This window comes from Staurois parvus, unplaced genomic scaffold (assembly GCF_062004578.1).
Source record: "Staurois parvus isolate SC_StPar_1 unplaced genomic scaffold, SC_StPar_1.0 ptg000080l, whole genome shotgun sequence".
In the NCBI taxonomy this organism is placed as follows: Eukaryota; Metazoa; Chordata; class Amphibia; order Anura; family Ranidae; genus Staurois; species Staurois parvus.
Genome location: NW_028317876.1, coordinates 4,557,840 through 4,629,928, shown reverse-complemented (window position 1 = coordinate 4,629,928; position 72,089 = coordinate 4,557,840). Strand labels below are relative to the sequence as shown.

General features: G+C 42.4%; 1 pseudogene; it reads left to right on the top strand.

Moving 5' to 3' along the window:
- Positions 1-20,863: 20,863 nt before the first annotated feature.
- LOC149469159 (uncharacterized) lies at positions 20,864-53,762 on the top strand (annotated as a pseudogene).
- Positions 53,763-72,089: the final 18,327 nt, after the last annotated feature.

The following is a 72,089-nucleotide window of genomic DNA, read 5'->3' as shown; positions in this document are numbered from 1 at the left end:
AAAAGTCACAAGACTATTTAATGTTCAAAAACAGGAAACCATCTCTCCATTCCCTTGTTTGGTTGAATGTACAGCTGAAACATAGCTGTGCATATAATTTACAGAACATAGTGCTTCCAGTAGTACCTTCTAGCAACAGTATTTACAAAGTTATTCACATTATGCAAGGGGTTGAGCTTGTACAAAATGGACTCATTATTCATGTTTGCTTAAAGTCATATGACATCAAATTATGGCCCTGATGTCAGGAAAGAGTTTCGTTACACTTTAGCTCCAAATTTTACATTTTATTAAACTTAACTTTTTTCTGTTCTTATGTGAAAATACATTCTATATTACAGGTTATTAAACAATGAACATCACAAGAACTCTAAAAGTAGTTACTACATAATCTCTAACTTGTTTAATTTACTATAATTCATTGACAACTGTCATATGGCTTTAAACGATGTACGTTTTTACTAGCTGATTGATTTTGTACCTCTAAATTGCTGGAAAAAAAATGAAAGTAACTGTACATCAATGCTTTATTAACATCAAAGTTCCATTAATGCTTCAATTTTACTTCAAAGATTCCTCTGCTTAGTTGATGCCACTCAGACATGGGCAAAAAGAAAACATTAAAATTATTTAATTTAGGGAAAATGTATTTATTTTATTATTACAGGTACTTAAATTCACATCAGTCCCTAACCCTCAAGGGGTGTAACAGTCAATTCACCTACCAGCATGTCTTTGGAGTGTGGGAGGAAACCAGAGTACCTGGAGGAAACCCATGCAGGCGCATGGAGAACATGCAAACTCCATGCAGATACTGCTGTGGTTTGGATTTGAACCAACGACCCTAGTACTGCCAGGCGGAAGTGCTAACCATTTAGCCACTTGTCACTTAATTTGATCAACCAAATCTTAATCTGCTGTAGAATTTAAGCACATGCTGAAATGTAACCTTTGTTTATGTTTTAACATGCTTTACAAAATGCAAATGATACATTTCTCTGGTGGTATAGCACAATACATTTATCTTCCTATAGCTATTTTAAAGGGAAAACTCAGAAAGTGAGACGAAGCACTAGTGCCCTCCTCCTCCTCACTTCTTGAGCTATGCAGATGCATCCCTCGTAACAAAAATGTCATTTTTGGTGAGATACTCCTAAAGGGAAATCACATCTAAAGAGATGCAGACCCTGCCACTTGTCTCATTAGAGCCCTGCGGGTGCAGCAGCTGATTGATTATCAGAAAACCACTCCCATTAGATTCACCCTGTACATGGACTCAGACAAACAAACAGTTTTTACTCCAAAATTATAAAAGGTAGAACTCTGCAGCAAAGTTTGTTAAAATCCTTGCACATACTGTATATCACGCAGAGAGGAATGTTTTTTCTTAACAAAAGTGGAGTTACTGTAAAAGGTATTTTTTAATTAAAATATTAAACATAGTATACTTACCTGCTCTGTGCAATGGTATTGCACAGAGCAGCTCAGAACCTACTCTTCCGGCGTACTCTGTCAGCACTTGGGCTCCTCCTGTTTTATGTGTGCCTGTATTGGAAGCAGCTTCCTTTAGTGGCACAACTGTAGGTTTGCTCCTATGTATGTCTATTGCCACACACAGCTTGGTTTGGCTCCTCCGCTTGCTCCCTCCTCACAGGATTTGATTGACAACAGCAGGAGCCAGTGGCTTCCACTGATGTCTCTGAGCCTGTGAGGAGAGAGGCCAGCACTGCTGCAGCTGAGCACAGCACTGGATCGAGATCATACTCAGGTAAGTATAGAGGGAGGTGAGGGGATGATACAACTAGTGGGACATTTTTTACAGAGAATGTATTAAGGAAAAACATGTCCAGCCTTTAGAACTACCTTAAATTTGCAGCAGGATATGCAATATTGACTTAGGGTCTATTATAATGAAATACCTGCACAGGCACCACTCAACACTGCCTGCATCATTGCAGCTCTGAGTGGCGTGACTGTACCTTGACCTCTTGTAGAAAAGAAACACATAGGAAGATAATACATTTTGGGTTTACTATGTTAAATGATAGGAATACTTCTTGCAGTTGAAATCATGCAAGAACCCACCTTAATACTTAAAATCACAAATACTGAAATTTCTTAAATCACTCACCCTGTGAAAAACAAACCCCAAGAAGAAAGAAAAAGAAAAATATATATAATTTTCTCTCCTCTCTTCCTCACCTCCCCTCCCCTCCACCCACCCCCCACCTCTCCCTCAAGAACACATGTCACCCTCCCTCTCTTAATCCAATTTACTCTTTTACAATATAGCCCACCTCTGCCAATTCCCTCAACATCAAGAATGCACAGAAGGATTTCCATGGAGACCATACTATAAAGAATTCTGATAGTTATCGCTTACAATTACGGTCAATTCATCCATTCTCTGCAAATTTTGCATTTCTTCTACCCATTCTACCATTTTAGATTAGTCAGGAGATCTCCAATATCTTGGCAAAACAGCTCTTGCAGCCATTAAAAAAAACCTTTTTTTTACAGTCACATCTGTGTAAATTTGCATAATTACATTGTCAAAAGAGTACAAAAAATACATACACTTGTCATTCTTACTGTGTGACTTACATGCTTCAAATAAATCAAGAATAATCATATATTTTAGTGCAATCATAAATCTCTGTCCACAACACCAGTGCTGCACATGCACTTGATTAGCAATGAAATAAGTACATATGTTTGTTTTCTGCCTTTCTCAGTATCGGCACCATCCAGTGCTACATTCACTTCTGTGGTACGCCCATGTTGAGAACTCCATGTTCACATCTCTCTCACCTTACAAGCATGACCCAAAAACTTGAGGTCATAGAGCTCTTGGTTAAATCTCCACAAATGCTTGTTTTCTCTTCCCCTCTGGCCACCTTTGGATCTCTGTTATGTGTTCCCCTTTAAGGGGAGCAAGTTCAACTGCTGGTTGCTACAATAGTGTATATCATCACTAGAGATGAGCGAAGTATTCAAAAATTCGATTCGACTGATTCGGCGAATTCGTGGAAAAATTTCGATTCGAGTCGAATATATTCGCTGTGAATTTAACTTGAAAAAGGGTGTTTCTAGGCTTCAGAGAGACTTAATATTAGTGCAGAACACTGTACCTTTAATTTAAATGCCCTTGGAGTCTGCTGGGGAAGAGAAATAATACTGTCAGTCAGTATGACATGCAGATGAGTGCCGTCGATCTTAGAATCACCGCACACTTCACTCATTTGGGCAGTCACGGGGCCAAAACCAGAGTGTGGAGCCACAGTGTGGCGGTGCAGGCAGCAGCAATGGGAGGCCATACAGCACCCTATGACAAAAATGGAAACCACCAGCAGTGTGAGGAGACCTGAAAGTGGCACATGGCAGAGTGTGGCGATAGAGACAGCAGCAATGGGAGGCCGTACAGGGACCCATGACACACTCTGGACCTGGCAGCAGCATGAGGAGGCGGTACATGGGCCCATGACAGATTACGGGGCCTGGCAGCAGCATGAGGAGTCGGTACGGGGGCCCATGGCAGATTACGGGCCTGGCAGCAGCAATGGGAGGCCGTACAGGGACCCATGACACACTCTGGACCTGGCAGCAGCATGGGGAGGCGGTACAGGGGCCCATGACAGATTACGGGCCTGGCAGCAGCATGAGAAGTCGGTACGGGGGCCCATGACACACTCTGGACCTGGCAGCAGCATGAGGAGGCGGTACAGGGGCGCATGACAGATTACGAGCCTGGCAGCAGCAACTTGGACAGGAGGACGTTCAGCTTCTGCACCGTCAGGTGCGTGCTCGCAAACTGTTGTCTCTTGGAAACGGATTCCAAGAAAGACTGCTGACGGAATCCGTGAAGAGGAGTAGCAGGAGAAGGAGCATCTGAACGAGCGGAATATGCCAACAAGCGACAACAGGGGCCCATGACAGATTACGGGCCTGGCAGCAGCATGAGGAGTCGGTACGGGGGCCCATGGCAGATTAGGGGCCTGGCAGCAGCTATGGGAGGCCCGTAATCTGCCAGCACCCTATGACAAAAAATGGAACCCACCAGCAGTGTGAGGAGACCTGAAAGTGGCACATGGCAGAGTGTGGCGATGGAGACAGCAGCAATGGGAGGCCGTACAGGGACCCATGAGAGACTCTGGACCTGGCAGCAGCATGAGGAGGCGGTATAGGGGCCCATGGCAGATTAGGGGCCTGGCAGCAGCTATGGGAGGCCCGTAATCTGCCAGCACCCTATGACAAAAAATGGAACACACCAGCAGTGTGAGGAGACCTGAAAGTGGCACATGGCAGAGTGTGGCGATGGAGACAGCAGCAATGGGAGGCCGTACAGGGACCCATGAGAGACTCTGGACCTGGCAGCAGCATGAGGAGGCGGTATAGGGGCCCATGGCAGATTAGGGGCCTGGCAGCAGCTATGGGAGGCCCGTAATCTGCCAGCACCCTATGACAAAAAATGGAACACACCAGCAGTGTGAGGAGACCTGAAAGTGGCACATGGCAGAGTGTGGCGATGGAGACAGCAGCAATGGGAGGCCGTACAGGGACCCATGAGAGACTCTGGACTTGGCAGCAGCATGAGGAGGCGGTATATAGGGGCCCATGGCAGATTAGGGGCCTGGCAGCAGCTATGGGAGGCCCGTAATCTGCCAGCACCCTATGACAAAAAATGGAACACACCAGCAGTGTGAGGAGACCTGAAAGTGGCACATGTTTGGGGCATGATTCATGGCGGATTTAGTCAGTTGTGTCAGGAACTGGTGGTTTGAAATCCAGACTAATCCACGCCTGATTCATTTTCACAAACGTGAGTCTCTCCACACTTTGGGTGGACAGTCGTGTCCTCCGTGGAGTTGCAATACCTCCTGCCGCACTAAACACGCGCTCCGATGCCACGCTACTGGCCGGGCATGACAGCCTTTCAAGGGCAAATTCAGCTAGTTGGGGCCAAAGGTCAAGTTTCGTTGCCCAGTAGTCAAGGGGATTGTCTACCTCGGTTGGCAGGGTGCTGTCCAAGTAGGCCTAAGCCTGTTGTTTGAGGTCCTGCTCCAGGTCCACCTGATGCTGCTGCTGCTGCGGCTGGTTAGTAGTTTCCTCACTGCGCTGGTGAAGAAAGCTACTCATCATCGACTGCAGACTGAGGCAGCCGCTGCTGGTGGAGCTGCCACTGCTCCTACCACCCCACCCCTCCCCTGCTGCCATGGCAGCGGAACGCGAGCGCACAGGGCCCACAGTGTCTGCGGATGGACGTTGGCGCAGACAGGCAGAGACCAGCTGACTACATAGGTGGTTTTTATAGTACGTTATTTTGGCCTCCCTCTCAGCAGGTGTGAAAAAGGCCACCATTTTTGAACGGTAGCGAGGGTCCAACAAGGTGGACAGCCAAAAGTCATCCCTCTGTCTGATGGTTATTATTCGGCTGTTGCTATGCAAGCAAGCGAGCATGCTATGGGCCATTTGTGCCAAGGAATGCGAGGGACTCCCTGCCTCCATCTCCACAGCATACTGCCACGGTGCGTCTGTGTCCTCTGTCTCCTCTTCCTCCTCCTCTACCAGATGCTCCTGCTCCTCCACTCCTGTCCGCTGAGTGGAAAAACCACCCATTTCACTCAATAATTCCTGAGCACCAATGTCCTCCTCTACCTCCTCCTCTTCTTCCTGTCCTGCCCCCACAGGGGTCATGTGGCGTTGAGATCTGTGCGCCACGTCTACCGTACCCTGACCAGCCATTGTTAACAGCATTTGTTCCAGGACGTGCAACAGAGGAATGACGTCGTTCATCCCATAGTCCTGCCGACTCACGAATAGCGTGGCCTCCTCAAAGGGCCTGAGCAAGCGCAGGTGTCACGCATGAGCTGCCAATGGCTGACATCTAAGTTACACAGCGGAGTACCTTTATCCGATTTTAACATCAGGAAATCTGTGATGGCCTTTTGCTGTTCGTAAAGGCGGTCTAACATATGTAGGGTTGAATTCCACCTTGTTGCAACGTCACAGCATGAGGAGTCAGTATAGGGGCCCATGGCAGATTAGGGGCCTGGCAGCAGCTATGGGAGGCCCGTAATCTGCCAGCACCCTATGTCAAAAAATTCAACACACCAGCAGTGTGAGGAGACCTGAAAGTGGCACATGGCAGAGTGTGGCGATGGAGACAGCAGCAATGGGAGGCCGTACAGGGACCCATGACAGACTCTGGACTTGGCAGCAGCATGAGGAGGCGGTATATAGGGGCCCATGGCAGATTAGTGCCCTGGCAGCAGCTATGGGAGGCCCGTAATCTGCCAGCACCCTATGTCAAAAAATTCAACACACCAGCAGTGTGTGAGGAGACCTGAAAGTGGCACATGGCAGAGTGTGGCGATGGAGACAGCAGCAATGGGAGGCCGTACAGGGACCCATGACAGACTCTGGACTTGGCAGCAGCATGAGGAGGCGGTATATAGGGGCCCATGGCAGATTAGTGCCCTGGCAGCAGCTATGGGAGGCCCGTAATCTGCCAGCACCCTATGTCAAAAAATTCAACACACCAGCAGTGTGTGAGGAGACCTGAAAGTGGCACATGGCAGAGTGTGGCGATGGAGACAGCAGCAATGGGAGGCCGTACAGGGACCCATGAGAGACTCTGGACCTGGCAGCAGCATGAGGAGGCGGTATATAGGGGCCTATGGCAGATTAGGGGCCTGGCAGCAGCTATAGGAGGCCCGTAATCTGCCAGCACCCTATGTCAAAAAATTCAACACACCAGCAGTGTGAGGAGACCTGAAAGTGGCACATGGCAGAGTGTGGCGATGGAGACAGCAGCAATGGGAGGCCGTACAGGGACCCATGACAGACTCTGGACTTGGCAGCAGCATGAGGAGGCGGTATATAGGGGCCCATGGCAGATTAGTGCCCTGGCAGCAGCTATGGGAGGCCCGTAATCTGCCAGCACCCTATGTCAAAAAATTCAACACACCAGCAGTGTGTGAGGAGACCTGAAAGTGGCACATGGCAGAGTGTGGCGATGGAGACAGCAGCAATGGGAGGCCATACAGGGACCCATGAGAGACTCTGGACCTGGCAGCAGCATGAGGAGGCGGTATATAGGGGCCTATGGCAGATTAGGGGCCTGGCAGCAGCTATAGGAGGCCCGTAATCTGCCAGCACCCTATGTCAAAAAATTCAACACACCAGCAGTGTGAGGAGACCTGATAGTTGCACATGGCAGAGTGTGGCGATGGAGACAGCAGCAATGGGAGGCCGTACAGGGACCCATGACAGACTCTGGACTTGGCAGCAGCATGAGGAGGCGGTATATAGGGGCCCATGGCAGATTAGGGGCCTGGCAGCAGCTATGGGAGGCCCGTAATCTGCCAGCACCCTATGTCAAAAAATTCAACACACCAGCAGTGTGTGAGGAGACCTGAAAGTGGCACATGGCAGAGTGTGGCGATGGAGACAGCAGCAATGGGAGGCCGTACAGGGACCCATGAGAGACTCTGGACCTGGCAGCAGCATGAGGAGGCGGTATATAGGGGCCTATGGCAGATTAGGGGCCTGGCAGCAGCTATAGGAGACCCGTAATCTGCCAGCACCGTATGTCAAAAAATTCAACACACCAGCAGTGTGAGGAGACCTGAAAGTGGCACATGGCAGAGTGTGGCGATGGAGACAGCAGCAATGGGAGGCCGTACAGGGACCCATGAGAGACTCTGGACCTGGCAGCAGCATGAGGAGGCGGTATATAGGGGCCTATGGCAGATTAGGGGCCTGGCAGCAGCTATAGGAGGCCCGTAATCTGCCAGCACCCTATGTCAAAAAATTCAACACACCAGCAGTGTGAGGAGACCTGAAAGTGGCACATGGCAGAGTGTGGCGATGGAGACAGCAGCAATGGGAGGCCGTACAGGGACCCATGACAGACTCTGGACTTGGCAGCAGCATGAGGAGGCGGTATATAGGGGCCCATGGCAGATTAGGGGCCTGGCAGCAGCTATGGGAGGCCCGTAATCTGCCAGCACCCTATGTCAAAAAATTCAACACACCAGCAGTGTGTGAGGAGACCTGAAAGTGGCACATGGCAGAGTGTGTCGATGGAGACAGCAGCAATGGGAGGCCGTACAGGGACCCATGAGAGACTCTGGACCTGGCAGCAGCATGAGGAGGCGGTATATAGGGGCCTATGGCAGATTAGGGGCCTGGCAGCAGCTATAGGAGGCCCGTAATCTGCCAGCACCCTATGTCAAAAAATTCAACACACCAGCAGTGTGAGGAGACCTGAAAGTGGCACATGGCAGAGTGTGGCGATGGAAACAGCAGCAATGGGAGGCCGTACAGGGACCCATGAGAGACTCTGGACCTGGCAGCAGCATGAGGAGGCGGTATATAGGGGCCTATGGCAGATTAGGGGCCTGGCAGCAGCTATAGGAGGCCCGTAATCTGCCAGCACCCTATGTCAAAAAATTCAACACACCAGCAGTGTGAGGAGACCTGAAAGTGGCACATGGCAGAGTGTGGCGATGGAGACAGCAGCAATGGGAGGCCGTACAGGGACCCATGACAGACTCTGGACTTGGCAGCAGCATGAGGAGGCGGTATATAGGGGCCCATGGCAGATTAGGGGCCTGGCAGCAGCTATGGGAGGCCCGTAATCTGCCAGCACCCTATGTCAAAAAATTCAACACACCTGCAGTGTGTGAGGAGACCTGAAAGTGGCACATGGCAGAGTGTGGCGATGGAGACAGCAGCAATGGGAGGCCGTACAGGGACCCATGAGAGACTCTGGACCTGGCAGCAGCATGAGGAGGCGGTATATAGGGGCCTATGGCAGATTAGGGGCCTGGCAGCAGCTATAGGAGACCCGTAATCTGCCAGCACCGTATGTCAAAAAATTCAACACACCAGCAGTGTGAGGAGACCTGAAAGTGGCACATGGCAGAGTGTGGCGATGGAGACAGCAGCAATGGGAGGCCGTACAGGGACCCATGAGAGACTCTGGACCTGGCAGCAGCATGAGGAGGCGGTATATAGGGGCCTATGGCAGATTAGGGGCCTGGCAGCAGCTATAGGAGGCCCGTAATCTGCCAGCACCCTATGTCAAAAAATTCAACACACCAGCAGTGTGAGGAGACCTGAAAGTGGCACATGGCAGAGTGTGGCGATGGAGACAGCAGCAATGGGAGGCCGTACAGGGACCCATGACAGACTCTGGACTTGGCAGCAGCATGAGGAGGCGGTATATAGGGGCCCATGGCAGATTAGGGGCCTGGCAGCAGCTATGGGAGGCCCGTAATCTGCCAGCACCCTATGTCAAAAAATTCAACACACCAGCAGTGTGTGAGGAGACCTGAAAGTGGCACATGGCAGAGTGTGTCGATGGAGACAGCAGCAATGGGAGGCCGTACAGGGACCCATGAGAGACTCTGGACCTGGCAGCAGCATGAGGAGGCGGTATATAGGGGCCTATGGCAGATTAGGGGCCTGGCAGCAGCTATAGGAGGCCCGTAATCTGCCAGCACCCTATGTCAAAAAATTCAACACACCAGCAGTGTGAGGAGACCTGAAAGTGGCACATGGCAGAGTGTGGCGATGGAAACAGCAGCAATGGGAGGCCGTACAGGGACCCATGAGAGACTCTGGACCTGGCAGCAGCATGAGGAGGCGGTATATAGGGGCCTATGGCAGATTAGGGGCCTGGCAGCAGCTATAGGAGGCCCGTAATCTGCCAGCACCCTATGTCAAAAAATTCAACACACCAGCAGTGTGAGGAGACCTGAAAGTGGCACATGGCAGAGTGTGGCGATGGAGACAGCAGCAATGGGAGGCCGTACAGGGACCCATGACAGACTCTGGACTTGGCAGCAGCATGAGGAGGCGGTATATAGGGGCCCATGGCAGATTAGGGGCCTGGCAGCAGCTATGGGAGGCCCGTAATCTGCCAGCACCCTATGTCAAAAAATTCAACACACCTGCAGTGTGTGAGGAGACCTGAAAGTGGCACATGGCAGAGTGTGGCGATGGAGACAGCAGCAATGGGAGGCCGTACAGGGACCCATGAGAGACTCTGGACCTGGCAGCAGCATGAGGAGGCGGTATATAGGGGCCTATGGCAGATTAGGGGCCTGGCAGCAGCTATAGGAGGCCCGTAATCTGCCAGCACCCTATGTCAAAAAATTCAACACACCAGCAGTGTGTGAGGAGACCTGAAAGTGGCACATGGCAGAGTGTGGCGATGGAGACAGCAGCAATGGGAGGCCGTACAGGGACCCATGAGAGACTCTGGACCTGGCAGCAGCATGAGGAGGCGGTATATAGGGGCCTATGGCAGATTAGGGGCCTGGCAGCAGCTATAGGAGGCCCGTAATCTGCCAGCACCCTATGTCAAAAAATTTAACACACCAGCAGTGTGTGTGGAGACCTGAAAGTGGCACATGGCAGAGTGTGGCGATGGAGACAGCAGCAATGGGAGGCCGTACAGGGACCCATGACAGACTCTGGACTTGGCAGCAGCATGAGGAGGCGGTATATAGAGGCCTATGGCAGATTAGGGGCCTGGCAGCAGCTATAGGAGGCCCGTAATCTGCCAGCACCCTATGTCAAAAAATTCAACACACCAGCAGTGTGTGAGGAGACCTGAAAGTGGCACATGGCAGAGTGTGGCGATGGAGACAGCAGCAATGGGAGGCCGTACAGGGACCCATGACAGACTCTGGACTTGGCAGCAGCATGAGGAGGCGGTATATAGGGGCCTATGGCAGATTAGGGGCCTGGCAGCAGCTATAGGAGGCCCGTAATCTGCCAGCACCCTATGTCAAAAAATTCAACACACCAGCAGTGTGAGGAGACCTGAAAGTGGCACATGGCAGAGTGTGGCGATGGAGACAGCAGCAATGGGAGGCCGTACAGGGACCCATGAGAGACTCTGGACCTGGCAGCAGCATGAGGAGGCGGTATATAGGGGCCCATGGCATATTAGGGGCCTGGCAGCAGCTATAGGAGGCCCGTAATCTGCCAGCACCCTATGTCAAAAAATTCAACACACCAGCAGTGTGAGGAGACCTGAAAGTGGCACATGGCAGAGTGTGGCGATGGAGACAGCAGCAATGGGAGGCCGTACAGGGACCCATGACAGACTCTGGACTTGGCAGCAGCATGAGGAGGCGGTATATAGGGGCCCATGGCAGATTAGGGGCCTGGCAGCAGCTATGGGAGGCCCGTAATCTGCCAGCACCCTATGTCAAAAAATTCAACACACCAGCAGTGTGTGAGGAGACCTGAAAGTGGCACATGGCAGAGTGTGGCGATGGAGACAACAGCAATGGGAGGCCGTACAGGGACCCATGAGAGACTCTGGACCTGGCAGCAGCATGAGGAGGCGGTATATAGGGGCCTATGGCAGATTAGGGGCCTGGCAGAAGCTATAGGAGGCCCGTAATCTGCCAGCACCCTATGTCAAAAAATTCAACACACCAGCAGGGTGTGAGGAGACCTGAAAGTGGCACATGGCAGAGTGTGGCGATGGAGACAGCAGCAATGGGAGGCCGTACAGGGACCCATGACAGACTCTGGACTTGGCAGCAGCATGAGGAGGCGGTATATAGGGGCCCATGGCAGATTAGGGGCCTGGCAGCAGCTATAGGAGGCCCGTAATCTGCCAGCACCCTATGTCAAAAAATTGAACACACCAGCAGTGTGTGAGGAGACCTGAAAGTGGCACATGGCAGAGTGTGGCGATGGAGACAGCAGCAATGGGAGGCCGTACAGGGACCCATGACAGACTCTGGACTTGGCAGCAGCATGAGGAGGCGGTATATAGGGGCCCATGGAAGATTAGGGGCCTGGCAGCAGCTATGGGAGGCCCGTAATCTGCCAGCACCCTATGACAAAAAATGGAACACACCAGCAGTGTGTGAGGAGACCTGAAAGTGGCACATGTTTGAGGCATGATTCATGGCGGATTTAGTCAGTTGTGTCAGGAACTGGTGGTTTGAAATCCAGACTAATCCACGCCTGATTCATTTTCACAAACGTGAGTCTCTCCACACTTTGGGTGGACAGTCGTGTCCTCCGCAGAGTTACAATACCTCCTGCCGCACTAAACACGCGCTCCGATGCCACGCTACTGGCCGGGCATGACAGCCTTTCAAGGGCAAATTCAGCTAGTTGGGGCCAAAGGTCAAGTTTCGTTGCCCAGTAGTCAAGGGGATTGTCTACCTCGGTTGGCAGGGTGCTGTCCAAGTAGGCCCAAGCCTGTTGTTTGAGGTCCTGCTCCAGGTCCACCTGATGCTGCTGCTGCTGCTGCTGCTGCGGCTGGTTAGTAGTTTCCTCACTGCGCTGGTGAAGAAAGCTACTCATCATCGACTGCAGACTGAGGCAGCCGCTGCTGGTGGAGCTGCCACTGCTCCTACCACCCCACCCCTCCCCTGCTGCCATGGCAGCGGAACGCGAGCACACAGGGCCCACAGTGTCTGAGGATGGACGTTGGCGCACAAAGGCAGAGACCAACTGACTACATAGGTGGTTTTTATAGTACGTTATTTTGGCCTCCCTCTCAGCAGGTGTGAAAAAGGCCACCATTTTTGAACGATAGCGAGGGTCCAACAAGGTGGACAGCCAAAAGTCATCCCTCTGTCTGATGGTTATTATTCGGCTGTCGCTATGCAAGCAACCGAGCATGCTATGGGCCATTTGTGCCAAGGAATGCGAGGGACTCCCTGCCTCCATCTCCACAGCATACTGCCACGGTGCGTCTGGGTCCTCTGTCTCCTCCTCCTCCTCTTCTACCAGATGCTCCTGCTCCTCCACTCCTGTCCGCTGAGTGGAAAAACCACCCATTTCACTCAATAATTCCTGAGCACAAATGTCCTCCTCTACCTCCTCCTCTTCTTCCTGTCCTGCCCCCACAGGGGTCATGTGGCGTTGAGATCTCTGCGCCACGTCTACCGCACCCTGACCAGCCATTGTTAACAGCATTTGTTCCAGGACGTGCAACAGAGGAATGACGTCGTTCATCCCATAGTCCTGCCGACTCACGAATAGCGTGGCCTCCTCAAAGGGCCTGAGCAAGCGGCAGGTGTCACGCATGAGCTGCCAATGGCTGACATCAAAGTTACACAGGGGAGTTCCTTTATCCGCTTGTAACATCAGGAAATCGGTGATGGCCTTTCGCTGTTCGTAAAGGCGGTCTAACATGTGTAGGGTTGAATTCCACCTTGTTGCAACGTCGCAGATCAGGCGATGCTGTGCAATTCCGTTCTGCCGCTGCAGCTCAAGGAGGGTGTGCTTTGCGGTGTAGGAATGGCTGAAATGCATGCAAAGTTTACGTGACATTTTAAGGATGTCTTGCAGTGGGATGGTGGATTTTAGGAACCGCTTGACAACCAGATTGAACACGTGAGCCATGCATGGCGCATGGCACAACCTTCCTTGACGCAGAGCAGACAACATGTTCTTTCCGTTGTCGGTCAACATGGTTCCGATTTTGAGTTTGCGCGGAGACAGCCATCTGTCGATTTCTCTGTTCATTACACTGAGAAGTTCCTCCCCTGTGTGACTACGTTCGCCAAGGCATACCAGGTGCAGCACAGCGTGACACCGTTGCGCCCTGCACATGTGATATGCCGGTCGGGTAATGGGACTTGGCACGGGGGTGGCGGCTGAGGACACGGCGGAAGAAGAGGTGGTAGAGGCGGACATCTTTGCTGGACCTAGGACGTGCAAACGTGGAGGCAAAAGCGGCGTGACCTGTCCAAGTTGCTGGTGCGGCTGTGACGGCACCACGTTCACCCAGTGGGCCGTAAATGACATGTACTGTCCCTGACCGTAGTTACAGCTCCACACGTCGGCGCTGCCGTGCACTTTGGCAGAGACCGACATGCTCAAAGACTGGCCCACCATCTCTTCTACATGTGAATGCAGGGCTGGCACTGCCTTTTTGGCGAAGAAATGACGGCTTGGCACTCTCCACCGCGGCGCGGCACAAGCCATCATTTCTCGGAAAGGTGCTGAGTCCACCACTTGGAAAGGGAGGGACTGCAGCACCAGCAACTTGGACAGGAGGACGTTCAGCTTTTGCACCGTCGGGTGCGTGCTCGCAAACTGTTGTCTCTTGGAAACGGATTCCAAGAAAGACTGCTGACGGAATCCGTGAAGAGGAGTAGCAGGAGAAGGAGCATCTGAACGAGCGGAAGATGCCAACGAGCGACAACTCCCCTCAGCAGAGGTGTTGGAGCCTTGACTGGCTGATGGAGGGCGATTGACGTCAGGTGACGGAGCAAGTAACGGAGCGGGTGATGGAGCGGGGGCTGGGGCGGGCAGAACCGCCGTATCTTTATCACGGTTTTCCCAGGCCACCAAATGGCGACGCTGCATATGCTGCCGCAACGCTGTAGTCCCAACATGGGCCCCCTGGCCACGCTTGACTTTCTGGCCACATAGTCGACATACGGCTACGTTTACTTCCTCGGGCGGCTTGACAAAAAATTGCCACACCGCCGAGTAGGAAACTTTGCCCCCGATACTCCTCACTGGCTGACTGCTGCTTCCTCCGTGCACACCGGCACCACTACTGGCCGTGGTGGTAGGCTGCAGTGGAGCTGGTGCTCTACTCCGTGGCCGTTTGGCTCCACTGACACTGCTGCGACCCTGCTGCTGTCTCCTGGGCAACCCACCGACTGTTTTGCTCGCTGCCAAGCTGCCACCCTCTTCTCCTGATGATGCGGAAGAAATTGCCTGATGACGACGAGGCTGCCAAGTGCGATCAACCTCCTCATCATCAAGTAGGGTCTCCGCCTCACTACTAGCCCCCTCGGCTGCGTCTGGGTCAGGAGACAGACCTGTCTCTAGACCGGCTACCGAGCCACTCTCCTCGCCACTACTTCTTCGCCTGGCTGCTGAAAAGGCGGATGTCTCCCACCGTTCCTGACCGCCCTCTGTTAGCTCTTCCTCACTGTACAGTGGGGCTGAGCCCACAGCATGCGATACTTCGCTTGGTGAGGGAACACCAAAGGACAGGGGCAGGTAGAGGACACGTGATTTCAGTGGGCTTGGTCCCGGGCCATGCCAACTAACGGTTGTGTCTGACGTACCCACCGACCGTTGGCTGTAGGTGTCAGAGGTGACCTGGGAAGAGAAAGACGACCGAGCCAACCAATCGACGACGGCAGGGTTGTCGGTGGAGACATGACCGCTGGATGACACCGGGAGCACTGGCCTCTGGCTGCGAATAGTGCTGCCTCGACCCCTTCCTCTGCTGCCACGTCTGCTCGCTCCTAAAACATTGCCTCCTCTGCCACTCCTCTGCATGTTGTCTGACATACTCTTTAATTCAATGATTCTGTGTCCCTGAGTAACAATTCTGTGTCCCTGAGTAACAATTCTGTGTCTGTCCCTGAGTAACAATTCTGTGGCCCTAAGTAACGGTTCTGTGGCCCTCAGTAACAATTCTGTGTCCCTCAGTAACAATTCTGTGTCTGTCCCTGAGTAACAATTATGTGGCCCTAAGTAACGGTTCTGTGGCCCTCAGTAACAATTCTGTGTCCCTGATTAACGTTTATGTGGCCCTAAGTAACGGTTCTGTGGCCCTCAGTAACAATTCTGTGTCCCTCAGTAACAATTCTGTGTCTGTCCGAGTAACAATTCTGTGGCCCTAAGTAACAGTTCTGTGGCCCTCAGTAACAATTCTGTGTCCCTGAGTAACCTTTCTGTGGCCCTAAGTAACAGTTCTGTGGCCCTCAGTAACAATTCTGTGTCCCTGAGTAACAATTCTGTGGCCCTAAGTAACAGTTCTGTGGCCCTCAGTAACAATTCTGTGTCCCTGAGTAACAATTCTGTGGCCCTAAGTAACGGTTCTGTGGCCCTCAGTAACAATTCTGTATCCCTGAGTAACAATTCTGTGTCTGTCCGAGTAACAATTCTGTGGCCCTAAGTAACAGTTCTGTGGCCCTCAGTAACAATTCTGTGTCTCTAAGTAACAAATCTGTGGTCCTAAGTAACGGTTCTGTGGCCCTCAGTAACAATTCTGTGTCCCTAAGTAACAATTCTGTGGCCCTAAGTAACGGTTCTGTGGCCCTCAGTAACAATTTTGTGTCCCTCAGTAACAATTCTGTGTCCCTCAGTAACAATTCTGTGTCTGTCCCTGATTAACGTTTACGTGGCCCTAAGTAACGGTTCTGTGGCCCTCAGTAACAATTCTGTGTCCCTGATTAACGTTTCTGTGGCCCTAAGTAACGGTTCTGTGGCCCTCAGTAACAATTCTGTGTCCCTCAAGAAACAATTCTGTGTCTGTCCGTGAGTAACAATTCTGTGGCCCTAAGTAACGGTTCTGTGGCCCTCAGTAACAATTCTGTGTCCCTGATTAACGTTTATGTGGCCCTAAGTAACGGTTCTGTGGCCCTCAGTAACAATTCTGTGTCCCTGATTAACGTTTCTGTGGCCCTAAGTAACGGTTCTGTGGCCCTCAGTAACAATTCTGTGTCCCTCAATAACAATTCTGTGTCTGTCCCTGAGTAACAATTCTGTGGCCCTAAGTAACGGTTCTGTGTCCCTCAGTAACAATTCTGTGTCCCTGATTAACTTTTATGTGGCCCTAAGTAACATTTCTGTGGCCCTCAGTAACAATTCTGTGTCCCTCAGTAACAATTCTGTGTCTGTCCCTGAGTAACAATTCTGTGGCCCTAAGTAACGGTTCTTTGGCCCTCAGTAACAATTCTGTGTCCCTAAGTAACAATTCTGTGGCCCTAAGTAACGGTTCTGTGTCCCTCAGTAACAATTCTGTGTCCCTGATTAACGTTTCTGTGGCCCTCAGTAACAATTCTGTGTCCCTCAGTAACAATTCTGTGTCTGTCCCTGAGTAACAATTCTGTGGCCCTAAGTAACGGTTCTGTGGCCCTCAGTAACAAGACTGTGTCCCTGAGTAACAATTCTGTGGCCCTAAGTAACGTTTCTGTGGCCCTCAGTAACAATTCTGTGTCCCTGAGTAACAATTCTGTGGCCCTAAGTAACGGTTGTGGCCCTCAGTAACAATTCTGTGTCCCTCAGTAACAATTCTGTGTCTGTCCCTGAGTAACAATTATGTGGCCCTAAGTAACGGTTATGTGGCCCTCAGTAACAATTCTGTGTCCCTGAGTAACGTTTCTGTGGCCCTAAGTAACGGTTCTGTGGCCCTCAGTAACAATTCTGTGTCCCTGAGTAACAATTCTGTGTCTGTCCCTGAGTAACAATTCTGTGGCCCTAAGTAACGGTTCTGTGGCCCTCAGTAACAATTCTGTGTCCCTGAGTAACGTTTCTGTGGCCCTAAGTAACAATTCTGTGGCCCTCAGTAACAATTCTGTGTCTGTCCCTGAGTAACAATTCTCTGGCCCTAATAATGTTTCTGTGGCCCTAAGTAACAGTTTTGTGGCCCTCAGTAACAATTCTGTGTCCCTGAGTAACGTTTCTGTGGCCCTAAGTAACAATTCTCTGGCACTCAGTAACAATTCTGTCTGTCCCTGAGTAACAATTCTGTGGCCCTAAGTAACAATTCTCTGGCACTCAGTAACAATTCTGTCTGTCCCTGAGTAACAATTCTGTGGCCCTAATAACGTTTCTGTGGCCCTAAGTAACAGTTCTGTGGCCCTCAGTAACAATTCTGTGTCTGTCCCTGAGTAACAATTCTGTGGCCCTAACTAACGTTTCTGTGGCCCTAAGTAACAATTCTCTGGCACTCAGTAACAATTCTGTCTGTCCCTGAGTAACAATTCTGTGGCCCTAACTAGCGTTTCTTTGGCCCTAAGTAACGATTCTGTGGCCCTCATTAACAATTCTGTGTCCCTGAGTAATGCTTCTCTGTCCCCAAGTAACGTTTCTCTGTCCCCAAGTAACGTTTCTGTGGCCCTAACTCTGTCCCTAATACAGAGCGGTCTGCCTCTCTTGAATGACTGGAGGCAAATGAAGAATTCTAAAATGGCCGCTATTTATAGCTCGACCATTACACAGTGCTGGCTGCCTGGCTACTGATTGGCTAATGCGATCACATGTCATTAAGGAATGCATTATGGGTCAGCGCGCCTTGTCTGCGCGCCTTCCCAGACATCCCCGCTCCGTCGCCGCACATGTCCACCGCCATTTTAGGAAAAATTTCGATTCGCGCGTCCGAAGTAGGCTATTTTTCGGATTCGGCGCGAATCGAAAATTTTCCAATATTCGACTCGAATTCCACTTCGCCTACTTCGATTCGCTCATCTCTAATCATCACATCAACAGAGAGAGCACATAGGAACTGCAATAGTGTAGTACATCCAAAAAACTCAAAAATTTTATAAAAAATTGCACTTACACAATGAATAAAAAACACATTTGCGGGGGGAGTGTCCAAGATGGCGACCGGAGTGGACGTCTGTTCCTGAGCTCTGGCGCCCTGAAGTTGAATCCGCTGCCATCCAGGTGACAGCGGGCCTTGTACGGCCACTGGAGGCTCTGCAGACCTTGCCTGACATCTAAGGAGGGGCACCGGACGTTCTCGTCCCCCCTCCGGCCATTCGGAGCTCCGGAAGAGTTGCGGCCTACCGCGGCGTGTGAAGCTGCTGCTGGGACAGCCTATGTGGCGCTTGGCTTCTGTGTTGGTCCCGGGGATCACACCAGGCCTACTTGGATTCCAATAGGGCTCGGAGGCCCGTTGAAGTGAATGAGCAGCCCTTGATAGGGGTGGAGGCTCCACACATCAGCCCCCCTTCCATAGAGGATGAATTAGGGGCTTCTGTGGCCCCCCCGGCAGGCCTTCATTGTTGTTGACCACCTGGCTTGATTGTCGCAGATCCTCGCGCCCCACTGGCTGCTGAGATCTTGGGGCCTACGCTCGTTCTACCTGGGATTTCATCATCACTCTATGGAGGGTACCGCTACAATTACATCAGTTGCCTGTATCTACTCCTTCCTACCCAGTGTAATAATCTTTTCTACAATTTATTGGCTGTGGCGGGATGCATGATGTGTTCCGCAGCAATGGATCTTATGTGAAAGCAACCCCGTCGGGGGACACGCACACGTAATCGGGGAAGATGACCAAGTGATCTCCCTGTGCCATGCCACCGGAAACATATATCTCGGCAAATGGGCTTCTACACCCTGGCGTATAATTTCAACCGGTTGAAGGCGTTTGTGAACTACCTGGACTTCTCTTAAAATGCATCGTACCCCACGCTCCAAACCCAAACACCGGGCCCAGCAGAAATCCCCTCTGCATAGCCACACTAGCAAACTAACGCCTAGCCCCCCAGAGCCTGATGACACCACGCAGCCTACAGGGGATCCTGAGTCGGATGGCGATAGTCAGCAACAGTTCCCATCGGGCCTGGCTGGCCCTCTTGAACAAAACCCTGAAGCCTTGCTACACAAATTCCGTGCCATAGTGCGAGAGGAGATTATGGTTGCCTCTCGTAAATTATCTTCTGATCTGGTAAGAGGTCTAAAAGAATTGGGCCATCGTGCCCACCAACTAGAACAACGTATGGATCTGGCAACTACGGTCTTGGAGGGCCATGAACAGGAGGTGGATGATCTGCATGCTGAGCTGGACACTTTAAAAGATAAATTGGAAGATGCTGAGAATAGAGCCTGCAGAGATAATCTCCGCATCCGCGGGATCCCTGAGGTAATTACCAATCTACAGGGTACTGCTACCGCTCTATTTCAGGAACTAGCTGCTGATATCCCCTTGGAAAAACTGGAGTTTGATCGTATCCATAGAGCTTTAGCTCCTAAGCCCACAGAGGGCCCTCCCAGGGACATTATCATTAAATTCCACTTTTACCGTACTAAAGAGCGTCTACTACAGGCAGCTCAGAATCGTCCGACTTTGGAATTACAGGGTCACTCTGTTCAGCTGCTTGCGGATTCCCCAGTCTCGATTGCCAAACGTTGTACCCTGAGACCCTACCTCCAGATTTTACAATCAGCTGATATTAAGTACAGATGGGGCTTTCCTTTCAAGCTCTCTTTCTCCTTCCAAGGTCGTCAGTTCCAAGCTTCTTCACCAGCTGATCTTCGCCGCCACTTTCAGGAACTGAAATTGGAGTTACCACACCCCCAGAACGAGGAGGCTACAGTTTCTACACGCCCTCGGAGTTCCCAGTCTTCACGTAAATCTTCTCCTCCAAGTCAGAGTAGCTCTGCAGGCCCAGCGTTTCCAGGAGGTTTCTGCGACTTGACATTCTGTGCCCGGTTGGGTTTTCACGTATGTTTTTTTTCTTACTCTTTGAGATGCGGGCGACATCGCCCATATGTGTTCTTATGCAGTTATGCCTTGTAGCACTTTTTCCACAGCGGCTAGTGTCTAAATAACCATGTTAGTTCTGTGTAGATGCTTCTACTTATGTCATAGTTGATGGGCGGATCTGGAGGCGGATCTCAGGCCGCGGGTGTGACTCAGCTCACTGGGCGGTCCCGTGGGCAGTTTCACCCCTCCGGCTATTTTGGAGTTTCTTCATGGAAGTTCTAGCCTACTGAGTTTCCTATTGCCTTACTAGCCATCTATAGGTCAATTGTTCCTGGGTTTATTAGCCTAAATTGTTTGTTTGGTATTTCTTGCCTTAATTAAGTCGAGTAGTATTTCCGGTGGACTATGGTGTCCCCTTTCATGCTGGTTAGTGGACTGGATTGGTGTCCTGCCCGCTATCCAGCCTTTTTGTGGGTATTTCACCCACAGTGAATTATTAAGATGTTTGTGCTAATCTTACTGTTTCATATGAATATTGCTCGTATACCAGATGGTTTCTTGTTTTCTTCCTTTTTTCCTGTCTTTTTTTTCTCAGTTTTTTGTCATGTGTGATTTTATAAAAAAAAATTTCAGGGCTCTCGGGGATCTTGGCGGAGATGATCTTGTTTGCTTCCGATAGCCATGTCGCTAAACTGGTTATCCCGGAATGTTCAGGGCATGAACTCTCCGCAAAAACGGGTAAAGATATTTATGTTTCTCCGGGCTTGCTATGTCGACATTGCTTGTCTGCAGGAAACTCATTTTTCAAATACCTCTGCCCCGAAATATTTTGATGCACACTACCCTCAGGTTTTTCAGGCTACTGGCCCTACTAAACAAAGGGGAGTCCTTGTTGCTTTTCATGGCAAAACCCTATTTGTTTGTGTGAAACGTATTGCTGATCCAAGCGGCAGGTATCTTTTATTACAGGGCACGATTCAGGGTATCGATGTTACAATACTGACCTATTATGCTCCCAATGTTAACCCTGGACCCTTTCTATCACATATCTGCTCCCTCCTGGTTGTCCATCAATGGGGTACTCTTCTGCTGGCAGGAGATTCCAATTTAGTATTAAACCCATCTCTAGATAAATACTCTGCAGAAAGCTCTAATTATTCCATGTCGGCCAAATCTTTCACCCGTACGTTAAGTAGCCATGACCTGGTAGATCTATGGCGTGAATTCCACCCCCGGGGAAAAGATTATACTTACTATTCTCACCCTCATCATTTTCATTCAAGAATTGACCATGCTTTTGTGTTGCGTAAACATCTTCCCTTAGTACGCTCCATCTCTATCCTCACGGTTTCATGGTCCGATCATGATCCCATTTTGGTGGTTTGTCGATCTCTCCTCTGTAAGCCATCCTACTCCTCTTGGATTATGAATGACTCTCTACTTTCACTGAAGGAGATTCAGGCGGAACTAGTGCGTAAATCCCAAGAATATTTTCAGCTAAACTCAGGTTCTGTCTCTTCTTCGGTGATGTTGTGGGAAGCTACAGGGTCATATTATTCAGATAGCTTTGAGGCTGAAGAGGGATATACAACATAAACAGAGTCAGCTGGAATCAAAGTTAGCTTCCGCGTCGGCTCAATTTAAGCAAGTACCAACCCCATCGAACCGTAGGTTGTTAGATCAGGCTCGCCTGGAACTAGATCTCTGTTTGACTGATGAGGCTGAGCGCTCTTTGCGATGGACACGCCAGAAATGGTATAGTAAAGCAAATAAACCAGATTCCATGTTAGCACATAGATTGCACTCTTTCGTGCACCATCCTAAACCGATTTCTCTACGCACTCGTCAGAATGTTCTCACCAGTAATCCTGTAGCGGTATTGGAGGAGTTCTGGCATCGATTAGCCAGACATTATGAGGATCCTACATGGGCTGATCCCCAATCTATCTCTGACTTTCGATCTGATTTGTCCTTACCTACTTTGACCCAGGCCCATAAGGACCTGATGGACCGTGATATTCAAGTATCGGAAGTTCTGCAATGCATTGCAGACCTGAAGACGGGCAAACGCCCAGGTCCAGATGGATACACGGCTTCATATTACCAAAAATTGGCTGATGTGTTTGCCCCTCACCTTGCCGCTATGTTCAATGCGGTGAAGGGAGGTGCAAACTTTTCCCCTGACTCTTTGACTGCTAACGTGGTTATGATCCCCAAACCGGATCGGGATCATTCCTCCTGGGCAAATTACAGACCAATTTCTCTTATTAACATTGACATGAAAATCCTCACTAAGATCTTAGCCACTCATTTGAATTCTTTCCTTTCTCGCTTGATTAAGAAGGACCAGGTGGGTTTTGTTCCCCACAGACAAGCCGGAGATGCCATCAGACGTATTATACAGTTACAACATTTGGCCCATACTCACAAAATTGAAATTATGCTCCTATCTCTAGACATCAATAAGGCCTTTGACACTTTGCCCTGGCCTTATCTCATGTCGGTCCTCCGTCATTTTGGCTTTGGTCCCTCATTCTTGCGTTGGATTTCCTCGCTATATACATCCCCTCAAGCAAAACTCAAATATTATGGTTTTGAGTCTTCAACGTTTTCGATTGGCAGGGGAACTAGACAAGGTTGCCCACTCTCTCCCATACTATTTATCTTGGCTTTGGAACCGTTGGCGGAAGCCATTTGTATACATCCTGATATTAAGGGAATAGATGTAGCTGGTTCCCAACACAAGTTATCTATGTTTGCAGATGATATATTGTTATCTGTTGCAAACCCGGGGGTTACTTTGCCAAACTTACTTGTGGTTTTGGATTCCTTTGCAGTTCTCTCAGGCCTCCATGTTAACCCTGCCAAGTCCAAAGCTGTGTTGATTACCCTCTCACCATCACTTTTGGAGACTCTGAAACATTTGTTCCCTTTTCAATGGCTTTCTGCCTTGCCGTATTTAGGAATCAAGCTTACTCCGACTTACGAAGGACTTTACCGGGCTAGTTTCCCCACTGTTTTTAATGACTTGACGGAGTTGTTGTCCTCCTGGTCTCATTATCCACTTTCATGGTTCAGTAGAATCAATGCGGTCCACATGACTTACCTTCCCAAATTATTGTACGTGTTTTGAGTTTTACCAGTCCCTGTTCCTTCACATACAGTGGGGCAAAAAAGTATTTAGTCAGCCACCAATTGTGCAAGTTCTCCCACTTAAAAAGATGAGAGAGGCCTGTAATTGGCATCATAGGTAGACCTCAACTATGAGAGACAAAATGAGAAACAAAATCCAGACAATCCCATTGGCTGATTTGGAAAGAATTTATTTGCAAATTATGGTGGAAAATAAGTATTTGGTCACCTACAAACAAGCAAGATTTCTGGCTCTCACAGACCTGTACCTTCTTGTAGACCTGCACCAGGCTGGGAAGACTGAATCTGCAATAGGCAAGCAGCTTGGTGTGAACAAATCAACTGTGGGAGCAATAATTAGAAAATGGAAGACATACAAGACCACTGATAATCTCCCTCGATCTGGGGCTCCACGCAAGATCTCACCCCGTGGGGTCAAAATGATCACAAGAACGGTGAGCAAGTATCCCAGGAGCACACGGGGGGACCTAGTGAATGACCTTCAGAGAGCTGGGACCAACGTAACAAAGGCTACCATCAGTAACATACTACGCCGCCAGGGACTCAGATCCTGCAGTGCCAGACGTGTCCCCCTGCTTAAGCCAGTACATGTCCGGGCCCGTCTGAAGTTTGCTAGAGAGCATTTGGATGATCCAGAAGAGGATTGGGAGAATGTCATATGGTCAGGTGAAACCAAAATAGAACTGTTTGGTAGAAACACAACTCATCATGTTTGGAGGAGAGAGAATGCTGAGTTGCATCCAAAGAACACCATACCTACTGTGAAGCATGGGGGTGGCAACATCATGCTTTGGGGCTGTTTCTCCACAAAGGGACCAGGACGACTGATCCATGTACAGGACAGAATGAATGGGGCCATGTATCGTGAGATTTTGAGTGCAAACCTCCCTCCATCAGCAAGGGCATTGAAGATGAAACGTGGCTGGGTCTTCCAACATGACAATGATCCCAAACATACTGCCCGGGCAACGAAGGAGTGGCTTCGTAAGAAGCATTTCAAGGTCCTGGAGTGGCCTAGCCAGTCTCCAGATCTTAACCCCATAGAAAACCTTTGGAGGGAGTTGAAAGTCCGTGTTGCCCAGCGACAGCCCCAAAACACCACTGCTCTAGAGGAGATCTGCATGGAGGAATGGGCCAACATACCAGCAACAGTGTGTGCCAATCTTGTGAAGACTTACAGGAAACGTTTGACCTCTGTCATTGCCAACAAAGGATATATAACAAAGTATTGAGATGAACTTTTGATATTGACTAAATACTTATTTTCCACCATAATTTGCAAATAAATTCTTTCCAAATCAGCCAATGTGATTGTCTGGATTTTTTTTCTCATTTTGTCTCTCATAGTTGAGGTCTACCTATGATGCCAATTACAGGCCTCTCTCAACTTTTTAAGTGGGAGAACTTGCACAATTGGTGGCTGACTAAATACTTTTTTGCCCCACTGTATATTGCGTATTCACCAGCGAAAACTCCTGTCTTTCATCTGGAGCTCCTCTCAACCCAGAATCAGTAAACACATTTTTTTGCTTGTGAGACCGAGGGTAGTTTATCTGTCCTGAACCTTCAGTCTTACTATCTGGCGGCCAATATTGCCCCCTTAGCCCACCTCCATGCATCTCACCATTTTCCCTTGTGGGCTACTGTAGACTTGATGGACCCCCACCCAATTCCACTCTCTTCTTTAACATGGCTTCCTTCTACTCATCGACCCTCATCCCTTAGTCCGACGTTGACGCTAACGCTCCGTCTTTGGGACCCCATTAAATATTCTGCTGGCCTCATTTCTGCTCATCTACTGTTACTACGGTTGCTACACAATCCATTATTTCCCCCAGGTCGTGACAATCCTGGACAGTTTGCTTGGTGGCAAGCAAATGGCTTCCATGATATTCATTCCATGCTCTCTCCCACTCGGATACTCGCCTTTGAAACTCTGCGCTCATCTTACAATATCCCATTGCAGGAACATTTTGGATATCTTCAACTCTGCCACTTTATCAGTACTTTAATACAGACACGTTCGGGACCCTACAGGTTGACCCCCTTTGAAAGTAAATGTAGACATAGACCCCATGCTCTGGGCTTAATTTCCCTGGTCTACTCTTCCATTATTTCTCATAGAACTCCTCCAGTTCATTGTTATCATCAGCATTGGCAGTTGGAACTTGGGGGCACTCTAGATCAGCAGGATTGGCGGATCATGACCCAACAATTATCCAAATGTTCTAGGAATGTTATCATTCTAGAAAACGCATACAAGGTTCTTTATAGATGGTATTACACGCCTGCTCACCTGGCTCGTTTTATTCCCACATATTCCCCGACTTGCTTTTGAGGTTGTCAGCAGATGGGTACCATGGTTCATATTTGGTGGACCTGCCCCAGGGTGTGCAGATTGTGGATCAGAGTTTATGCCCTTCTCCGCACTATGTTCCACACAGACATTAAACGTAACCCGTACAAAGCGCTGTTATTTAAACCATTAGTGGGCCTACTTCATCCTGAACGGCAGCTGGCATTGCACTTGTTCATGGTCACCAAGCTGACGATTGCAAGAGCTTGGAAGACTCTCCTCCTCAGCTTCAAGGATGTCAAAAACCGGATGAACTTTATAATGGTCAACGAAAAGTTGACAGCTATACTGTTAGACACCCATACAAAATTTTTACAGACATGGCGTCCTTGGCTTGATATAGCTCAACCGACAAGATTCGACCAGTCCCTCTTGTCGATATAAAACTTATATACCAGCTTATTTTTATTTTTTTTTTCTTTTCTCTGCCACGGTCCCCCTGGAGCCCCCCCCCCTTTTTTTTTTTTGTTGTTGGTGTCTGTTTTTTTGTCTCCTTTCTCTTCGCTCCTTTCTTTCCTCTTGTCTAGTCTGTCTTAAGGTTATTTGTGCTGATTGTGATTCCTGTTTTGAGTCCTTTACCAGCAATACTGCACCCATGTGCTAGACTCCTTTGAGAGCCCTGCGTGTTAAGTACCTCTCTGTACTCAGAGGGGCTCTTTCTCCTATTCATCTCGCATTCTGTATGTTGATTCTGCAACAATTTTTCCTGAGAGTCTATTATGTTATTAGTCTCTAAATGTCTATCATTTTTGCAATTTATTGTCTTTTCTTTCTGCACAGCACTTATGTACACAGTTTATTTTCATGTTTCATATTCTGTATTATCCATCGAATCTTTTGTATGTTATACTTCTGCTTGTCATTGCATATGTTCTTGACTGATTCTCTGCTGTTTCCTATTCTATAATAAAATTCTTTGTAAAAGAAAAAACACATTTGCATATTCTGTAAGGGTGCGCAAAACCACAAGGATGCTACTTCCTTTCCCGCTTGTGATGTCATCTAGGCTCCACCCTACCCTGCCCACGTGGCTTCATTAGGGGATCCACCCAATGGTGCTGGTACTAAGCAAGGCTGAACACAAGCTGATGAACCTCTTTAATTGTTAATCAAGTGCATGTGCACCAGTGGTGTTGTGGACACAGAGTTATGATTGCACTATATATACATTTTATATTATATATAAAATATATGATTTTTCTTGATTGATTTGAAGCATACAGGTCACACAGTAAGATTGACAAGTTTATGTGTTTTTGTAGTGGCTTCAGGATTTTACTTTAGTTTTTTTACACATTGGTAGCAGATTAGGATACAAACAGCACATTTGTTTCACATTAGGTTTGCTACATTTAGTGATTGTGATAGTGCAGCATCTTTTTGGCAAATGCTTTAATTACATTGTCATTCAGCGTGTTCCTGGTATTCTTCATTTCCCTTAAACCTTGGATTTAATGAGTATAAACTGAGATACATAAGTCTGTTAAAAGTATCTAAAGTACTGTTATCACAAATGTAAGTGAATGCTGGTCTTTTTTGTTAGAAAGTACAAAATGTATTCTCCCACATACAGCATTCAATTATGTGATGTGCATTGTGCCTGAGGAGCCACATCATATATGATTAATACATGAGCTAGCAAGGTTGAGTGGTGTATTGGAAGTCTCCCAATGTCAGTCAAATGCCTTGTCAATTATAGTCAAATCCTCATCTCAATGAACTAAAAACGAGTGAAAAGTATCAATTTGATGTAAAACTCACTTCCCTTGAGTGATTTAGTTTGACAAGCCTTACTGTTTTAAGTCCTGGAATATGTACATTGAGATCGGGGCTGTAATTGACTGAATAATGAATGTGTGAATATCACAAAGTTCAGATATGCATATACTGCAAAGATCAGACCTGTTTGCTGGCTTTGCATTTTGATTCTTTGTGGTTTTGGGTTCGCTTTTGAGAATTTGCTGTTTTATCTTTAAATTGATTAAAACATTGACATAAACTGCACAGTAAAGCAAATTTATAAAGAGAAATTAATTAGAATGGGAAAATTTGATTAATTCAAGATTATTGCATTATTCCCTGACAGGTATTAACTTAGAGTGTATGCGTTTAAATGAATTATGCATTTACCCAAAATTGGCTGTGTGAATAATTATATGCATTACATAGAATGCAAACTTCAGACATTCAATGATAGGAAATATAAAAATGTGATATAATATGAAAGAATAATAATGCCCATAGCTGAGTATGCAGTCAATTCCCATACTTGAAATCCCTTATAGGTACCAGGGTTCATTGCAATTTTAAGTGGATAACTTGAAATGGATCAGCCTTTTTTCAAGCAATGCAACTTTAGCCTTGGAATCACACTGCTTTCAGTGTGAAAGTCTAAAAGCTATTGATGAAATTTTAAAATCATTTGGATTATACAAATAAGAAAAACCTTTCAGAAGACTGCATAAAATGAAAACCTAGTAAAAATTACCTTTTCAAGGTTGATCGTTAGAAAATACAAAAACATGTATACAGAAATCAAAATAATTCATAGCAATAAATGCTGTGTAAATCACTCAAACATCTTCCACAAGGTTGTGGAAGATGTTAGTTTAAACACTGAATGGTTTATGGACCTATAATTCATTTATTATATACAGTTGGATTTATTCTGCTTGTTGGAGGGATTATTGATGTATTGATTTGATGCTCCTTTACAGGTCTGCACAGCAGTTTTTCTCATGAGTTATTTTATTTTTGTATATATCTATTGATGCAGTGTTATATTGATTTAATGCACCTCTTTTTATTTGTATAGATTATTTGTTATGGTACCTTAAAGCAGCCCATGGATTATGTGATTTTGATTAGCTCACAAAATCTTTCTTTAGCCTCCAAACTCTTTCATTAACACTAGATAGTAACACTAAGTACACATCTAAGGCAAGCCATAGATTAATTAATTTTCTTTGTGGTGGAAGGAAAGACAATCGCTCGATTCCTCCATCAACACAGTCAGTGTTGATGAGGTAATCCCTCCTGTAGCTCTATTGTGTTCTGCCAGCAGTTGGCTTTCCTGGTCAGCAGAACACAATGATTACTGCTAGCAACTATACAGTAGCTGCAGGCAGTAATCGCATGCAAAAAATCTGACAGGCTGGGCTGGTTGTACCCAAGTTGTTAGATGGATCAACATGGGTACAACCAGCCTGCATATAGATGGATCGTATCTTAGTCACTCCATGTTGAACCAGCGGGATTCGATCCATCTATGGCTAAAGCTATGGCTTTAGGCAATGCCTGAAAAATCATCTTTTCAGGGAAGTCTATCCCGTCTCCACCTAAAAACTGAACTTTAATTCTTTCATTAGCTCATCCCTTACATTTTTAATCTTTTTTTTACCACTTTTCCCACCCTATTAGTTTGTAAGCTCTGATGAGCAGGGCCCTCCTAATACTCTTACAGTAACTGTATTGTAACTGTACTACCCCCCTTTACATTGTAAAGCACTGCGCAAACTGTTTGCGCTAAATATGTTTTTTTGCATATATTTATTTTTGCTAATGTTTTGTGTTGCATATGAACATCAATACAGTCAATAAACTTCTGAAAAGTGGATAGAAAAGTAGTGCAGGTGCTGATATTTCAAGTGGTAAAAAATTAAACAATTGTATAAAATAATGAAATACTGCTCCATGAAGGTGCTCATGCCTGACCCATCCATTCCAGAAAAACTTGAAAGGACTCAAAATACAGGCACGATGAAAACCCCATGGGTAAACATTTATCAATACAGAAATGGTCCTCAAATTGAATAACTAAAGAATTAAAAACACCTGGCCAAATGGTTAAAAAATGGAAAACAAATGAAAAAAGCAAATCTGATGTCTGACTTAGCTAATCAAACTGCAGGACTAGATGATTTGTGACAATCTGACAAGGGGCTGACCAAAAGTCAGGTACTTCACTGAAGAAAAAATCTTAGAAATTAGAATAGGCCTACTGAATAAACTCTATCAGAGGTCGCAATGCATCCAGGAAGGAAGAGCCGAACCCATGACATCATACTGCCACCATCTTGGTTGCTAAGCGGTGAGCAGGCTTTTACATAGCGTACTATATTTATTTGCCTGTAACTGGATTTTAATTGCTGGTGATTTAATAAATTTTACTTGAAGAGCACTGTTTTGGACTTTCTGTTGCATGGGTTCTTTATCGATTGACATTTGAGTGCAAGTGATGAAGGAAAGCAGCGGCCTGTTTAATGGTAGTGCACTCATCATTGGAAGAAGTGAAGATATGTTTCTTTTCACCTAATATTCCACTGGGCTTCTTTGGACTTTTCTTTATATTTGGACTTTTATTGAGTGTATTTTGTATTTTTTTTTTGGTTATACAAGCCGAGTCTGAGGTTTTGTATTGATTTATTTATATATTATATAGTGTGGATTTAGAAGGTTGTGCTGCACTAATTATGTATACATGTCTATAGAGGGTGATGTGAAGTTCAATGTAAGTGTAGCGCTAGCAACAGTGCATATATTTCATGTGTTTTAGATAATCAAGTTGTTCCAATTGATATTACATTATTCGTTTAACACATTAAATTGGTGTTTTAATCCAGATTACACTATGAAGAGCATGTCTTTTTCTTTTTTATGATATTATGTCCAACTGAGTATATATGCACAACGATCTGATATAATGCAGCACCATCATTTGATGTGTGGTTTTGAGGAAAGCTGGATATCTTCGTTGATGCACAAGTGCTGATTGACCACTCTCAATTGGGGGTCATATGCTGTTCTTTCTTTTTTTTTCCTTTTTAGCTCTAATTCATCTGTGTTTAATATTATTAAACTCTTGGCCTTTGGTCAGGACATATTTGGATCCATTTCTTCTGGACGGTCTTCAGGGCCAAAATGAGGGTAATCCCTAAAATTAATGACTGAAATATGCAGCCGAAGGCTGTAGGAGACTTAATCCTGCAGAACATTGGTAGTCCTTGCTCAGCCATACCTCTGCTCTGGATTTGCCACTTGACCATGCAGCTTCCTAGTGATCCCAGCTTAAAGCATTTCTTCAGGGTCATGGCAAGGTACAGGTATTGTATGATTTTATTGCAAAGCTGGTCAAAGTAGAAATTGTATCACTAGTCAAGTCAGCAGATGACAAGCGACGGGACTGCATGGAGCAGTTAAAAGACATTCACTCAGCTATTCTTCACTCCTAGAGTGTTGAGCCTGCTGCAATAACTCTTGATGTAGACTCCTCACCCAAGCAGAAAAAAGCAGAGAAAGTGATCCAGTGGTCAGTTGAAACAATAGGAAAATTCTGAGGTACGCTGACAGTTGCATGAGGGACAAGCATATAAGATCATAGAGACTGGACAGCTGTTTTCCTATAAAAACATGAATCACCAATATACCAGCCAGTGGAATTACAGCTTTGTTTAGTGATAGCCTTCAAACTGCCCAATGACAACACTTCTGAATAGTAACTCCAAGCAATTCGGTACCTGAAAGAAAGGCAGAAAGAACCAGAAAGCAGTCCAGGAATTTTAACAAAACTAAATGTGAATTATAGTTACCTATTTATATTCAGTGACTAATACTATGAAAACAGGGCAATGGGGCAACAATTACATGGGCTACTTCTCTATTCCATCTGTAGCCCTAACATTTTTAGACCAAGTATGGCTATGGGTTCTTCTGATCCAACCTAAGAAAAGATCTGTGCTGATAGATTTATGATATAGAGCACAGGTGGACTTCACAATTCAAATCCTAATATTTTAGTTTACCTTTAATTAATTTGATGACTTGCTCACCTTTTCACTTCGGTCGCATCCTACTTGAATTTTCCTTTCATGTCAGGAAATGCCATTACAGTTTTCTACCAAAAAGCTTTGCACCCCACCCTTTCAAAGTAGTTCAATTATCTGCCTGTATGCACAAGCTATGTCAAATCTTTCTGTGGAAAGTCAGAATTCTCTTCATACAGAATTCATTAGTCTCACCCTGTAGGGATGGTGCAGCTGATTCTTTGCCTATGGCTTTCCAGTGTTTGCCTGTGTGTCATTAAACTCAGATTCATCCATGTTTCTGAACAGAGAGCATATTCTCTAGGCAGTGGAGAATGAGTCTCTGCTTTTTTACAGTTAATTCACATTTAACTCAGAGACCAAATGTTGTATATCTTTTCTTTACAAGTTTAATCTATCTATCTATCTATCTATCTATCTATCTCAACCACAGATCTAATATTTTTTTTTAATCAAAAATATATTTTGCTTTTTTTTTTTGTTTATCATGGTTTAATTTGTTTTTCACATAAGCTTGAAGTCAACATCAGAATTTTGTGGTAGAATACCTTTAATTTTTCACAAAAACAAAAAACAAAACTCTGGAAAAAATTCTTGGTCATAGGAGAAAGCAGAGTCCTGAGGAGGGAGCACACAGCTACGACTGCTTTGATCTTTTATATTCAAAATGTGTGCATTGGAGAATCTGCTATTTGAAGAGACAACTCTGTTAATAAGACTGCAGCATGATGAGAGGGGAACGATTGCTGTCACAGTGATTATAACTATAATAAGTAATCACAGTGTAAAAGAAAAAAAATCACCCCCCCCTCCCCCTTTCCTCCCCAGAGTAGTGGAATGTCACTATGGTGAAACTGAAATACTCTGACAGTATGTAAAAAAAAAATTGACTAAAAAGAAATAAAATGTTTTAAAAAATGTAATAAAACAATATATATATTTTACATACTGTTACCAGTCTGTACTTAGTATTACCACAACAGTCATATGGTAACACTGTACTGCACTGGTGACAGCATGTAAAATACAAAAAATGTGAAAATAAAATTGATAAACTTTCAAATATGTATACCATAGTATGTAGACTCTATAACTTTCGCACACACTAAATAATATACACTGATTTGGGTTGTTTTTACTAAAGATATGTAGCAGAATACATTTTGGCCTAAATTTAAGATGAAAGATTGTTTGCAAAGTGTTATATCAGAAAACAGAAAAATACAAAAATGTGTTTTTTTTTTTATTTTTGGTAATTTTTCATTTTATATAGCAAAAATAAAAAAAACAGTGGTGAATAAAAAGATGATCAGTCTGGCAGCTGTCAAACAATGACATAGAAGTCTGCATTTAATATGTTTGAAAGAGCCAGGTAGAATAGAAAGCAGAACAACCTGTGGCATATTTGAGACTGTCCAATCTGTAACTGCGGCGTAAACACCCAGGATAAGATCCCAATAGGCATGTATAGGAGGACATTCCCACCAAACATGGAGTAAGGAGCCAGGGGCAGCATGACAGTGCCAGCAGAGATCAGGGGTGGAAGGGAAAATCCTGTGGAGTAGGGTAGGGCATCTATACCACCTATTGAGCAATTTGAAATTGGTTTCCTGAGCTTTGCTGGTCAGGAACAAACGATAGGTAAGAGCAAATGACTCTAGCCAGTCTTTATCTGATATCTGAGCATCAAGATCAGCTGCCCATCTAGATGTGTAAGGTGGGAGGTCTGGATGGACCCTAGAGAGGAGGATCTGATAGAGAACAGAAAGGGGACGTAGGGGAGGAAGATCTTGAAGGAGCAAGGATTCAAGAGATTTAAGATCTATGGTCAGTAAGTCTACATTAGAAAAAGTATGTAGAAAGGAGCAGAGTTGCCTATATTTCATCCATTGGGCAAAAGAGGCCCATCACAGGGTGCGAGAAGTATTTGTATTAGTCGCCTGTGGGTGGTTTTGTTCCACAAAAATAAATGAGAATGATATTGGGCTGGGGGGCATTGAGGGTTCCCAAACAGAGGGGTCATAGGACCAATCAGTGAGGAAACCTCAAGTGTCAGGGCCAGATTGTCCCACATTCACAAAAGATGATTGGTCAGGAGTGGTAAAGATGAAGAAGGACTCCAAAATTCAGGTACAGTCCAGGGTAGAGCTAGAAGCTCACATGGTGCCATAATCTGTTCCAAGCATATCCACTGCTTTGTAGGGGCATGATGAAACCAGTTCAATAATCGAGTGAGAACTGCTGCTGCATGATATAAACGCAGGTCAGGCACCCCTGCCCCACCGTTCTTTTTAGGGGGTGTTATGTAATGTTGGTTTACGAGGGCCCCAAATAAACTTTGTAAAAGCAGTTTGCAATGTTTTTAAGAAGGATTGAGGGATGGCAATAGGAAGCGTCTGGAATAAGTAAAGAAAGTGGGGTGTGACATCCATTTTTAGTATATTGATTCAGCCAAACCATGAGTATAAGGAACGGTCATAATTCTGAAGGTCCTGTAACGTGCGTTGAAGTAAAGGTGTATAATTTCCAGAATATATGAGAAAGGTTAGGGGGGATTTTAACACCCAGGTACTTAAGAGATCCAAAGCAAATTTTGAAAGGAAAGTTATCCCTAAGTTCTCACACCTTGAATCTCGGACTTCGTAAGATTGATCTTAAAATTGCTGAATTCACTGTACCGGTAAAATTCTAATAACAGAAGGCAGAGATATATGTGAGTTAGAGACATAAAGCAGTAGATCATCCGCAAAAAGATCCAATTTCACCTCCTTCGAGCCAACGGGAATGCCGGTAATATTGGGGTTATTGAAAAGTGCTATCATCTAGTGTTCTATACCCAGAACATACAAAAGAGGAGATAATGGACAACCCTGCTGGGTGCCATTGGTTATGAGAAAGCTCGTCATTAGAGAGCCATTGAGGTGAATTCTAGCAGTAGGGGAGGTATAAAGGGCAAGAATCTTCTGCTATAGGCCGGGACCCAATCCTTTTTGAAATAGCGTTTGTGCCAAGGACAGCCATCCCACCCTATCAAATGCCCTTTTGGCGTCAATAGATAGGAGGCAAATGGGGAGTCCAACAGATTGAGCATGGTTCATAACCAAGAGTATTTTTAAGGTGTTATCATGAGCCTCCCTGCCCTGCACAAACCCCACTTGGTCTGTATGGATTAAATCTAGGAGTAAAGGCTGCAGGCTGGTGGCAATCATTTTGGCATAGATCTTAATATCCACACCAATCGGAGAACTAGGTCGGTAGCTGGAACAGAGACTCAATTCCTTATCCGGTTTAGGGAGCAGTGAGATTCCAAAGTTTGTGGTGGAAAAGAAGATCCAGCAGAGATGGAGTTAAACACACATAACATAAATGGGGAAGGAACATCTTTGAAGATCTTATAGAATTTAGTGGTAAATCCATCGGCATCTGGACTTTTGCCCGAAGGGGTCGCTGAAATAGCGTCCAACAATTCTGTGATGGAAAAAGGTCTGTCAAGGGAAACCCTAGTGTCAGCGTCAATAGTGGGCAAGCCTGTTTCACAGACATAATTCCGAAGGTGATCAAGGAATGACGAGGAACTCCCATCCCGTTTCTGGGAAGGTAGATTATAGAGGGCAGAGAAGAAATCCCGAGAAGGGTGGGTCCGACGTCAGATTGCCCATGGGAGTCAAAATGTTAGGGATAAAGGTTGGTGAGGTATGGGGATGGCGAGATCGTGCCAAAGGTATCACCAAAATGGTATCTGCTGAAGGTCAAGCAACGCTGATACATACTATGAGAAACCTCATAAAGTTGTAATAAGGAGGTTCTGGTCACAGATATGGAAGCATGCAGGTCTTGCATAGGAGAGGATTTATGATGAGTCTCCAAGTCCCGTAGCTTGTCTAAAGTGCTTTGAATACACTCAGACCTTTTGTGTTTAAGCCTTGTCCCATGTTGGATGAATACTCCTCGCAGCATTGCTATGAGTGCCTCCTACTCTACCGGTAGGGGTGTTTCATCCATGGCATGATCAGAAAAGAAATTGTGGATCGTGGTGGTGATTGCAAGCTGGCATGAAGGATTAACTAGTAAGGTATAATTAAGATGCCAGGTCCAGTCAGAACGGGGGGCTTGTGGAGGGTACAGAGTCAGGAAAAGAGGGGAGTGATCTGACCATTTGAGAGAACCAATATCTAGGGATGGGCGCCATTTAAGAACATGGAGAGCTTGCGAAAAAATAGTCAATTCAACTACAGGACTAATGGGCTATAGTAAAATATGTGTAATTACGGGTCTTGGGGTAGAGCATCCCCCAGAGATCCAGATGTTGGTGATCATAAAATCTCTTCTTTAGAAGCCGAAGATGGCTGTAGGACAGGTGGGAACCCTGGGAAGAGGAGTCAAGAAGGGTTTCTAAAGCTATGTTAAAGTCGCCGCCTAGCAACACCATGCCCTCCAGAAAGTCTGCTAGTAGATGCAAATAGCGGGTTATGGAGGAAAGTTGGTCCTGGTTTGGTACATAAAAATTGGCCACAGTATATAGCTTATTCCAAAGTGAAAACGTTATAAAAATATATCACCCATTGGGACCAGTCCTGTGCTCCAGACAGAGGACCAGGAGGCGTTTATGTATGGCAATGGAGACGCCCCTGGTTTTGGATGACGGAAGGACACTGTGAAACCATCTAGAATAATATCTCTTGGAACAAGTAGGAAGGCTATCGGCACAAGGGTGGGTCTCCTGGAACAATACAATGTCAATTTTATACTTGTGTAGGGAGTATAGGATTTGACCCTCTTAGATTGGTTGTTGAGGCCATTAACATTATAAGAACAGAGCTTAAGAGGAGTAGGGACTGGTATCCTGGGCACCATCCTCAGGTGACACTAGAAAAATGGAGCATAAAAGAGAAGAGGGGAAAAAAAAGTGGAGGGGGGAAGGGCAAGAGAGGTGGAAAACAAAAGTAAAGGAGGCAAAATAGGAAAGGGAGAATAGAACGGAAGAGAAGAGAAAGAGATGCGGAGGAGAGAAAATTCTCTCACTGGGTTCAGAGCTGCTCGAAACCCAAAAATAACAAAAAAGGGAAAAAAAGAGGAAAGTCAATGGTAAATTTCCAAAAAAAATCACTAATCCCTTCAAGAGGGGCATTGTTCCTATGGGGGGAAGTGGATATGCATGTAGGGCGCTAGTGAAGGAGACCCAGGGGTGAGCAAGAAGACAGGTCTCAAAAATAAAGAGAACCATGAAACAATACAGAGGGAACCCCCCATTGTAAGACTCCCCCCCCTCCCACCACAGGCTAGGGCTACCAGCATATGGAGAATCCCAGGCATGAAGTAGATGTATATGGGCCAGAAAATTAGAACAGCTGGGTGCCCGGGATGGGAAACACTCCTTAGCAAGGGCCCACAAAAACAGGGTAAGATATGAACACAACCTCAAACGGTCAAGAAGTAAAATGCTAGTTGCATTTAAAATACATTTAATAATTTTTTCAGTATGCAATTTTGTTATCTTTTCTGTTTGCCATTTGTTAGAAGCTTTCCTTAACCTAATATCTAATATCTTCTTATTAACAGTACTAACATAAGTATGGATGAGTTGTATCTTAATAGAATAATTGAGTTATTATATTTATATTTGTTCTAGATTGGGAAAAGTAAGTAAGTAGACTTCATAGTCTGTGAATATACATATGAACATATATCTTGGGTTTTCTTTACATTCAAGCCACACATGTGGTAGTAATTGGTCTATCCATCCTCCCCCATCTATGTAAGGGATTATGTTTCACTAATTAGAGAATTGTAAAAATATATTTCATACATGCTAGGTTTGTACTGTAATATTTCTTGATTGAGATATTTATATATGAGATAACTCTTAGCAAGATTACTTTTGGAAAAAATATATATATATATATATATATATATATATATATATATATATATGTATGTGTAATACATCTAATTTACTCTGATTGATGGAATGTCTAGGCCTTCTTAGGTTACGCTCAGACTTTAGGAGAAGTAGACTGGACGTTTGTTATATATACACATCTGTTTCCAATTATCTTTGTGGGACTACAAGTATACCAGCCCATTTTTAGGAAAAGGTGGGGGCTGGATTGCTCTTTTAAGAGCAGAACAAAGACTTTTTAAGGACACTTTGCTAGAAGCCTTGTTGCGTTACACACTATACACACATACATATACATATATACAATCTTATTATCAAGAACTTAACTATATTTTTTGGACATTATTTAAACATTCTGTATGACAATATTTTATTTCTAATTTTATGCAACATTATTATTAAATCATCTTTTTGAGTTTATGCAAGAAGTGGAAGGACTTTCTATCTGAACATTTCTCATCAATACAAGTTAATAAAATATCGAGACAATACGATATTTTACAGTGGCGAGCCTCCAGTTCGATTAGTTTCCGCGGATCGATTATTTTTGACTTTTTTCTCTTTCACCTTGATGAGAGGGAAGATGTTTGCAAACTCAGCAAAATATGAAATCAAGCTTTCAGGAGAAGTAAAAGTCTGCAACAGATGAATCGTCGGCATAATCGAGAACCTAAAAGCAGAATTGGTGAGAATTTTGCGCAATTGCAAGACACGCTGTTCCTTGGTGATGTCATTTCCCGCCAAGAGAAAAAAGATGCGTTATGTAAAGAAAGACCTTCTTAATCGGTAAGTAATGGATTTTATTGATGAATTATCTAGAGAGAGTAAGTTAGAATTCAAGAATCTGTCTACATTTGTTAAAGATGATGAACTTTGGTGGTACATGTATAATGAATGCTTACAGGCTAATATTAAGATAGAAAAATCTAAGTTTTCCTTTAAGAAATTGAGCAAACAAGTTAGAAATGTAATGAAGTTAGTTAATGTTTTTAACGCCATGATTTTTGATGTTCCTAAGACTGCTGCTTGTGTAATGAAGCAAGATCAGAGCAGTGTATGTGCTCATTGCCAGACTTTGACTCAGCAAATAGATGATCTGCAAAGTGTAATTCAAACTAAAGACATTCAGTTATCTGACCTGCAGAATGATGTAAAAAGAATTTGTGTGAATACTAAGGCAGAGAAACAAAAATCTTTTGTACCAGAGATCCAGTCTGTAGAAGGAGACCCTATAGATCAGGAAGAAATGTTTAAGAGAAAATTAAGGGATAAAGCTGCAAAACTTAATCTTAAAATCCTTGATCAGCTCATGAAAATTTTGAAGGATATGCCAGCCTATGATACGGACGCTGATGCTTTCCATAACATGGAGGTTTATGAAAATTTTTGTAATAATTTTTGTTTAAATCAGGAGCAAAGAAATTTTCTATTCTGTTTATGGCTCCCCAGCGTTATGGCACGTAGATTAATCAAAACGCCATATATTGAGGATGATGAGGAAATGCATAGCAATGCATCAGACCGACTGCGTCAATTATTGATATTTACTACTGGAGAGGAAACTCCTTCTTTGGAAATCTTAGACTCCTTAAGAGCTACGATTAATGATGATCCTTTTGAATTTAAAAATAGATTTTCTAAAGTATACAAAATGATATTTAATTTAGACAATGAGACTCCTTCTATGGTAAATGCTTTTGTTAAAAAATTCAAGTATCTTGATCCAGCATCTTTTATTATTGCTACTGGAAATAATGATTTAGATCGCGCAGCCAAAGTTATTGATACAGTTAGGAGACAACTTAAATTAAACAATCAGAAGAAGGAAAGTTTAATTGTTCAAAATGGAGAACAGAGAGAGACCATGTGCTTAGCCACACCCAGTTATGATGATGAACACGTCACAGGCAGGACGAGAGTCTCAGAGCAGACAGGAAATACCATTTGTTTCTATTGTAAACGATTTGGTCATTTGAAAAGAGATTGTATTCATTATAAATTAGATTTACAAAGAAAAGCTTTGGAATTAGAAGACCAAAATATAATGTCTGAACAATCTGCTCCTCCATGTTCCAACAATAGTCTGTCTGAGTTGCCTTATGCCTCAGAAGTTAACAAGATCAGTTCACTGAGAGTCAACAACAGCTTAAACAATATAGTAAACAGCGCTGTTGTCATCAATAGGAATGGTTTACTGCCATTGCCGAAATTTAAATCAGGATCAAATCGAGATTCTTCTTCTTTACCGTTGGAATATGTTGCTCCAATTTTATTGGATGAAAGTGGAAGGCCCAAATCAACATTAATTGATTCTTCCATGTATTTTTGTAATGTTGGAAGTATTTGTACAGCAACTGCTGACATGTCTTCAGATCATAAATGGCCACATACAGGAACCAATCTTGAATTGGAACAATTGGTTAGATCACATAAAGATCTTTGGAGTCAAAGCAAAAATGATGTAGGTTTGTTTACAGATTTTGAAGTTGACATTGAAGGTAGAGACCCTAAGCCTCAACCTCAATACAAGTTGCCATTAGAATCAATTAATCCAATTTCTTCCATTGTAGATGAGTTTTTACAGCAAGGAATTTTAAAGAAAGTACAATCAGTGGTGAATAATTGTATTTGGCCTATCAAAGCTGATAATTCATATTCTTTATCAGTTGATTTCAGGACATTGAACAAATGCATCACAAATAACAAATATATTGTTCCTGATTGTAACATAATGTCACATCTGGATGCCAAGGCCATAATATTCTCTGTACTTGAAATTGCCAATAGCCATTTGTCAGTACCCTTAGCTAAGAGTTGTCAATATAAACTTGCCTTTAGCTTCAACAAAGAAACGTATACATTCACAAGATTAGCCCCAGGCTTGGATATAAGTGATGGAATTGTTCATGAGTATTTGGGAAAAATATTATCTAAATTCTCTAGGCCAGAATGTATTGTCCAGCATGTAGACAAGCTTCTCTTGTCTACACAAAATATAACTGAACATATCACTCTTTTGTCTGAAATATTTATGTTGTTACAAACAGCAGGATTGAAATTGAATACAGAGAAAGTTCAGTTGATGAAAAGACAGGTGGAATTCCTTCATATGCAAATTAGTCATGGACAGAGACAGTTGTTGCAAGAAAAAGTTAGAACTATTTCTGCTTATCCAATTCCAACAAATCACAAGGCTTTGCATCAGTTTTTGAGCGAAGTAAATCATTGTAAAGATTTTATACCCAATTTTGCAGAGAAGTCTAGATCATTATTTGATCGTTTTAGACAAAAAGATGGTGTGTTTGACCAATGGGATCAAACTGAGAAAGAAGCTTTTGAACTATTGAAATGGGATTTGCAGAATGCTACTACATTAAATACTGTTGAGTTTTGTAGTAAAATTCCTTTTGTTTTAGAAACCAGAGTTTCCAATAATGCAATCTCAGCAACTTTGTCACAATTAAAAGAAGGTAATCAGAAAATAATAGGTTTCTTCTCAAGAACTTTGACAAATATGGAGAAAAACTTTGATGCACATATGAAAAAATTGCTAAGTGTTTTCTTTGCAGTCAAGGTAACTGAAAGCATTGTGAGGTCTAGTAATATCATATCACTGAAACTCCTAAAGGAAGATGGTTCAACAGAAAATTATCGTGAAAATTATCCTATATGGTACAAAACACTGTCTTCCAAACACATACAGATAGAAGTAACAAAAAGACCTTTTCAGGAAAACATAACAACACATGTTTGTACAGCTGTAGGTGAGAAGTTTGTACCTCATGTTTTCAACATAGGAACTGAGAAAAGTTTGAAACCAGTATGTATTACTGCAGATCAGTCTTACACTACAAGAAGTGAGCCAATACAGAAAACAGCTACGCATTTTTCCAATTTATAGAGATAAGATCAAAGGCATGATCCTTTGTCATCTCTGGGTTGATACAAAACCTTTCTTTGGTTTTGAAACCAAGGTTTTGATTCATGACCAATAATGGAGATGTAGCCTCCTGTTATATTTATTTTTGTTTATTTCAGGTACTTATATAGCGTCGTCAATTTACATAGTGCTTTTTACATATATAGTACATTCACATAAGTCCCTAACCCTCAAGAGGTGTATAATCTAAGGTTCCTAACTCACAGTCATACATACACATACTAGGGCCAATTTAGATAGGAGCCAATTCTCCTACCAACATGACTTTGGAGTGTGGAAGGAAACCGGAGTACCTGGAGGAAACCCACGCAGGCACAGGGAGAACATGTAAGCTCCAGGCAGGTGGTGCCGTGGTTGGGATTTGAACCAGCGACCCTAGTACTGTTAGGCGGAAGTGCCCGCATTCTAAAATAGAACACTACAAGTCAATAAGAAGTGTTATAATCAAAATATGTCTTCCATGTCATGACTAGAAATGTTTGTGATTATGATATGTAATATTAACAGATAAATGTAAGAGGATTAATCAATGTAAAATTATCAATGCCAAAATAATGATACTGCATTTCTGTTACAGGAAATGACCTAAGAGTAACTGTTAAAGGAAGAAAACTCAAATATTTCTAAACCTTTCAGATGATAATACATTTTCCAAGAAGGAAATTTATTCTGGAAGAAGCTTTGCAACAAGAATTTCATTCATCATAGTTTTTGTTGTTCTTTTTATGTTCAATAAAGTTATTTTAACTTTACAGAGCGCTAAAAGAAGACAAGACATCTCAAGGCATCTCATAGAGGAAGAACTTATAAAACAATTGACTTTTGACTACTGATGAAATAATTCATTCATCAGATATATTGGTTTTTTTTGTGTGTACATTTTATTTTGACATGATATGTTTACCATATCAAGATGAGATCAGTTTTCACATGAACATTTGCAATCACACACTATGTATTTTCAGAAGTGAAAGGGTTAAACTTTTGTTACAACAGAGTCACTCTACTTAGTTAGAACATCTGTTGTTAATTAAGCTAGAGATAAGTTTTTCTAAGGTACATATAGAAAAACTTAGGCAAGCTTTACATTGTTATATGTATGTTTTTTAAAAAAAAAAAAATAATTTGATATACATGTATGAATTGAAGCTAGGGAACATATGTTATGTTTAAATGTTAATAAGGTATTTTGAAAAGATGTAGTGGATTATAGAACTGTGTGCTACACACATTTTGGAGGAAAAATATGAAACATCTATTTTTTAAGTGACATATTTTAAAGTATTGTACTATAATGTTACAGTTATACATTTATTAAGGGGAGGAATTATTTGGTAAAAGGAAAATAATAAGGGTAAAAATATTTTTATGTGATACATAAGAAAAGGTTTATCAAAGAATTTGTTTTCCCATTATAAAATCAAATTGAAGATATGTTCAGATCAATTATCTTAAGATCCAAAAACGCATGAATGGATACGAAAGTGACGAGAATGTGTATAAATGGATTAAGATAAGGAAAATGATTAAGATTCGATAAAATCGATCATTTTGAGAGGGGAATGTTAGAAGCTTTCCTTAACCTAATATCTAATATCTTCTTATTAACAGTACTAACATAAGTATGGATGAGTTGGATCTTAATAGAATAATTGAGTTATTATATTTATATTTGTTCTAGATTGGGAAAAGTAAGTAAGTAGACTTCATAGTCTGTGAATATACATATGAACATATATCTTGGGTTTTCTTTACATTCAAGCCACACATGTGGTAGTAATTGGTCTATCCATCCTCCCCCATCTATGTAAGGGATTATGTTTCACTAATTAGAGAATTGTAAAAATATATTTCATACATGCTAGGTTTGTACTGTAATATTTCTTGATTGAGATATTTATATATGAGATAACTCTTAGCAAGATTACTTTTGGAATATATATATATATATATATATATATATATATATATATATGTATGTGTAATACATCTAATTTACTCTGATTGATGGAATGTCTAGGCCTTCTTAGGTTACGCTCAGACTTTAGGAGAAGTAGACTGGACGTTTGTTATATATACACATCTGTTTCCAATTATCTTTGTGGGACTACAAGTATACCAGCCCATTTTTAGGAAAAGGTGGGGGCTGGATTGCTCTTTTAAGAGCAGAACAAAGACTTTTTAAGGACACTTTGCTAGAAGCCTTGTTGCGTTACACACTATACACACATACATATACATATATACAATCTTATTATCAAGAACTTAACTATATTTTTTGGACATTATTTAAACATTCTGTATGACAATATTTTATTTCTAATTTTATGCAACATTATTATTAAATCATCTTTTTGAGTTTATGCAAGAAGTGGAAGGACTTTCTATCTGAACATTTCTCATCAATACAAGTTAATAAAATATCGAGACAATACGATATTTTACACCATTACAAGGTTTAAATACATTAATGTAACATCATAGGTTTGCAGGCAAAGCTTTGGAACTCAAGTGCAGAGATGTAGCCAGCAGAGCTTCTGAAAGATGCATAAAGATTATGAGCGATATAACCATGAGCATTCACCCAAAACTGAAATACTAGATTGTGTTGTTCTTTAAATCTCAACTCTGGGCTAGGGAGTTCTAAGTAAATTTTTACAGCAGAAAAATAAACCTGGATATTTTTGAACATTTAGAGTAAATCATTTGATGATCCTAGTCTGTCTAAATCAGCAACACAATGACAGTTTCATCTATTTGCAGTTGTGCACTGAAACAATTAAAAAATACCATGGGACAGAAACACAAAATCCATTTACTGTTCTATGAACCCATGTGATGGAATATTGTTATCAGTTTTCAGTTACTGTGAAAACAAAGCAAATTATTTCTAACTTGTTTCACAATACTACACATTTTTAATTAAAACCAAAGTCAAGCTGACAAATGTATTCACTTCTTTCCAAGGAAAAAACTTAAAACATTGTTTGTGACCTGGTGGCTCAAATATGCAGCTCTGGAGTTGGAGAAATCTTTTCTTCTGATCTCTTTGAGAATCCTCAAAAATGATAGCGGCCTAATAGTCTGGGGGTGGGGGATCCTAGTTACTCTGTTGGTGCAAGAGACAGGGAACCTAGAGGAATCCTGTCTCCCAATTCATATTCTGTATTTCCCTACAAAGTTAGCCATCTCAAATGGAGGGTCTTTTGATTAGGGCAAGGTAGTGGTGTACATCAACCATCAGGGTAGGACCAGATGTCTTACTGTGGCAAAAGAGGTAACAATGACTGTGTCAAGAGCAGGACTTCATGTTTTAGCTGTGCCTGCCATTTGCATCCCAGGAGAGAACAACTGGTAGGCAGACTACTTCAGTTGGCAACGTCTGAACCAGGGGGAATGATCCTTACACCTGGAAGTGTTTCAAGAACTGTATCTCTGTGTCCCTGACAGATCATCATTCAAGCTTATAGTCGTTAGGATCAAGTGCTACCCTTTCTTTCCAATACATATGCAACTAGATCTGTGAGGTGCTTCCTGGGCTTTTCAGAATTAGGCAACTGTTTCCCAGATTTTCCTGGCTGCCACCTGGTCTTCTGTTTTTACATTCTCTAAATTTTATCAGGTGGATGTTCAGGCCTAACTGACCTCTGGTTCACATCTGTGCAGGTGGTGCCACTCCAGCACCCACACAAATACCTGCAGCCGCACCACTTACACAGAGGAATGTGGGACCCGCAGGCAAATGCCATTAATTCTAGGAATACTGGAAATCACAACTGTACTTGCAACCTCAATTCCCCTGTGGGCTACGATTTCCCAAGTAGTGCAGGGACTCTTTCCCTGCGTGTCCTGCAGCATAGAAATGTGCAAATTGCAGCCCGCATGACCACACAGATGTGATACCAGCTTTGGGTGTGAGGTCCTTTAGGCAACCCCTGAAGCTACGGGCATTCCTTAATATTTATATGTTGCTTATAGTAGGCCTGTTGGCATTTTGTTTGCTTTGTTACACACTGTTCAGTTGGACTGCTTTTAGATGTTTGAGAGTCCATCACCAAATCATGTGTCCCTCCTTAAATGAGAAAGAAAATTTCATTTTTGTACTCACCATAAAAACCTTTTCCTTAAGTCCATTGAGGGACAGAGGTCCCACCCCTCTGTGTTTATTTTCTTGCTCCCAGTACTGGTTTGAAATAAAACTGAAGCATGCCAGATTTGGAAGGGGGTTATACCAGGTTGGTCACTGCTTTTTGATTGTAAGCACAGTGGCTAAATGGTTAGCACTTCCACCTGGCAGTACTAGGGTCATTAGTTCGCATCCCAACCACGTCACCACCTGCCTGGAGTTTGCATGTTCTCCCTGTGCTTGTGTGGGTGTCCTCCAGGTACTCCAGTTTCCTCCCACATTCCAAAGACATGCTGGTAGATGAATTAGCTCCTGTCTAAATTGGCCATAGCATGTGTATGTATGAATGTGAGTTAGAGACCTTAGATTGTACGCCCCTTGAGGGTTAGGGACTGATGTGAATGTACAATATATATATGTAAATTTCTGCATAAATTGACATGCTATCTAAGTACCTGTAATAAATAATAAATCCCCCTGTAGGAAGCAGTATAAGCCAATTGTTTCTGAATCCCATGTCCTTCAATGAATTTCAAGAAAACAATTTTATGGTGAGTTAAAATATCCATATTTATGCAGAGCTGTATTGTTTGAAATGTTTGCACATGTATTTTTAAATCATTAATGTAAGTTCCAGAATCTGTGTTGATATTGCAATTCCTAGTCCAGTAGAGCACAGGAAGTGCAGTATTTGGCACCAAAAAGGTGTGCTGTATGCATACATGCTGACAAGGAACATGGTGACAGACAGAGTAGATGTTAACGCATTTACCCTGCATTTACTATATCTGGTCTTCCACAGTACACACAACATGGAAATGAAATTATTTTAGTAAATATAAACTGATAAATACCTTTTCTCATCAGGTGTATATAGCAGTCTTGTGACCTCTCTGTGTCCAGCTGAGCACAGGTTAAAGCTTGTAGGAGGAGTTTTCATTCTCCTTCTGACTGTCCTATGAGGCTGCATGACTCCTGACCCACTGTCTGGACAGTGTTGATTAGCCTATGCTGAGCACATGCACCCTCCCAGAGAAAAAAAAAGTTCTCTAGCTATACACACTAAACTGAGCATGTGCAGAGTGACTCTTAGCGCTCTATACTATCAGCAGAGATTGGCAACAACAGAAGAATGGGAGGATCAGAGAAGACAGGATCAAAACAGCCTTTTTACACAATGTGGAGGATTAACCCCTTAGGTTCCACAGTGAGTATAACAAGCATGTTTTACTGCATATACCGACTCATTTTACTGTTGTGGGTTTAAGAACACTTTAAGTAGTGTTAGAGATGGGGATAGCTCATATCCCTGCGTACAGAAAGGTAACAAAGCTGTATTCTTTAGTTGCAGAAAAGAAAAGTTAGGTCATCATCAATCTAGCTATAACATGTTGCAGAGTTCTGAAAATCACAGGACAGAATTATACATTTTTGCACTGGTTAACCAGCTCACTTATATGAATATGTTTGTGTATTTAGCAGTGTGCCCAGAAGTCCAGGTTTTATTGCAATGTTAAAGTAAATTCACATAAACTACCTGCAATAGTGGAGTCAGGCAATCTAAATTTGTCCAGCTCTAATCTTTTAAACAAAATGTAACTTTGCCATATACCATTGCGATATAATTGGGCCTGCACTTCAATGAAAATCTATAGCTCAAATGTTTAATCAAATTCAATCAATTCATTATCAGAGCACTAATTAAAATCTGCCTGTATATGAAGTTATTTTTGTGATAGAAAGCAAAAAAAATGTTCAGAATATCCAAATTATAACTGTTTATTTATTCATTTTCACCTTTTCACTTTGGCATCAGCCTCTAATATAATGGCTTACTTTGTAGACTTTAAATTGATCGACAATATTTTTCAATACAAATTAATTCACTTCCATGTAAATCACTTGCTTAGAATATATTTGACATGTGCTAAGGCACAATTAAAGATTTGTAAATACAATTATCAAATGTATTTGCTTAATACAAACCTACATATATTTTTCCTTACATCTTCAACCTTTTGTTTTCCATGAAGTATTTTAGGATATGGTTCACTATGCTTATTCATGCATGTTTAACTAGTAGAAATAATCTTGCAGAACCTAAAGTCATAGTCCACCTTTTGAAAAAATATACAAGTACTGTACATCCACATAAAATAAAAATGTAATAAAAATTTGCAATTTATACATTTTTTTGCATTCAGGCTTGCAGAGAATTTGCTTCTACAAACATTTTCCCCAGGCTCAAGTCTGTGTGGAGGTATGGAGCTGGATCAAGTACAATCTTCCATTGGAGAAGATGGGACTTGTAGTACAATAATTAAAACCGTATTAAATCAAGATCATATGGCTGTGTGGGCAAAGCCATAGTAAGGGTGGGAGTATCAGGTTCCATTTGTATCTCAGCATCGCATTTTTGTGCGTTTTTGTGTGCACTTTGTTGTGCGGTTTTATGCACGGTTGGGCAGGTTTGTGCGTGTTTTGTTCAGGCGCTTTCGGACTTCTTTTTTTACTTCTGGCATTTTTGTATTACCCAATAGAGAAAAATTTCATTTGTGACATCATTTATTGCCATGCGTACTTTTTTTTTCTCTTCCTAGGTCATTCTCATTTCTTTCTTGTTTATGTTACCATTCCAGCCTTGCTTTGTCTTCTGCAAGCATGGATGACAAAATGGTGTGTTTCATGGCAACAGCTGCTGTAACTTCATATTTCCTTCATAAAGAAGAGAGAAAGAGGAGGAGATGCAGATACTGGGTCCATCCTGTAATTTCTGATCAAGAACAGATGGGCCAGTTCTGGGCCCTTTTTTTGAGTATACATGGATGTCAACTTAAAGGTAAGTATTGTATTCATTTCTCTTGTACTTTTTGACTTGTTGTTTTCTTAGCATCTTTTTTTTCCATAGTTTTTACGAGTGCCTGTGTTTTTGCCTGTAATTTGCAGCAAATTGACATGTACTTCAAAAACAGTATACCTCCTGTCAAAAGATTACTCATCACATTGAGGTAAGTTGTGCTTGAACACCAAAGAACCAAGTAAATAATGGTATTAATATTATTATCTGTTATACTCTGATTTTTGAGTATTGCAAATATACCATCTATGGGGTTTATATACTAAAACTGGAGGGTCCAAAATCTGGTGACGCTCTGCACAAAAAACAATCAGCTACCACGTTTTATTTCTAAGCTGAAGTTTTGAAGTTGATTGGCTAGCCTGCACATCTCCGCAAGTTTCTGTGTGCACCAGCTTTAGTAAATCTCTCCCTATGTATATGTTGTTTATAGTCATAACAGCTCCCACAATCCAATAGTAAAAATGTTTTACATGTAAATGGGAAAAATCAAACACAAAAACTTTAAAAAGTATTATATTATTTTTAGTTTAACAAAGGAGCTGCAATAGCTAATTTTTTATTTATTTATCAGAATTGTGGTCACCACACCTGTAAACATCAGCAGAGCAAAAATGTTCAAAACAGACTTTTCTGCAGAAAACATTTTTGGTACAAAGTAGCAAAAGCTTTACAAAAAAAATATTTGCATAGACAATGTAAGAAAACACCACCTGCCTGGAGTTTGCATGTTCTTCCTGTGACTGCATGGATTTCCTCCGGGTACTCTGGTTTCCTTCCACACTCCAAAGACATGCTGGTAGGTTAATTGGATCCTGTCTAAATTGTCCCTAATATGTGTATGTATGAATGTAAGTTAGGGACCTTAGATTGTACGCCCCTTGAGGGTTAGGGACTGATGTGAATGTACAATATATATATAAATCACTGCGTAAATTGACGGCACTATATAAGTACCTGAAATAAATAAAATAAATATTTATCATAAACCAATATTTTATTTTGCAATTGAGGCTACACACCCTTGTCCCTGACAAGCACGCGTGCAATCGGAGGGAAGACAATGCAGCTGGATATTCACATTATACTGAACATTATAGCCACACATACATCACCAGCATCTAGAGGTGATGGTAGGTTGCTGGTGAGTGCGCAGGGTCATTAGCTGCTAGCACATTCATGGCCTGTGCATAGTGTTGACATGGCAAAGGTTTGGTGGAACTAGTGGTATGTCTTGTCTTTGCCATGACTGTGTACATGATGGATGGAGCTGAATGCATGGATGGGTATGTGCAAAAATGTCTGGGTGTATGGTGTTGGCTGAGAGGTTGATGGTGGTGAATGTGTGTAGGCATACTTACCATACGGTGGTGGGACTTCAGAATACATGAATGAGGTGTCTTGGCCAGATGGTGGGATAAATGTGCCTATGTATCTAATGACACCTGCCCACACCACAGCTTTGAGTTCTAGGGGAACTCACTCCATGATCCCCTCTAGACACCATGGAAAATATTGTTCCTCCATCTGATTTCCCATCATCCGGTCAGCCTTAGTGGCAAAAATGTCCAACATCCAGTTGAAATCCGGCACAGTTGTCCTCCCCGTGGTTGAACGCGTGCCTGCATGTGAAGGTGCACGTAGACATTGAGCTGGGGTCATATTCAGGGCCGTAGATAATTTTCTATCCTGGGGGGGTTCAGCCTTGAGTACCCAGAGAACAACAATTAGCATGCCTGCCACGATGTGACAAATTGTGGTATATATACAGTATATACAGCGCCCCCAGCAGGCACATCTCTTAGTGAAACAAATAGTAAACATGGACTTAGGCTTCAATGTGTGATTTCTAAAGAGGTTAGTCTGTAAGGCTGTTTAAAGAGCGGCTCTTCTTCATATTTAGGGCTGAGCTGCTGGTAATTGGTGTATTCTAACCATGTACAGAGAGAGCTGCTTTGCCCCCTGTGTCCCCAGGCTTTCCTGCTGCTTCCAGGTGGCTTCCATGCACAACTACTCTCTCCCCAGGCACACACTCCCTATGCCTCTCCTGGGTTTATACACATCACTGCTGCTGCAGTTCTCTCTCCCCACCCAACTTCTCCTGTATTGCAGGCTGCTTGCTCCCCAGTCCCTTCTAGCTCTCTCTGCATGCTCTGCATGTCCTACAAATAACTTCTACTTTCCCAAAACACCTCCCCTTGCACTTTCTCCTTGCCTTTGTGTGGGGCCAAATCAGGCTGTCGATGCAGTGAATCAGTTATCCTCTCCACTGTCCTATCAGCAGAGCCACCATAAGAAATCATGAGGCCCAGTACAGACTTTTGGCTAAGCCCCAGTTTTACTGCCCCTTGGTCACTCTTCTTAAATCTAAAATACAGCTGGAGGAGGCTACATGCCATGGCTGACTCCCATACTTGGCCATTCAAGTCAATTTTTTTTGCAGTACAACAAGACACATGCTGTACAGTGTGATCATCAGCATGATAATGATGATCACAGGTGCTGTGGCTGTATCATTCATGGCTGCAGACAGTATTGCATAGTATACTATACTGTCAAAAGTAGTAACAGTATGGCAAACACTGCAGCCTGTGTCTCTAGTACTACACGAGCCCGCTGGATGAATGAAAAAAAAAAGTAATCTTAACCACTTTCCGCCGCCCAATAGCAGAAGTACTACTACAGGGCGGCAGAGCTGTGCAAAATCACGTATGTATACGTGATTTGCATCTCTGGGTAGGGGGAGCACGCGTAGCCCTACCCGTGCCTCTATTGGCGGCTAGGGATGTCAATCACCAAGTCCTGGCCAGCGATCATTGGGTAAAGCTTACAGGGCAGAGACCTGTGTGTAAACAACACAGGTCGCTCTCCTATCGGCATGGACATGCTGCTTTGTATCTCTCTGCACAGCACGTCTCCCTAGTAAAACAGCACACACCGCACAGTTAACCGTTTGATCGTCCCAGATGTTAACCGCTTCCTGCCCAGTGCCATTAGTACAGTGTCAGTGCTTTTTATTAGCACTGATCACTGTATTGGTGTCACTGGGGATGCCAGTGACACCAAGTCAGAATACCTGCCACAGTCCCACAGTTCTGCTATAAGTCGGTGATCGCCACCATTACTAGTATAAAAAATAAATAAAAATTCAAGTGTATTTTCCCACCATTTGTAGATGGTATAACTTTCACATAAACCAATTAATTTACATGTACTGGGATTTGTTTTAGCAAAGACATGTAGCAGAACACATTTTGGCCTAAATTTATAAAGAAATTTGATTTTGAAATTTATTTTACTGGATATGTTTTATAGCAAAAATAAAAAATATTGTTTTTTTTTTCAAAATTGTCAAGTCTTTTGTTGTTTTTTGCGCAAAATATAAAAAATACAAAGGTGATCAAATACTACTGAAAGAAAGCTCTATTTGTGGGAAAACAAGGCCATAAATTTCATTTTGGCGCAGCTTTGCATGACCGCGAATTTGTCAGTTTAAGTAATGCAGCGCGTATCGCAAAAAATAGCCTGGACAGGAAGGGGGTAAATCCTCTGGAGGACAAGTCGTACAAAGACAAGGTCGCAGAACAGGTGTAAGATATGAAAAGTAAGCTGGGATGGAAAGGGTGTCAAGCAGACAGTCGGTGTATGACTCCTAGAGTGGAATACCCAAATCTGAGACTGGAGGCTGCAGGATGTGTGCAGTGCAGATTTATGTGAAGTGAGGAGCAGAAAGAAACAATAGAAAGTGAACTGAAAAGGGAAAGGGGGGGGATGTGAGCATTGATATGAGAGTGTCTAATATACTGCCTGGTCTTACCAGGATTTGACCAGGAAGATGTAGAGACATGTAGTACTGGGAGGGGAGTGAAGCTGGGGGTGAAAGGTGCTCATGTATCGAGAGGAAGTGAAAGTAACTTATCAGGAGCAAAGGAGGACTGGGAAGGAACGCAAGTTGATGAGAGTGGAGAGAGCTCCGCAAAGGAGGAGAGGAATTATTTAATACTTTGCATTCAGTGGCAGATCTCTCACCTAGATCACTGCAAAAAGTTTTGCAGCTTCCGTTGCTTCTCCCCGCATCAGAGTTGCTTCATCCTGCACCCGACAGGAATCCTGCGGGATGAATTTGGAGGGAAGGACAATGCACTCTGCCTTCTCAGCCAATGAGTAACTGAAGTTCATCTTAAGCGCTTGCCTCCCGACATCATACAGGAGCAGGGGCGGACTGACCATTCGAGCACTCGGGCACTGCCCGATGGCCCGGGGTCAGTACGGGGCCCCATGAGAAGCCCCTGGCACCTTTTTTATAGGCTTTTTTGAGTGTGGGCAAGGACACAGGGGCCCCATGATCCCTTATTGCCTGGGGGCCCCATGAGTTGTCAATCCGCCCCTGTACAGGACCTCCAGGGTACCGATCTGTTAAACAGTGCGGGCAAGCCAGGAGCAAACGTAATTTTTTTATCCAGCGTCCTGAGCCCTGCCTCTCAGCAATGTGGATGAGACAGGTGGTTTTCCACGACACTGCGGCTCCTGCAGCTGCAATGTGGCTACACTAGCCTAGCTGCTGTGACATTGACTGATGCTCCCCTTATCTACGCCCCTGGTCATAATATTCTAGTTTGAGTCCTCATCAGGAATAGAGGTCACTGATGATTATGTTCAATGTGTTCTGCTGGTGTGCTGTCATTTAAAATGTTTTCTGCTGCTTCTTTTTCCTGTGGAGAAGAATCTTCTCAGCTTGTTTCTGTGCTGCAAATAGAAATTTCATGTTAGGTCATCCTAAACAAATATTTATGTAAACAGATACATGATTGTAGATGCTAGCTTACTTTGCCATGGCCAGAATTGGCATGAGGAATTCTAGCTCCTTGGAACGCAGGTAGTCTGCGGGTTGGCATGCAGCAGAGCCACTTCGGTTTTTTATGCTGTAATCTTAAGGGATGAGCATACGCATCCTATAAAATGTTTCACTTTGTCTTTAGTACTTTTACTGTTAAAGGAAAAAGAAAAAAATGTTTTTTTCAGGTACCTAACAACAAGACAATCATTGGTTAGTCTGAACTACTCATTTTTGATTGGAAAATCAACAGTAAGCTACATAGTACGTGACACATGCTAAAGCACATGGGATGTGTTGAAAGATGTTATGAAAAAACCGACAACAGAAGAATGGTCACAGATATCTAATGTTTTCTGGAAATGATGCACTTTTCCCAGTTGTATGGGAGCTATTGATGGCAAACCTATTCAGATAATCAAGCCAGTTGGCAGTGGAACTAAATACTTTAATTATAAAAAATATTTTTCATTCTGGTGGCTGATGCAAATAATTCTTTTACTACATTCTTATTGCTTCATATGGCAGAAGCTCTGACTCCAGTACTTTTAGTCATATTTGTTTGGACAAATGCTGCATACAGACAAGCTTGACCTTATTGAAAACAGTCCACTGCCAGGAACAAATGGCACAGATCTAAGTTTTTTGTGGGAGATGAGACATTTGCCCTGGGTGAACATTTGCTAAGGCCCTATTCAGGTCAAAATGTAGCTTTTCAAAAGAGAGTTGCTACGGGGCATAGGAGGGCTGGGTTGTGGAGCTGTCAAATATGTATGTACAGTATGTAAAACCGAAAACATTTTATGCTTATTAAAATAAAAAATACACATTCTTTTTTATTTTTCATGGAGGGGTGGGGGTGTCAGGTAAGCTGTATGGGATCAAAAGATTTCTACAAGCAGCCCTGTATGCTACTCTGAATAAACAGGTTGAAACAGGTTGAAACATGCAAAAGGATGCATAGCATGTAAGGGGTACACACATTCCTACAAGGAGCACTGTATGTTAACGAATAAATATACCAGCATATACATAGCATTCAGTATCATTGCTAAACAAATGCAGATAGTTAGCCAAACTTACTTTTTTCATTTTTAACATTTCCTGCATATCCGTCCCAGTCAGGGAAAATGTAGTGGCCTCCCAGGCCCTCCTCTTCCTTGCAGGGCTTTTATACTGTGCGTCCTGGGAGTCGTATAGGTAGGGGTATCCTCCCACCAAGCAGATTAACCCCTTGGGATCAAGCAGTGTTAGTGTGCCATTCATGTTTTCTGGTTAAATATGGCTGCTATGCGACTTCCTGCTAAAATTTTGTCATTTCCTTTTGGGAGGTAACTTTTCATTTGGGCAAAAAAACGCTCTTAATTGAGCGACAAAATGCACAAAAGAGTATAAAAACAAGTGGTTTGCGTGTGTCCATGTATTTCTATGGGGATAAAAACATGTCAGAAACGTTTCAATCTGCACAAATGGAGTTTTGGGAGTCCTCCACTCTTTTTCAAGTACAAACTTGTTAATCAATATTTACACACAGGTTTAAAAAACAGGTGAAGAAATGCATACAACCTGTGAATGCGATGATCCCATTCATGTATTTTTTTGATTAAGACATTGTATCTAGTTAGCAGTGAGATTGTTTTGACAGTTGCTAAATGATTTATCATGGTTACGTGATAGTTTATGATTTTGGGTTATATTTTAAATGTGCAAATAGAGATAACACAAACACAGGTAAATCAACTGTATATACATTTAATTCAGTATTGGCACATAGAGGTAGAAAATTTAATAATATTGAAAAAAATATGATATAATATAAGAAACTTAGCTGCAGGTAGGATATACATGCTTTTCTCCAAGGTGTCCCACTTGTTTTCAGTGGCTTGGCAGATGATCAACTCAGAGGCATGTATGTAGAAGTTCTGTTGAGAAACTAACTTATTCCAGTTTTGGCTGTGTTATAAACAGGAATAATTGGTAGTAGTGACCAATCACGACCCTTGGAAAATAATATCACCTTTTAAGGCAAAGACAATACAATCTTGGGTGTTTGGTCGGTTCATGTGCAAAACAAAGGTAGCATACTTTTCTGGAGTGTTTGGTCAGTTGAGTGCAAAACCATCCCCCTCTATAGCCCCTAAATCAGGTTTGAATTCATTCCTTTGTATTAGTGAGCCATGATGAAGAAAATGGAAATTTCTCGATCACTAAATAATAGTGTAATTACACGTTTCTTCCTTATGAAACTCACTGAGGTTTCTTTATTAAAACTGGAGAGTGCAAACTCTGGTGCAGCTCTGCATAGAAACCAATCAGCTTCCAGTTTGTCAAAGCTTAAACAAACAAGCTGAAGTTATAAGCTGATTACCATGCACAGCTGCACCAGATTTTGCAATCTCCAGTTTTTGTAAATCAACCCTATTGATTATCTAAACCTGTGTGTAAATGTTGTTCAACATGCTCGTAAACTAAAGGAAATTAAACTAAACAGCAATCGAACTGTTGATAGGGTATATGGGGAAACTGCCTGGTTAAGGTATGATGAGCAGCTCTGCCACCATATGCCTGTTTTCCCCTATCTCAGTTGTGGGTTGTGGTTCATGCACAGGAAAAGTGGTTTGAATACAACTGCACACTCATAATTTCAGACCAGCACAGCCTTGACAGGAGGCTGTTTCAGAGAAGTTCCAGAAAAAAGGTCTTTTGCTTGTCTTTTAATATGTTCAAAGTAAATGAGGATTAGTATGTCATTTCCAGCATGAGTGTTCAAGGTGAAGAGAAATTACCCCATCAGTGGATGGTTCAAAAAGTGGGGGCTAAGAAGACAGATCATGGGGCTGGATAAGGGGATGAGTCCGGGGAATGTAAGGGCAATGGAACCTCTGCTTGCAAGTTATACAGATAGACAAGACTGTCTCTGGATGTAGGTCTGTGCAAAAATACCAGTTGCCTGGTGGAGGGAGGCTTAGGGATACCCACAATTCAGCGGCCCTCACGAGGGTAGCGCTACAAAAGAGACACCTGAAGGGCTGCACATGGAGGATGTGTGTCAGAGTAAGGATAGTTTGGAGATATTCTTGAGATCACCAAAAATGGATAGGGAATTTTATCCAGTTATTCAAATCATTGGGCTGTCTAACTGCACCAGTGGCATCCTTCACTGCAACGGTGTCCAGGAGACCACTTATGGATGGCACCTAGATCATGCATGCATGTGGGTCACCACTTTTGTGTTTTCAATAGGTGTTCTACAGAAATGTTTGTCGATTTATTTTTCATCAGCCTCAGATTATGGGACTCATTCTCATATTGGGGCAGCTACTGAGGCCACCAAGTTAGGCATGTCCTGCGCCATGGTTCAACAACTTGGTAGATTAGAATCCAGTCTTTATCCTTTGTACTTAACAATGGATATGTTGGACACAGCAAATGTATTAGTTCATGTTCTTTTCTTTCATTGTGGGGTGTGGCCACTATTTTATTTTCTGGGCAGCCCATACAGCTGAGATATGGCAGAGTGGTCTCCAACTGAGTTTCTCAATAGACAAAGTTAAGCTGACATGCCTGGGGGTCAGGGGAATTCTATGGCTTGGGGCTATTTCAAAGCCATTAAATGAGGTGGCATTTCAGTGGCCTCCAGATGTCCTTGTCCTTCATGTGCAGAATAGGCATACAGTATAGACCAGCACTTACGGTATGTGAAATTACTCTCAAAACAATCCTCAATTATATAAATGTGCAAATGTCCATTCAATATTACATAATAGTGAATAGTATGAATAAAAATAAAGTGAAAAAATGTCCAAAAATTATATTAAAGTCTATACAATCAAAGTTCAGAAGTGTTTCCAGCTCTGTGTTCAGTGTTCCTTGGATGGGTAGAAAAGGCTTACCACAAATTAATGACTCCTTATCTATAAGTGAGTCATATAGCTCTTTTCATCAAAAGTTATATATGGTGGGACTTCAAGAAGCTTCCCTTCTCCAACCAATCGACCATATGGAATCTGGATAGATCAGTAGTGCATTCTCCAGCTCCTCTCTTCCACTTCCCCTCAGTGTGGTAATGATGTAAAAATAGAAATAATTCCATAGTATGGTATGTCACAGCAACTATATATTAATAAAATGTATTATTCTACTCACAAAACAGAAACTACAACAAGCTCATCAACTTTATAGATAGGTAGGAGACCAGAAATTAAAAACACACTTTTGTCTGAACTTAAGCCAGGTAATCCAGCTATTTCCTTCTTCATTAAATCCATGCACACCAAGTCAAGATGTTCTCCACTCCTAAATCCCCCAGAGCCAAATATAAAAACAAAAGAAAGACCATCATGAAGCAAGCTTTAACCTTCCAGACAACGCATACACATAAAGTATCACACACACATAACACTTGCCATGTAACTGACACTTTAGGAGTAAAGGTCACCTCTGAGTGAATGGAAGGTTCACCAGACTTTATTGCAGTAATGGCAGCAAGCAGGGCATCTAAGCCATCCCTGTCCTTACCCAAAAGCCACCAAATACAGCTCCACTCCACTCTCCGGCTGCGCCTTCCTGCTCATCCACAGCTTGGGAAATGTGACACACCATCTTCTGTACCTCTTTTTTGCTACTCACGACTGGCTATCAACAGAGGCATTTCCATAGTGTTTCATGGGTAGAAACCAGCTAGGTCAAACATCCAACCACCTCCTAGTTTAGGGGGTGATACTACATTCCAAACTAATTTATTCCTTAAATTGGGGCCCTTTCTGTAAATACCCACATGGAAGAAAAATATATTTGAAATGTATTTTAAAAGTATTCTTCCCCAATATATTGCCATATATTTGAAATGCTACAAATTTGGCCATATTTAATATATATTTCAAAATATATTTCAATATATATATATATATATATATATATATATTATTTTTTTTTTAAATATATTCTTCAGATTTTTTTAACATATAAAAAAGTAATTTTAACATATATTTTTACATATATTTGTAAATGCATTCCAAAAATGTAGATTTTTATTTTTAAAACATACAGTATATTTGAAATGTATTGTTACAAATATTTTTCATATATTTTGTAATAAATATGAATTTCAACATGCAGTATATATATATATATATATATATATATATATATATATAAATATATTTTGAAAAAAATTGAATGTGGCCAAAATTGTAGCATTTCAAATATATGGCAATATATTTGGGAAGAATATTTTAAAAATATATTTCAAATATATTTTTCTTCCATATGGGTAATTTGTGAATGTCTTAGTATTAGAGGACCCAGCACTCTAACCTTTTGCAAAATGGGCCAGTGCCTCTTAATGATCCTTTCCACTGCCTTATATTGGTTGTTAAAATCCAGGGTTATAGCTAAATCCAAAATTGTAGTTTTTTCTTTCTTTTTCTGATCATTCATCCTATTATCTTGGGTTTTACTGCACTATGGGAGCGCTTTTTGCATGATATATGCAAGGGTTAAAATTTTGCGTCCAGACCTACTAGCCGGTCACAAAACTTACTCTCCACCAGTCGCCCCACCCAACCGTGCCCAGGTCCGCCCTAAACTCCACCCCTGACCCGCCCCCAACCACGCCCCCTCAAAGCTTATGAAATTACATTTTTCTTCACAATAAATAGTCCAAAATATAAAACTGTACACAGTAATGTATATCCCAGCTCCCCTGTACTCCATTATAGCAATATGACATGTATGCAGTAATGATTACTGTATACATGTCATATCACTATAATGGAGTACAGGGGAGCTGAGATATACATTACTGTATACATGTCCTATCACTATAATGGAGTACAGGGGAGCTGGGATATACATTACTGTATACATGTCATATCACTATAATGGAGTACAGGGGAGCTGGGATATACATTACTGTATACATGTCATATCACTATAATGGAGTACAGGGGAGCTGAGATATACATTACTGTATACATGTCCTATCACTATAATGGAGTACAGGGGAGCTGGGATATACATTACTGTATACATGTCATATCACTATAATGGAGTACAGGGGAGCTGGGATATACATTACTGAGTAATGTATATCCCAGCTCCCCTGTACTCCATTATAGTGATATGACAAGTATACAGTAATGTATATCCCAGCTCCCCTGTACTCCATTATAGTGATAGGACATGTTGTATACAGTACTTACTGTCCCCCCGAGTCCCCCACGGTGGTGGAGAGGGTGTCTCCTCTCAGCGGAGGAGAGCGGACCTCTCCTGCACCTGTCCCCTCGGCTGCGGTGCCGCAGAAGCCGGAAACCAGAAGTTGTAAACCAGAACTAGGCTTCACAATGAGGCTTGGAGCGCAGGTGCAGTCGCTCCATGCTTCATCTGTGCTCACCGCTCGCAGCCGCTCACCACAGAGGAATTTTTCCTTGCATTTGGCGAGCGGGCAAGCAATTACATCTGATGATGTTTTTTGTTTTTTTCACAGTCTATGTTTGATGTTGGACTGGTCACACTCCAATCACTGATGTTTATCAGTAAGGACTTTTAGATATATCTTATATTTGTTGTTTATGTGAGCATTTTTATGTACACTTGTATAGTTTATTGATATGTCACATCACTAAAGGGACGTACAAAAGAGAAGACTGCAAATAAACAAGTAAACTTATGTAGGAGGATTTGTTTCACCTCTGTGTATTATATGAGGCTATTCACTTCACTTGGAATACGAGAGGGTTTACAACCACTTTAATATATCCTTCACATTGACTCCAATGCATTTTACTGAATTTATAAACACTTATATTGCAATAAAGATTTTATAACTTTCCAATGTTGTAAGCAAATTTTAGTGTAAATACCTAAGTGTAAATCAACAATACAAAATATACATTTTATTATAAGAAACATAAATGGTAACATGCTAATAATTACTTGCAACTCCACAAAGATGACACTTAACATATCATGCTTATTCAATCACTGTAAAAAACCTGTCATCATTCACAATAAAACCTCTGGGAGCATGATAGAAACATGTATATGTTTCAGTATTCCCATTAAAGGATCTCAATTTGGATACCTAAAGCTCAAATGTTTCAGCAGCTAAATGAACATTTTAATTATTTATATAAGGTTTATTTTACTTGGAGAATTTGTAAATCTGTGGCCTGTGGCACCTACCTGCGCTTGGTTCCTAAAACTGTAGGCTCCATCAGAATTCACTTCTGAGAGTTTCAGATGCCTACATACAGTACCTCATCATGTGCGTTGAGAATAAGCAAGTTAGTTCAAACAAAGGGACGTCTGGAGGACTGCAAATGGAGGATGTGCACCAGAGTCAGGATAGTTTGGAGATTTTCATCTCTGCCTATGTCACTCCTTGTATAGCAGTAATATATGAGTCAGAGGAAGCAGGGCCTGGACAAGGGGTGGGTGGGAGGGTCAGCTGCCCTGGGCACAATGGTTTACTGAAGGAATGGGGGTGCCTTCCTTCTGTTACAAGGCTGACAAAAGTAGTGACAGTGGCAGTGATTTTGACAAGCAAGTGACTGTTGGGTGTAGGATTCCCTAAACTTGCACATCATGAACAGAAAGGAACAGGGGAGGGGCACAGTTTGGCACTTTTGTCTTGGCTGCTGAATGACCTTGTCCCGGCACTGAGGGGAAGGAACCACAACATGTGGTGGGGAACACAGGCATCTGAAACTCCCAGAAATGTTAGATACTGAAGAGTCTGAGGGTGCAGCACTGGAATGGAGTGAAGGTGGAAGGAACAGGCCATCATGAAGGTGAGTATAAAAACTCATCTATTCCAGTAAAACACTGCTTGGATTTTTTTAAATTACGGACAGGGTCACTTTAAAACATAAATACCTGTTTAATTGATGTTTTCTCATATCTGCCCGGAGTTTAGCTTTCAACTTAAATAAAATGATACCTATCTAAATTTTTATAATCAAGTCTTTAAAATGATGACTCTATATTTTGTATCTTGTAAGTAGAAAGAGATAATGCAGTAAGTGTGCCCAACAAATGCGAATGACACTCTGCAAGTAGATTCCTGAACTCCACTGTAAAATCATTGAATATTCTGTTATTATTTGAATTTATCATGTTCAAAATTATGTTCCTGCTTTATGAATAAATGACCAATATTACCAATATATGACGTTTTAGCAAAGCGGACTATAGTATCTTAAAGAAGGAAATGTAAAAGGTTCTTTTGTTGTTTTTGCTTCTCCTTCCTAACACTCATGCATTAATGTTCTCACTGCCAGTGGACCATAGTTTCTCTTTGATGGTTGTCTATTGATTGTCTGTACAGTGTAAACGCACTTATTTATGTGTTCAACTTTGAATGCATGTGCCATAAGCTGTTACAGCATCCTGGGACTCAGGAACCTGCTCAACTGAACTGACATAAAACATGGTGACCTTGAAAAAAGACATCAGTGCAGTACTCTGTAGCACACATCTGAGAAAATGATCACTCAGTGGTTAAAGTGTAATGGTGATATTGGCAAATGCAGAAAACAGAATCTCCCTTTGGGAGACTTACAGCATATTAAAAAAATACTCAATGCATCTACACATGTAGAATGTAATAATACAACTAGCAAGATATTTTTTTGTCTTAGGGATGATCACAGTTTAAGTGAGAAATGTCAGTTAATTCAAACAGAAGCAACCATAGCTGAATGAGTATTATTAAAAGCCAGGAGCCAAGTTTAATGCATTATTGTGTTGGAAGAGTTTTACATTTTATAATTTTAATAATATCAATGCAGAAGTTTTAGAACTCTAATCAAATCAAGTAACCAATGGAAAAAGGGTCTCATGCTCCCTTTTCTTTTTTCCAAGATTCACTGTAATTTTGAATCATTGTCTTCTTTTTTCTTTGACCATTATAATATCTACCATAATATGCAAAATGGCATACCCCAAAATGAAAGCATTTTGATTATCTATTACCACCTAGCTATGTACTGAATACCCAAGGTGCCACTTAAGACAGTCCTATTAAGAACCCTTTAGGGTAGTTGGTGCAACGTTTATCTTTACCTTTGTATTAGCAAGCCACCCAATAGGTGATACTGAATGTTTCACCTGTGCTCCACCATGCAGATTCTTTGCGATTAATACAGTGGTCTTTTGTTTTCAGTAGATACATACCCAAGTCAATACTTGGTAGAACAACCTTTCTCTGCAATTACAGCCGCAAGTATTTTGGGGGATGTCTCTGCCAGCTTTGCACATATAGAGAGTGAAGTTTTTGCTCATTTTCTTTGCAAAATAGCTCAAGCTCTGTCAGGTTGAATGGAGAACATTTGTGAACAGCAATTTCAAGTCTTTCCACAGATTCTCAGTATCTCAGTGGATTTAGGCCTGGACTTTGACTGGGCCATTCTAACACATGAATATGCTTTGATCTAAATGATTCCATTGTAGCTCTGGTTGTATGTTTAGGGTCGTTGTCCTGCTGGAAGGTGAACCTCCACCCCAGTCTCAAGTCTTTTGCAGACTGTAACAGGGTTTCTTCTAAGACTGCCCTTTATTTGGCTCCATTCATCTTCCCATCAACTCTGACCAACTTCCCTGTCCCTGCTGAAGAAAAGCATCCCCACATGATGCTGCCTCCACCATGTTTCACGATGTGTATGATGTGTTCAGGGTGATGTGCAGTGTTAGTTTTGCTCCACACATAGCGGTTTGCTTTTAGGCCAGACAATTCAATTTCAGTTTAATCTGACCAGAGCACCTTCTTGTTTGCTGTGTACCCCACAAGGCTTTGCACAAACTGCAAACGGGACTTCATATGGCTTTCTTTCAACAATGGCTTTCTTCTTGCCACTTTTCCATAAAGGCCAGATTTGTGGAGCGCACGACTAATAAATGTCATGTGGACAGATTCTCCCACCTGAACTGTGGATCTCTGCAGCTCCTCCAGAGTTACCATGGGCCTCTTGGCTGCTTCTCTGATTAATGCTCTCCTTGCCGGCCTGTCAGTTTAGGTGGACGGCCATTTTCAGATCATGGAACAGTGCTCTGTGAGATGTTCTAAGCTTGGGATTTTTTTTATAACCTAACCCTGCTTTAAACTTCTGCACAATTTTATCCCTGACCTGTCTGGCCTTCACAATGTGGTTGGTTCACTAATGTTCTCTAACAAACCTCTAAGTGCTTCACAGAAGAGCTGTATTTATACTCAGCCTAAATTACACATAGGTGGACTAATTATTTAGTAATTAGGTGACTTCTGAAGGCAATTGGTTCCACTAGATTTTAGTTAAGAGTATCAGAGTAAAAGAGGCTGAATACAAATGCACGCCACCCTTTTAAGATATTTATTTGTAATCAATTTTGAAAACAATTTATCATTTTCCTTCCACTTCACAATAATGTACCACTTTGTGTTGGTCTGTTTTATAAAATTCAATAAAATAAATTTACGTTTTTGGTTGTAACATGGCAAAATGTGTAAAATTTGAAGGGGTATGAATACTTTTTCAAGGCACTGTACATGTCCATCTAAGACAGAGTGATAATGCTGCCTTGCAATTTTACTGTAGACAGCATTGTCGGCCTGTTACAGGAAGTGGAAAAATAATGGATCATCTCGCAAGATTAACAGGGGACAAAGGTAGGCAAACTCAAAAAAACCCTACAACAACAAAAACAAAAAGTGCTGCATTAATGATAGTAACATATGTCAAATTTTGCGCATAGTTACACTTTAATCCAAAGTCAGTAGCATTTCTTGGCAACTCTTGGCATTAGCTCATTTGAAAGAAAACAACTGAAAGTGTGTAAAAATTGTGCATAATAACATTTCTAGCTCAAACTGACTGTTCTCTTCTTCAAAGTGAAGAACCCCTTTTTCTGCTATAGCAAGATTACAGATAGAAGAATTTAGATAGAAACGAACCATAGTTCTATAGGGTGTATTAAACCTATACTTGTGCAGTATATGTCTTGCAATGAACACATTAGACTTGAACAAAGAAATGAAAAACATCTACTCAGCTACTTAGTCACATGCTCTGGTATAGGAATACATTATGAAAAAGATAAATTCTGAAAGTTATCTTTCGAACGTTCTTCCAAGAATGTCACTAAATAGAGAGAAAAGGGTGGGTAAATAATGACAGTGGGCTACAAATTGTAATTTGTTCTGCCCCATGTACACAGGGCACTTCTGAACGATGGAAATTGACTGCTGGAAAACATAGGTTAAAAAACGTCTGTTTAGCTGCCTTCGCATAACACGTTTATGTGCGTTTGCGTTTAGAAGCATTTTTACAGATAAGCACAGCAGAACCTCCCAAATGCCCAGAATACACTGAAAAGTGGTAAATTATCAACTATTTCAGACTGTTTCGGAGAAATACAGAGTGTAGAAGCAGACAGAGTGGTATGTTTTGAGATTAGCTTAGGTCTGAGTTGCTCATTAACATTTCTTTTGTTTCCAAGGGTGGGACAGATGTCTGGTGGAGTGAGTCATTAGGGTCACCTGGCAGGGGGTCTTCATGAGGAAATGAGGTATGAATGGTCATTAACATATCTTTTGTTTCCAAGGGTGGGAGAGGTCTGAGTTGTGAATTGGTCATTACAATGTGTGACAAGCTTGGTAGAAACATCCTGTGTTCAGTGTTTTGTCCATCTGAGTACCTTGAAATGCTTTGCATGCATTTTTCATGATGAAAAAAGGCTCTGGACAGCATAGGGGACTGGAAGAGTTAAAAAAAATTTCAAACGCAAACGCTTATAAACGTGATTTTCCTCATTTATCTGCATTTACAAGCGTTTACAAGCATTATGCATTTGAAACGCTGATAAAATCAACTGCTGAACGCAAGTTTTCTGCGTTCAAAAAAAGTCTGTAAACTCAAATGCCTGTAAATGACTGTAAAGGAAGATGTGTACATGGACACACAGGAAAACATTAGGGTGAGTTCAGGGGCTGCTGAAAAAAACGCTGAACAGCTCCTAAACGTGAGTTTATCAGCTGCAGTGTACACGAGCCCTTAGAATGTGGACCAAGCCTTCACAGAGAAACTGTTATTTAATGTAAGCGTAATTTGTAAGCTTACCACAGTGGTATTTTTTTGGTAATATGGACAATCTTGGTCACAAGATAGTAAAAGAAGTCTACTCTTCCACTCTTCTGTATTTACTACTTGCAAGGGGCAGTGCCTTGGGCAGCAGGGATAGAGGGGGCAGCATTAATTCGCAAACTATACAAATGATAAATTCTTACTTACCGTATTTCCCCCTCAAGATATTGTTTGACTGAATTCAGATGAGCTGTAGGGTGAAGGATGTTAGGAGGAGTCAGGAGTCTTTCACACCATATGTTTAATATGTATAACATAAAGAATAAACAGCCATTTCTATATCAGCCCTCAAATGTGAAAGATGATTAATGGAAATATACTTAAAGTCCAACTCTCTAAAACAGCAACGTTCTGCAGTAGCTAAAATAAAAACAGCAGGTTGCAAGAAGAAGTTGCTCCAGGAAGTGATCAATATGATGATTTTAGCTGACTAAATAATGAGACAGAGTAATGTTTATGCATCTGCTGTTTACTGACTAATGCCTTCCTACAGCTAATTTGTTTAAGGGCTTGTTCACACCAGGTGCTTTGTTAATTCTTAATGGCAGCATCATGCATCTAGCAAATGCGTGTATGGTCACACCAGCCAAATGCATGGTACCACAGTGAAATTTATGGGCTGTGCATTGAAAATAATGAGCTGCCCTAAAACTTGATGTGCAGAAACACACAAAAAAAACAAACATACTTAGACATACAGTACCCCCTGGTGTGAAAAAGCTCTTAAAAAACTTCTCTTTTAAATGCCTTGGGCCACTTTATATACCAAAATGAATCCAAAACTAAAATCTCAGTGAAGCTGTACTGGGAAAAAGAGGGGATCATTACAAGTTGTCAGAGAATTAAAATGTAGAGAGTGAATTAGAAATAGTACTCTGTGTACTAGAATGCTATAGTTATCTTTTATAACAGTTCATAACACTTTCTATCAACACACTGTACATGAATTAACCACTTGCCCTCCAGAGTTTTTCCCCCCTTCCTGACCAGGCCATTTCCCATATGGAAGAAAAATATATTTGAAATATATTTTAAAAATATTCTTCCCAAATATATTGACATATATTTGAAATACTACAATTTTGGCCATATTCAATATACTTCAAAATATATTTCAATATATATACAGTATATATATATATATATATATATATATATTGTGACAGTGTGGTGATCTGTCACGATGTGGAAAGGTTATTTCACCCAGGATTCTCAATAAGGCAGGTTAGGGGCTCCGGGGTATGTGTTTGATACAGAGGAAAGTGGATTTTCACTTTCCTCATTTGTTTGTAAGGTCCACTTTGGCACCTGGAGCCTGGAGATTTCAAAGCGATTTGGGAGGGATGAAATCTCCAATCATGGGACCAGGTTTTGGGAATGGCCAGGAGACTGATTGCACAGGTGTGTGCAGGCCTTTTCATAGAGGCCTAACCAGGGTTCTGGGCTCCATCCCGACAGACAGGAGTCAGGAGGGCTCCACCCCAGCAGACAGGAGGTCTCTGCCTTGGAGTCAGGTGGGCTTCACCAAGGAGAGGTGGAAGCCAGACTAGGTGTGTGCTAGAGGTTCGCTGTGTGCCAAAACAACCTTTTGGAAGGAGTCTGTAGGAGACAGACATAAAGTGGTATACCTGAGAGAGCCAGAAGGCAGAAATTTGTTGCATTTGTGTGATGGTGGGTACCCCTGCGTGGGAAGCATTTTGGTTATTGAACTTTCTTTCAAATAAAATTGCGCAAAAAGGCCCTTAAAAAGAAGCGAGTTGCTGTGTGCTTTAAAAAAGCTCTACCATTAAGAAGTGAGTTCCCACAATATATATATATATATATATATATATATATATATATATGTATGTGTGTGTATTTAAAAAAATCTGAAGAATATATTTTAAAAATAGATTTTTAAAAATATATTCTTCAGATTTTTTTAAATATAAAAAAGTCATTTTAACATATATTTTTACATATATTTGTAAATGCATTCCAAAAATGTTGATTTGTATCTTTAAAGACATAAAGTATATTTGAAATGTATTTTTAAAATATTTTTCAGATATTTTGTAATAAAAATGCATTTCAACATACAGTATGTATATATTTATTGTAATATATTGAATATGGTCAAAATTGTAGCATTTCAAATACAGTATATGTCAATATATTTGGGAAGAATATTTTTAAAATATATTTCAAATATATTTTTCTTCCATGTGGGTTTTATGACACTATTTCACTTTAACTGACAATTGCACGGTCATGCAACGCTGCAACCAAATGAAATTTACATCCTTTTTTTCCCACGAATAGAGCTTTCTTTCGGTGGTATTTGATCGGTTTTGCAATACAAAAAAAGACTAACAATTTTGAGAAAAAAACATATTTTTGTCTTTTTGCTATTAAACATGCCCATTAAACATGAAAGTTATAGCGTTCACAAATGGAGGTATAGATTCTGGAATTTTTTTTGTTTTTTACTAGTAATGGTGGTGATCAGCGACTTATAGCAGGACTGCGGTGGGCATTCTAACATTGTGGGGAACGGACTTGGTGTCACTGGCATCCCCAGTGACACCAATACAGTGATTAGTGCTAATAAAAAGCACTGACACTGTACTAATGGCACTGGGAATGAAGGATTTAACATGTGGGGAGATCAAAGGGTTAACTGTGTGCTGTGTGCTGTTTTACTGTGAGCTGTGTTTGTGCTTTCAACTGTAAGAGAACTGAAAAAAATAGGCACTGTGGAAAATGCTCTCAGTCAAGCACCTTAATGAAGGTGCATCTTTATTGGGTGAGACAAAGTAGCAAATATAATAAAATTTGACTAGCCTGAGGTGAACAGTGTGACAAAGCACAACTACGTGAAAACATGTTGTCTTGGTAACACTACACACGCTCCCAGCTGAAGCCAACGCTGGACACTGCCTTGCTTGCTATGGTGACACCACCCGGGACTCCGATACGCTGTCACCACATGATTTGAAGCCAACAGAAGCGTTCTCCGATCTCAGCTCCCTTCAGAGCGGACAGGCTGTCCATTGGAGTCACACTGTTCACTTCAGGCTGGTCAAATTGTATTATACTTGCTACTTTGTCTCACCCAATAAAGATGCACCTTCATTAAGGTGCTTAACTGAGAGCATTTTCCACAACGCCTATTTTTTCAGTTCCCTTCATCATGCAAATGGTTAACAAGACAGCAGTGGTGAGCTCATGATTAACTGTTCACATGTTTCCACCTGGAGTGGCCTCTCTGTGCTCATTTGTATGAGTTTCGCTTTCAACTGTAAGCACACTGCTCTGTATGGCTCTGCTATGCTATGCAGAGCCACACAAAGCAGTGTGCAGGAGTTGACAGGGGAGAGAACTGTATTGTTTACATACAGTTCTCTCCACCCATTGGTAATACTCGGGGATCACTGGGTGCTGGAGAGTAATCACCGGCCGGGACCCAGTGATTGACAGCCGAGGCAGCAAATGGCGGTGCGAGTAGGGCTCGTGCATGGTTCCTGCTCCCCCTACCTGTAAATGCCAAATCACGTATATACGTGATTTTGCGCAACCCTGTCGCCCTGTAGCAATATTCCTTTTATAGGGTGACGGTAAAGCAGTTAATATACATACAGTACATCAAAAAGTGTTATATTAAAAAGTAACAATGAGATAAATCAGATAGTTTGAAGTAATTTGCAATGTTCAATAATATCTTGCAAGCATCACTCCTTTAGCCAGAATGTGTGCTATGCTATTAACATTTAGTGAGGGGGTTGGCAACCTATTAAACGCAATCTACCATCTTGAGTTCCTTCTTTTCCTTGCTGACCCCCGAAACCTTTACAGGACTGGGGGAAGAAATTACTGTACGAGATTACCTGTGTTTTCTTCTTGCAGCAGCTCAAAGCCAGTTCCAGTAAATGCTGTCTCTGCTGTCCAGGTTCCTCTTCCTTCTGCTCTTTTGCTGCCTGTGCCCCCTGTGTGCTCCCCTGATCTCCCCCCTCCCTGCAGCACTGCCAGCTTCCCCCTGTCTCACTGGTTGCTTCGAGGATCCTTTCAGGATGGAGAGCAGGGGGAAGTGGCAATAAATACGTCATTTACCGCCCCTTCTTTTTCTGAATGAACACAGTGAGTGATCAGTACTGGTCAATCACTGTGTTCATTCATAGCTGAAGCATAGTTTACTATGCTGCAGATTGTAAGTGAAAAGGGAGACTGCAGAGCTCTTCCTATGCATTCATTCTGTGTAACCTAGTCTGCAGAGATGGAGGTTAAGAACGGTGTCCTCAACCTCCTTTCTCTGTTTCAAAAGTGAGACATAAGGGGTCTGTTTAAATCCCTGATATTTCACCAAAGCTCCCAAACAGAGTTGATAAAAAAATAATAAAAAATGAAATTTAAATAAATAATAAAAAAATACAATTGAAAAAAAATACTAAAAATACAATATGAGAAAATACTTGCTGAAGGTTCATCACATTTTAATTTCAGCTTTCAATAACTAAAAGATGGAAAACTAATGAGATTCTTAGTATTCTGGAAGTGGAAAGACAAATAACCCTGAGCTACGAATATGAAAAATTTATGGCTTACATTATACTTCAAGCAAACAAATTCCACAAGTTTTGGGCCATTTGGGAATCTTTCTCAAACTTTAACTTAAATGAAACATAGATAATGGGAACGTTTTATAGCAGTCATTGACCTTGTTGTCGGAACTTACCTTTATCCTGTGCAGATGTACCTGAATTTCTGGTTTAGTAGCTTTTTCTTTTGTTGTTTCTAAGTTCTCTTTTCCCTTTTTTATGTAATTTCCTTTTCTTTATAAAAACTGTATAAAGTTTTATTCTACGGCATGACTTGACAGTGCTTATGTTGGAGAAATATGTCAATTGTAGTAGACATATAACCTACATTACTGTATTGTATTTTAAAGCAGTATTAAACCCAAAAACAAAAAAAATTATTATATTGCAGCTTACCAGTCATTAGATGTGGTGACTGCATCAGTTTTCTTACCTTTGGCTCTTTCCCTTTGTTTTCACCTGGTGATCTGACCAGTAACATATCTCCTATATTAGTGAGACACAACTCTGGAAGAATGAGCAAAGGAGGCACAGCAGACAGCAACATTGTCAGTCTAGGGGGGGGGGAGTGTTAAGTGTATTAGCAGATTTAAATACAATAAAAAATTGAAGCCAAACTCTCGTTCCACGTTGCAATCAGTTACAACAGCAGGTTTTTTTTTATTTTGGAATAAAAGTTTTGCATGAATAAACAAAAGCTGATCATTTTAACCACTCCTGCCAGTGGTAAATGGATTGTCTCATCCATGTAAACTTTTACATTCTGCTGGAGAGCTTGAGCTTCTGAAAAACAGCAGACCTGCTGACTAGATCACCAAATGCGAATGGAAGAAAGAAAGCCTAAGAAGGAAACTAATACAGGCATCACATTTAGGAATTGGTAAGCTACAATATAATAAATGTTTGCTTTTTAGTTTAATACTGCTTAAAGCATTAGTACCCTGTGCAACTAACAGTGTAGTGAGTGGAGCAGTGATTGATCCTCCCACCTGCCTCTGAGAGAAGTTTTTTGAGTATATGGCAGAGATATTGAAATGATCAGTGTGAATATTTATCATGTCCCAGACGATCCCTAGAGAGAGGCATCCAGAAGGTGTTTGTAAATGTTTAGGAAGCCTTGCCAGACTATCCTTTTCTCTCCAGGGAGGGTTCTGGGTCCCATGGGACTGCTACTCCTGAACGTAGCTTTATTGAGACAAGAAATTGCATTCTGGACATTAACAACTGATGAGTTGAGGGCCTTGAGAAGATTGTCAATGGATGTCTGCTGATGGGCACTGCAATACGTCCTGGTCTGGAGAACCCTCTTGTTATCTCCCTCACTGAGGATCTGCCTGTGGATGTTGAGTGGCAGACAGCTCTTGGGGCACAGTGAGTAAAGACTTTGCCAGGGACTATTATTTGTTCAAGTGCCAAAAGAGGACTGAGGGACAGAGGTTGCTGCTGTAGGGTCCTAGATTTACTTGCCATTCCTTGTTACCTCCAGTAAAACAGCTATTGGGAGATTAGAGAGATGTTTGTACTCTGATTGTTACTACTGATTGGTTTAGAGGATCCTATAATCCTAAACACCTCTCCTGTTTAAGTTCTTCAGCAATAAATATACATACGACCTTTTAACAGATTTTGAAATTACATTTAAACAACATTACAATTAAAGCAAGAGTTAAGACTCTTAACAAATCCATATTGTTTTATACGTGCCAAGATTTATGAATAATGAGCAATCAAAACTGTACATATTTTTTTTACAATGGTGGCCCTTTATATAATCCCTAGAGTCCATTGGCACCAGGAAACAGTGTGCCTGCATTCTAAAGCACCCAGTCAGCTGCTGTCAGAGGTGTTGTGCACAATGCTTTCCCCATAGAAAATCCCAGCACCCAGGTACAGGTATTTCAAAGTTCTCAAAATCTATTTTAAAGCTTGGAATTTAATGGCTGCACTTTTTGTTTTTAATTTTAATTTTTTTAAAACCTTGCTGTGTTAGGCCTAGGAACTGACAAGCTATTTCCTAACTTAGTGCACTAAAACAGTTTTTTTCTTTAAGAAAGAATCAATAGTCAAATGGGAAAAAGCCATGTTTACTTTTTACAAAAACACAGTACATTGCTTTACCATGTCCAGGTGCTGACAAAGACCCTTAAAATGCTGAAGAAATAATTTTACAGATTCATGGATTTGTAGAGTGGAGGTTCCCCAGCCAAGTAAGTGCTAATGAATAGTG